Raw genomic sequence first — 60948 nt, forward strand, 5'->3', positions numbered from 1 at the left:
AAAAACCACAGGAGAAAGTCAGGTGCTGAGATGAGCACTAAAGATAGCAAGGGCTTGCTGAGCTGTAAGACGGGGGGGAGTGGGGGGGGGTGGCCAAAGTAAACACCCGTGTATGTGAGAAAATGGGGCCTGAGCTTTCGCAAAGAAACGATAGAATCGGTTTGGATAGAGGGCAGGGGAGAGCACATTCAGGCGTCAGGCATCAGGGACGTGGGACAGGGTGGAGCAGGTTGGAGCACAGAGCTGACTCGGGGACCCCAGCCACCCCGACTCGTGGGCCAGACCCCTGGCTGATCTGAGTTCCGCGTCTTCATCCACAGACGGACTCCACGTTTTCTTGCTCCTTGGACAGGAAATCTGTGCTCTTTCCTCCCAGCACCCAGCTTAAGCCAGACATACGCACCCCTCGAATGAAGGAGTGAGTGATAGAAGACAAACACCAACCCAATGAGAAAACTATGAGAACTGATACCCAAATAAGATAATTCCATATTTTAAGGTTGTCAAACGTTTCCCTATCAGCATTTGTGTTAGCCCCGTAACAACGCTGGAGGCATAAAGTATGGGTTTCACTAGTCCCGTCTGCCAGCTAAGGAAACTGAGGCATGAGACGTGGTAGGAGGGGTCCAGGACTCACCTGAATGAACCCCATGGCTCTGCCTTTCCTGGGTCCTCCTCTTGGGGTTCTGCCTGCCTTGCAGCAAGGGTGCCCCCCATCCTACTGCTGCGGGGGAGGCCTGCAGTCAGCCTGCTGGGTCTGCGCCGGGGTGGGAAAGTCTGGCCGAGCCAGGAGGCACCTGGGCCGCAGTCTGCCCACAGACCTGAGCCTCACCTGCGTGTCTAGCACTTGCCGGAACAAAGCTGATATTTTGATTTCCATCTGAGTGACCCTGCAGGGGTCCCTCGACGTGGCCTATGTGAGAGTCTAGAGTTCCACTGCTCCAAGTTTGGGAAGTGTCGCTGCACATACCCACCTGTTTTCTGAGGGGTGAACAGGGGAGGCAGAGGACAAAAGCCTCAGTTTCTGCATCTTTCAAATGGGGATAGTCTGCTGATCCCATTATATTGTTTGGAGGATAAAAAGAGGTAACAGACGTCCACAGACCCTCCCAGTCAACAAAGTCCTGACCCAGGTGTGCACACTTGTACCGGAAAAGGTGTTATGTGATGTGGGATTTAAACAAAACGATTAATGGAAAAGCAAGCTTTCATTTGACTCAAGGATTCTCTGAGTTGCAAAATGACCCACAGGTTTTCTTTCAGTTGTGAACCCCTGCCGGTCCCTGTCCTCCAGGCTGATGTAAAATAGGGGATAATTTGGAAACACGTGGATTGATCAGCGATTGTATAAGCGAAGCTCAGGTGTGGTATTCTGCGAATTTGCTTCCATGCTCGCCAAGGTCCTGTCACCTTCTCTGGGGCCTCGGGCTGAGATCCCCATTGAGCCGTGCGTGGCAAACAAGGCCTGGTGCCTCCAACCTCTCCAACATTTCTCCCGCAGCCACCCGCTGTGAGCGCCCACAGACTCAGTGAATCCTCCCCATACTCCCAGGCCAAGTTCATGCCTATCTCCTGCTGCCCGGGACTGACTCTTCCTCTGGCAAAGACAGCAGGTTCCCCTCAAGAACCTGTTCTCCCCATGGCCTTTTGTAATAGAACTAAAGACTCTATTCCCCAGGGCCCTTTTGCTGGAGGCGCTGTGGCCTTGAGCCCCTGTGGCCTTGAGCCCCTGTTCTGCCAGTGAGATAGGAGGGGCGGTGCTGTGTGCAAGGTCTCGGTCATGCCCGGCCTTAATGGAAGCAGCGTTTCCTTAACCTTCGCTTATGATGGCAGGTGCCGGAGCGTCTTGGACCATATGATAGAAGTTGCTGATTGATAATAGTAGAGCAATAAAATGGATGGATCCTGGGTCTGCAACACCACGAAACTGCCCTATGAGGCCTGGACTGCTTCAGCTATTACTGCTGTTACATGAGGGGGAATGAATTTCCCTTGTGTTTCAGCCATCGTTATTTTGGCCTTTAGTTATGGCAGCTGAACCCTTTCCCTTTGCATGGCTACTTCCAGCCACTGTGCAAAACCCACCCAAAGGCCGCTACCCCAGGAAGTATCTCCCGATAATGCCAATGGCCTCTGGGCCCACATTCCACATCGCTCGTCCCAGGAGGTATTATCAAGCCCAATGTTGCTGCACCCAATTCTATTTTATTTACTGTCCTTTGCTCCAGTGCAGAGCGAGGCAACGCCAAGAAGGCAGGCAAAGACAATTATAGGGCCTCCCCTTGTCATGGTTGGTTTGGTGTCCCTTCCGTGGGCACCGTGCCTTCCAGACAGAGTCATATGCCTCTGCAGGGCAGGGCCAGGTCCCAGATCTCTGTCGCCACCCTTTGTGGCGTGGAAGGCATAGCTGAGTCTTGGGGGCTTGACATATGCATTACCAGAAGAAAACGGATGGGGGAAGGAGGGTGGGCCAAGGCTGGTGGGGTGTGGCAGGGGACCGTCATGGCGCCGTGCCTTTAAATACAACCTGATGTCAGAGAACTCTGTGACATGTAACCCAAGAAAAGGCGTGCTATAATCGGATCCTTCCGATGTGGAAAAACAAGGCAGGCTCCCTGCCGCTGCCATGGAGAGGCGACAAATGTTTGACCTCGGGTGTGAGGAAGACAGATTCTGGGCTGTCACAGGGAGAAACGCACACCTGTTCCAGCTGGAACCCAGTCAGCGCCGGCCAGCCACCCTCTGCAAGACCAGCTGGAGTCCTGGAAAAAGATGGATCATGCTAGCTCTTATACAATGAAGCTGTTGAGCAGCTGCCCAAACTGGAAAAAACTGCCTCATTGAGGTAATGAGCTCCCAGACGCTGGAGGCAATCAAGCCAGATAACCACTGGTGGGGATCCTTTAAGGGGATTCCAGCTTTAGGTTGGTTAGGGGAGGAGATGACTCCGGGTAGCTCGAGGTTTTCTGATACTGTGATTTTCCAGGCTTCGGAGGGAGCTGATTACATTGGTTGCATCTGGACATTTCACCCTAGGAGCCCGCCAAGGTGCCTCAGATTCTACCATTAGAACTTCATTCATTGGAATTCAGGTGTCGCGGTCTTCTGGGCACATCAGTTACAGAAAGGGATGCCTCATAATGTTACCGGTATTGACTCTTCTTTGCCAATTGATTTAGCAGACCCTTCTCCCAGGTGCCTGGGGGTAGAGGTTACCGGGGCACTGGTCACCATAATAGAGGGCTCTGACCACCCAGAAGACAGAGTGTGCCTGCAGGGCCCGGGGGCAGGAGAGCTGAGGGTACATGAGAAAGTAGCGGCAGGAATTGCACCATCAAACACGGCGTTCGGCCAATTCACAGCTCAGCCCAGGGTGACCCTGCCTGGTCCCAAAGCCCAGCATCTACACAACATCTTACACTTCCCAAAAAGAACACTGGACTAGGAGTCTGGAGACCTGGCTGGTGGCCTTGGCTGGGCCAGTACCTGGCAGGGGGGGGTCTTGATTATGTTGCCACACTGCCCTGCAGAGCCCGACTCCCTCCACCACCAAAGAGGAGGCATGGGCTGTCTCCAAGGGACCCTCCCCATGACAGGGTGTGGAGTCAGGACAAGGGTCCTCCCAACCTACTTATGAAACTCAACTCTGCCTTTCTAGTTTTACTTGTAGCCTTGAGCAAATTACCTACCCTTCCTGAGCCTCAGTCCCCATCTCTGTGAAATGGGAACAGTAAGACTTGCTTTGAAGAGTTATTAAGATAATAAAATATAAGACGCCTCGCTTGCAAAGTGACAGCGTGGGAGCTAATGATGGCCATTCTTTATCATGTCATTTCATGAGTTAGCGCTCCAGTGAGATGCCACAGGCTTGTCCATAAAGGGCAGGTGGATCTGGGATTTAAACCTAGTTACCAGACTTTGTCTTTTCCACGCAAAAGCCAGTAGCCTCGGGCTCTTGCTGGCTCGGATACCGGCCCTCTTTCTTCTTTCTGGAGCCCTGTTCAGAAGCCTCAGTAACAATGGGGTCTGTGTCCCAGAGCTGCAGGCGTGGGAGGCCTGGGGACCTCTCCCAACATCCTGTTGCCTCACTGGGCATACTCCCAAAGTAGCCTCTGCTGTTCGGGTCTCTGCCCCCTCAGGACTCAGGGCAGGGGGGCCGGCCTGGGACCAGCCACAGAGGTTTCCATCCCCACCCACGCCCTTCCTCCGCCGCTCCTCTGCCCAGAGCAGGTCAGGCAGCTGCAGACTTGAAAGCCAGGTTGACCACTAACTGCTGTGTGCCCTGAGGCTAGTTACCGCCAGTCTCTGAGCATCAGTTTCTTCATCTGTCAAATGGGCGTCGTTAGTGCCTGGCACATCGCCGCAGGGCCTCAGTGGGGGAAGAAAGGTGACTGATCCCCACTCATGGAGGGCTTGTGAGGTACCAGACAGACTTACCTATTTACACACCCCGCTTTTCCTCTGCTATGACTACCCACCCTCCCCTCAGCTACACCAGCATGCATTTTTCTAGAAACAAGGACATTTTTTTTTCATGCATCAACAAACTCAGGAAACTTGACAAGGATGTAAGACCACTCTCTAGAATGCAGTGTGCATTCAAAACTTTTAACAGTTTTGTCCCCATTATGGGAGCAGTTGTCCCCATCATGTCCTGTAGAGCAGTGCTTTTCTGGTCTGAAATCCAATCCAGAATCAGATTTTGCTTTGACTGCAGGGTCGCCTCAGTCTGGAAGAGCTCCTGCACTTTTACATGTCTTCCATGACCTTGACATTTGTGAGCTGTGAGGCCAGTTATTATGTAGCATGTCCCTGACATTGGCCTTGTCTGACCATGTCTCCTCATGATCAGACCCACGTCCTGCGTTTTGGGCAGAAATATCACAGAAGAGATGCCGAGTCCTTCCCAGGGCAGCTTATCAGGACACAACTTCCACTCGCCCCCTGACGGGGACGTTTGTGTTCACTGACTTCGGGTGAGGAGAGCACTTCTCCACAGCACAGGTGTTGGATTTCCTATTCTTTGAGGAACATGGTCTCATTTTAAGCCCAGGTTCTCGAATCAAACAGAGCTGGGAATGTATCTCAGTGTCAACATTGACCAGCTACGTGGCCTTGGTCAAATTAATTTCTCTGAACGTCTGAAACAAAGGTTGTACCCCTACATTTCAGGGTCATTTGCAGAAGCAGATGAGATCGTGTATGCGAAGCCTTGGACACGGCTGGAGGAGGTTCCCGGGCGGACATCCGTGATGCTCACTGGGCATCTGCCCAAGGCTTAGGAGGGGACTGACAGAAGGAGCTTCTGGCAAAGAGCAGCAGAAGAACTTGGGGTCACGTGATACCCCGGGCTCAGAGGAGGCAGAGCAGGTTTTTGCTGAAGGCAGACAGCCTAGGGAACAAAAATAGACTAGTAAGGTGTGACCCATTGTTGTGAACCAAGTGTGAACTTCGGGGTCCTGCCGATCTGGGTTTGTCGCCTATAATCTGCATGAATTAGCTGTTTGTCCCAAGGTAAGTCCAGTAACCTGAGTTTCTGTTTCTCCCTCTGTGAAATGAGGAATGAGGATAATACCAACCACATATTTCATGAAGTTGTCAGGCTGGTGGGATTCATGTATGTAAGAAGCATGGCCCAGTTTCTGGCACATGGTTAGTGCTCAGAAACAAAGTATTGGCACTGACCAGCCAGGCCAGGGTCCCAATTCTAATGGGACTTCTTTAGAAATGCCTTCCCTCACCACATTCCTCCCCAGGAGAGAAACAGGCTTTCCCAAAATGTTCTTGGCATCACGTCCTCTCACAGGGGGACCATAAACTAGGTATGACCTTCCTGCAGGACGTTTTGCCAAACAGGGATTTTGTCGCTCAACATTCTTAGCTGTCAACAGCAGAAGCCATTCGGCTAGCTTAAGCAGAAAGGGATTCATTAAGAAGAAGAGAGGGGTGCCTGGCTAGCTCAGTCAGTTAGACCACATTAAGAAGAAGAGAGAGCTCCCAGAATCACCAGGAAGGGGGGGACCTCATCCGAGGCCGGGCTTCCGAGGATACGTCCCAAAAGCACAAAGCGCAACTAGCTGCCATCGGAACTATTGCTTCTGCCTTGATCAGAAAGGAATGGCCGCCATGACTCATGGTTCCAGAACCATACGCGTTGTGTCCTGACCTGTGCTGGCAGAGACGCTCCATGCCACCTGCCCACCCCCAACGCAGCTCAGCCTTGAATCATGCTCACAGAAGTCCATCACGTTAGCAGAACCAAAATCACATCTAGAACGCGTGCTGTAAAGGAATCTTGGTTTGTAGCTGCCTGATACCTAGACATACTAGAAGGAGGTGAAATGTGTTTTGAACTAGCCAATCCACCAAACCAAGAACCATAAAAATGTTCAACTCTTTGACCTAGCAATTGCTCTTCTAGGAATCCAACTGAAGGAAATAGTTATGAACTGCATTTTGTATAAGGTGGAAGGGAGGAAGGAAGGGAGGGAGGAGGGAGGAGGGAGGTAGGGAGGGAGGAGGGAGGAGGGAGGAGGGAGGAGGGAGGAGGGAAGGAACCCATAAAGAGGCGGTTGGATAGATAAATTTTGGAACATTCATATGAAAGAAATTTTTGGACAGGAAATATGAGGCATTTCAAAAATTTTAGAATTGCAGTCACAAAGTATTAAGGAGAAAAGACAAAAACCAACCTATACAGACAGCATGATCCCAGCCTATAGGAAGGGCACACACGTGCACATTATTGAAGGAAGTACCCAAAGATAGAGTGCTTACACTTTCTTGCTTACACTTTTCTAGATCAGCTACGTGCCCTACTAAGAATGTGTATCACTTCTTCCAATGAATAGTAGAGATTGAAAGATGATACAAACGAAATGAGGTCGTCCTGACATGCGCACACCTGCCCTTGCCTTGTGCCGGGGAGTGTGCTGAGTCCGGGACTGGAGCCAAGTCAGAGGGGAGAGCCGGGAAGAAGTGAGCACAGTGGATAAGAGAGGACAAGGACCAAGTCTGGAGAGTGGGCTTGGAGGCCACCTCTGATTTATCTGGCACGTAACTGGATGTCTATAAATATTTGTTCTATACTGTATGAAGAAATTGTCAAAGGGCTTGAAAGCAGCCAGTTCACACAAAAGGAATGCAGACGACTTTGAAACAGATGAAAAGATATGCAGCCTTAATCATAATCAAAGAAATGCAAAATAAAACATGAGCTATTTTCACTTACCAGATTGGCAAAGATCACAACGTTTGCTGAGAACACGGGCTGGCTAGACTCTTGCTGGTGGGCTGTGCCCCGCCCTGACAGGGATGTGTGGCCTTACTCAGAGCAGAAAATGTGTGTGCCCTTTGATATGGCTGCTCTGCTTCTAGGAATTTGTTCTCAGAACTGTGCTTTGCTCATATGCAAAAGAGGGGTATACCAGGATTTTATAGCAATGGTGCTTATCTTAGCGAAGACTGGAAGCCTCGTCTTCAGTAAGGGTCTGACTACACCATGGGGCACTTAGACGATGGAATATTTGCTAAAAAGGAGTGATCTCAAAAGAGAGAGAGAGAGAGAATCTCAAAGATGTATTTATAAGTACTGAGTCAAGATGAAGACTATAGCATATACTATCCACTTTGTAAGGAAAAAACATGCATGTATATCATTTGATGTTATAGCACATTTCTGGTGTCTCCGCAGAGAGAGACGGGGGGTAATGAGGGTTGAGCTAGACCCAGGATTCATTGTTTATACTTGTGTACGTTTGTCAGTTATTTCCCGTGTTCATGTTTCATGTTCATACCCATTTCAACCACCAAGGTAACTTAAAAATAAATAAATAGTCTTTGAATTAATCATTGGACTAGGAAGCCAGGGAGAGCCATTTGGGTGTGAGGAAATGAGCCGTAAGGAGCTACTGATGGTTCTTGCGTAGGGCAGTGCGACAGACAAATGGTATGTGGCAGGGAGGACGCGGAAAAATACAAGGGAGAGGAGCTAGGAAGCTGGACCAGCTGAGGCATATGTCACTAGGCAGGTGGGCTGCACCCAGCGGACCTGGGATGGGGATGGGTGGGCAGAGAAGGGTTACTCCATGGAGAGCCTCTTTCCACTCCCGTCCAGATGGAGCCTGCTCTCACCCCACACACAGCCTCTGTATTCCTCCATTGGCTCTCACATCTCGGCCCGCACCGCTGCCTCCTCCTCACACACGCTCCATGCTCCCCTCTTCCCAGAAGCACCCCAGAGAGCCCTGTGAGATAGGTTACAAACGGACTTCCTCCTCATCCTAGCTTTTTGATGAATGTTATGTCCCGGGTTGAGGGTGAGGGGGGAACGGGAGGGCGGAGGAAGAGTGGGGTTGGAGGGGAAGGAAGAAACCTGTCCCACCTGGCTACACTTGAAGAGGTGTACTTACTTTCAGATTAAATAGTTTTAAGTTATTTGTCATGGAGTACAACAGATAATCTGGGAGATACACTAAATGGATCTATTTGTCCTGTGGTCCAGGGCTTCTCAACCTTGGCACTATTGACATTGTGGGCTAGATGATTCTTTGTTGTGGGGACTCTGATGTGCGTTGTAGGATATTTAGCAACACCCCTGACCCTGACCTAGACCTAGATGCCGGTAGCACCACCCCCTCCAATTGCAACAAACAAAAATGTTCCCAGACTTTGCTGAATGTCCCCTGGAGGAAAAAATGGCCCTAGTGAGGGCCACTGTTGCAGCTTCGTGTACTCCCTAGTAGAACACTTTGCATTGGTGAAAGGGAGGGCATGGGGCCCCCTCTTTTGGTCTTCACCCAAAGTCCTAATGGGGAGTTTCTGGCATTATGGGGAAGGCAGGCAGCTGCTGGCTTGGGGCCTTATAAATCATAGCCCAGAGACAACCTCTACTTCACCACTTATCCCCCTGGGAACACTAACCTGGAACCCCAGCCTGAATCATTTGCAAAATTCTGAGATTCTCAACCTCCACATAACTAGATTCTTTTTGGTTCTTGGGTTTTTCACCCAGAACTACCAATAGTTCTGCTTCTTAGAGTCTTTTATTGTTAGGTCTACAAGGGCAATAAAAAGCCTCAAAGGGTTTCCGGGACATCAAATAGCTCCTTTTAAATTAAAAAGAAGGAAAGGGGAAGGGGAGACCTCCAACCTTTATATTTTGTTACACACTGAATTAGACACATGTGGAATATGTTTCCTTCTGGCTGGGCACTATTTTAAGACATAAGGAGGTTGTCCTTAAAATATTTCTCAGCCTTTTATGGCAGCCTAGTGTTGTAGGGGAATTCATCTGTGTGTTGCCAACTGTATAGGATATAGTCCAGAATTCTGGGGGAGTCAGTTGGCCCACGAGGAGAAGGCCTGAGCAGCATGGCCCAGGATATCCAAGAGTATGGTTGTTGTCCTGGGGCTGGAGTGGTCAGGGAGAACTTTGAACAAAAGCAAAGCCTGAATATTTCTATGGTTCTCCACATTTTCTAGCATGAGATGTACTTCCAGCCCCCTGGTTCTTTGCTAAAGTTGTCCTCTCTGCCTAGAAAGCCGTGTCTCCTTTGTGTACTTACTGTCCTCCTTACTCATCCAGCAGTACATCAAAATCTCCCCTTCCTCTTTCCCAATGAAATTATCAGATAAGTGAGCAAAGATATGTATAAATCTATGTACATATGTGTGGTGGAAAAAAAATGTATGTATTTCATTGCAATGTGGTTTATGGTGATGAAAACGTGAAAAATAAGCTAAAGTGTACAGTAATGGGAATTCGTTAAATAAATTACAGTATAGTCGTACAAAGATAAATCCCTCTGCCATAAAAAATTGAAGACATAAATGACTGTTGACTTGATTAGATGAAAAGAAGTTAAAAACAGCATATATGATCCTATTTTTAAAAAATATGTTATACAAGGAGGATTCCGGGAAGAGGTGGAGTAGTAAGCACCAGAAATCTGTCTTCCCACTTAGACAACAATTGCAGAATATGTATAATATAACTATTTTGGAACTTTGGAGGCCACTGAAGGCTTGCGAGTTCCAGGGAAGGGTTGGATGATAATTTTGGTCAATTTTAGCTCTTAGCTTAGTAGAAGGTAACCTTGGCTCATGCCCAGCCCCATGGCAGGTAGCTATGCATGTGTTCCAGGAACAGCTTGCACACAGTTTGTGGGAGGCAGGGTAGGCAATAAGTACCCTGTCCTCAGTCAAGCTTTCTATATCCTGCAACACTGTCCTTCAAATGTAAGAAAGAAATTATAACATTCCCAGATATACAAAGGATCCAAATACTGGGAATCTGTTCTGTCATTGCTAATCGCTGCTTCTGATCACAGAGTTGGACAACCATTGTCATTACATCCCTCCCCATTATTGCAAGCCTCTTCTCTTCCAACTGAAGCAACTTTTAGGAACCTGGCACTTTTTTCTCCTCCCTTTATTTTTCTTTCTCCCCTTTTGGTAAAAACTAAAGACATTAGACTCCCAGACTTTAAAGACTAGGACATTCAAAAGCAACTATGATTATGGGGAAAAGTAGAAAGTCACTGGGTGTACCCAGGTAAAGGCTCAGAAAAGACCAGAGAAAACCTTAAGTTTGTGCCTCAAACTGACCCTCAGTACAGAGATAGCCTACCAGTCAAAACAAAAACCAAAAAAAAAATAAAAAGAAAGAAAGAAAAAAGGCAAATCTGGGGCAGGAGATGGGGGCAGGGATCTGATTTCCAGAGTTACCACATTATTATAGTCAAATGTCCAGTTTTCAACAAGAAAAATTCACAAAGCATGCAAAGAAACAGAAAGTATGGCTCATTGAGAAGAAAGAAAAAAAATAAGCCAACAGAACTATCACTGAGAAAGACCAGATGGTGGATTTATCAGACAAAGGCTTTGAAATGACAGTCTTAGAAATGCTCAAAAAACCAAAGTAAGTCGGGGGAAAGTGAATTAAATATATGTACAAAATGGAAATATCAATAAAAAGAAAACCTAAAAAGAAGCCAAAAGGAAATTCTAGAGCTAAAAAGTACATTAAATGAAATGCAAAATTCCCTAGAAGGGTTCGAAGGCATATTTGGGCAGGTAAAAGAATCAATGAATTTAAAGATAGAACAATTGAAATTATTGAGTCTATGTAACAGGAATTAAAAATACTGAAGAAAAGTTAACAGATCCTCAAGTACCCTATAAAACACACTAACATATGCATTGTGGGAATCCCAGAAGAAGAGACAGAAAAAGGGGTCAGACTATTTGAAGAAAAACAACCTGAAGCTTCCGAAGTTTGATGAAAGACATGAATATAAATATCTAAGAAGCTTAACAAACTCCAACTAAGGTGAACTCAGAGACCCACATGAGTACATATGGTAATAAAGGTATTGAAAAACAAAGACCGAGAATGCTGAAAGCAGTGAGAGAAGTAACTGCTCACACAAGGATCTTTAATAAGACTATCATGGGTGCCTGAGTGGCTCAGTGGATTAAAGCCTCTGCCTTGGGCTCGGGTCGTGATCTCAGGGTCCTGGGATCCAGCCCCACATCAGGTTCTCTGCTCAGTGGGGAGCCTGCCTCCTCCTCTCTCTCTATGCTTGCCTCTCTGCCTACTTGTCATCATTCTCTGTGTGTCAAATAAATAAATAAAGCCTTTAAAAAAATATAAGATTATCAGCATAGTTCTCATCAGAGACTTTGGAAGCCAGAGGCAATGGGCTGATGATATATTCAAAGAGCTAAAAGAAAAAAAAAATGTCAACCAAGAACCCTATACCCAGCAAAACTGTCCTTCAAAATGAGGGAGAAATTAAGACCTTCTTATTCTCAGGTTCACAAACGTTGAGAGAGGGAGTTTGCTACTACTAGATCTGCCCTGCAAGAAATGGTCAAGGGAGTCCAGCAGGTTGAAATGAAAGGGCTCTGGGTGATAATCCTAAACTGTGTGAAGAAACAAAGATCTCAGGGAAGATAAATACGTTGACAATTATAAAAGCAGCTATTATTGGAACAACAATTTGTAACACCACTTTTGGTTTTATATGTGATTTAAGAGACTGAAACATTTTGTAAAGATTATTAGTCTAAAAAGTACATACTACTGTAACTTTGGTTCATAACTCCATATTACATGTAAAGACTAATGCACTCAAAACAGCTATCAGTTTACAATTTTGCATATACAATGTGTAAACGTCTTTATTTTGTGATATCAATAACTGAAAGGAGCAGCAGTGGAGTTATAAAGAAGCAGTGTTTTGGTACGTCACTGAAGTTAATCTTGTATCAATTCAGATTAGAATACTACAGCTTTAGGACCTTAATGCAATCCCCATGGTAACAAAGAAAATAGGTATAGAATGTATACAAAAGGAACATAATAATTAGAACATTTCACTACCAAAAAGTAAATAAACAGAAGACAGTAATGCAGGAAATGAGAAACAAGAAGCAGTATTAAGGGAGAAACCTATAGCTATAAACACTTATATTAGAAAAAGTAAAAACAACAATAGACACCTGGGTGGCTCAGTCAGTTAAGCATCCACTTCAGCTCAGGTCATGGTCCCAGGGTCCTGGGATCAAGCCCCATATCAGGCAACCTGCTTCTCCCTCTCACCAGCTTGTGATCTCTCCTGCTTTCTAAAATAAATAAATAAAATTTTTAAAAAATTAAATTAAAAAACAAGAAAGCTATCAAATCAACAACCCAATTTCCAACTGAAGGAGCTAGGAAAAGAACTAAACCCAAAGCTAGTAGAAGGAAATAAATAAATAAATAAATAAATAAGATCAGAGCAGAGACCAACAAAATCAGGAATAGAGAAACAAGAGAGAAAAATCAACAAAACCAAAAGTTGACTCTTCAAAGAGATCACAGAATTGAAAAACATTTAGGTAGACTAAGAAAAACAGACAGAAGATTCAAATTACTAAATCCAGAAAATAAAGTGGAAACATTATACCCAATACTATAGAAATAAAAAGGATTCTTGGCCAGCACTCTAAGCAATTATACACAAACAAATTGGATAACCTAGATGAAGTAAACAAATTCCCAAAAACACATGATCTACCAAGTTTGAATCACAAAGAAATAGAAAAATCCGAATAGACCAGTAACTATCAAAGGAATTAAATTAAGCTGAGAGGGAATCTAGATGCCCCTAGACCTGAGCCACACTAGCTGGTCCCTGGATGACAGACCATGAAACAGAGGCTTGGACCTCCATCCATCTGCTCCCTGTCCATGGGAGGGCTCCACCAAGCAGGAGGCACCCTCAATGCCTGTCCTCTCGAATCCCAGGATTGCACCCCACTTCCCCAGCCCAAGTGTTGTTACCCTGCCTACTCAAAGAATCAGCAGCCCCCTCTTGGGTGTGAAATAAGATTAAGCCATACATTTCCCCCTCCCAAGCCCTGGAGTTCCCTGTTATCAAGGGACGTCGTAAAGGTAAGCATGACCTTCTCCAGGGGCATCTTTTCTGTGGGGAAGGAAAGCATGTTAATGCCCATGGAACACCGTGTAAGTAACTGGAGCTGTCTGCTTCCTGCTCCTTCTGGAGGATCCCTGCTCTGCCTGATGGGAGCCCTGGCACATAGCACCAGCTGGCAGAAATAGCATGGCTAGAGAAGGATAAAGTGCACCAGCCAGGACCTCGCTGCCCAGGACCTCGCCTCCTGGGGAATTATAGAATCCTAGATGACTCTTGCATTCAACACTGTCATTGGACAGATAGGGAAAATGAGAGTCACAGAGGCCATGGCTCTTGGTGGCGGGACTGGGACTAGAATAAGACGTATTGGTCCCAGTGCAGAGTTTTGCTGTTTTTGTGAGATTTCTAGAATTCTAACTGAGGTCAGAGAGGGTAAGTAATTTATTCAGTCACTGAGATAGTAAACTGAGATTACGGGATTTGAAACCAGGTCTATGACTCAGAAGACCACTATTGCTCCATTAACTCACTATGATGTGTGTGTCTATGTGTTTAGGCAGAAAGAGACCTGGTGACGGGGAAGGTATTGAAGAGCTGATTGTCCACTTCTCAGTCTCATCTTTTAGCTTGCCCCACTTTCACCGACCATCCTCCCAGACCAGGTCAGGCTGTGTTGTCATACACCTGTCCTCAGAGTCCCTGGTATGTCCCTTCACAGCATGTACCATGGTGATTCCATTCCCCATGGCATTATTTGTTCAATATCTCTCTCCCTCTATACATTATGGCCTTATGTTGTATGATTGTGTCTTTCTTGGTCACCACCATATCCTCCTAAACCTAGCATAGTCTGTGCTCACGGTATTTATTGAAAAAATGGATGGATGGGTGGGTGGGTGGGTGGGTGGATGGATGGATGGATGGATGCCCAAGTGGATAGAAAGATGAGTCTCATCTGGCTGGAGACCTGAGATGTGCGGTACTCAGGGCCCCAGGCTGGAGCTCTTGGTTGAGAATTGCAGCAGACCAGGACCGTATCTCTGTTTCCAAACCTCGCCTGTGCGGTGAGTCACCCAGTTTCTGAAAACCACATGTTTCTTTCCACAACGAGGCTGCCCAGAGGGGCCCTGAAGCCCCAGAGACTATGAGGCAAACGTTGCTCACACGCACAATTCCTGTGGCCCCTTATCAGGGCTGTTTCTTTGATGTGCTCTCTGTGAGTCAGAGCTGCTATTTGCCTCAGTGCTGTTCCTGTTTCAGCAGCACGGTGACATTTTTAAAAGAAAAAAAGAAAATCGGAAGTGGCGGACTCCGTCTTTGGGCAAAGACTGCCGACAGCCCTTTGATTTGATTAGAAACCAAACTGGGGTAGAAAGGGGCAAGGACATCCAAATGAAAATGGTGGGACCCTGTTGCCTCCACGGCCCACACGAGTTACTTATGAGACTAGCTAAGGATAACGTGCATTTTGCAACGTTCTGTTGCAATGGAGAGGAAGAAAGCTGCAGTGTTTCAGTGACAGCGGCACTCTTGGAGCCTAAAGAAAGAAGCCAGAGCCCAACTCAGCTACTTTCTGACTAGCTGAGCTCAGAGAAGTTATGACTCTCAGTTTGTTACTCGTTAGAACTGGGGAGGCTGGTTTTGATTGTTTTGCGTATCACATAAGATTAGGGTCATAGGGGCACCTGGGTGGCTCAGTGGGTTAAAGCCTCTGCCTTTGGCATTAGTCATGATCCCAGGGTCCTGGGATCCAGCCCTGCATAGGGCTCTCTGCTCAGCAGGGAGACTGCTTCCCTCTCTGCCTGCTTGTGATCTCTCTCTCTGTCAAATAAATAAATAAAATCTTAAAAAAAAAAAAAAAAAGTTAGGGTCATGAATGTGCTCTGTGAACCATATAATGGGGTACCTCTGCATGGGATGATTGGTACCCCCATCCTCTGCGTTCTCTCCAGCATTTCCAGCAACAACATTACATTGTTATTTCATTTCCCACGCATACACCTGTTATCTTCCCAACTAGTCTGTGAGCCTCCATGATTAGGGACCCCGCCTTCTACACCTAGCATAGGCTTGGTTATACCGTTGGTATCTCATGACTGTTTCTTTTTTGTTTTGTTTTGTTTTAACTTTAGCTATACATTTTTTAAAAATTTTGTATTTTAATTCCAATTAGTTCCTATATGGGGTTGTATTAATCTCAGGTGTCCTCTCTAGGGACACTTCCGTGCATGACCTGGTGCTCATCATGACAAGTGCCTTCCCTAGTTTCTCATCCAGCCTTCAAGGGAGTCCTGAGAAAGGGGGTGGGGAAGCACAGGTCCATTAGCCTCCCATTCCACAGTCAAGCAAAGTGAGGCCCAGTAAGGCTAAGGGTCTCGCTCACTCCAAGATAGAGCATAAGTCACTGAAAAAGCCCAGCCTGCGAAACAGGCCCTGACCCTTGGCCCCTGAGTCTTTTCAGGAGGACACTCATTCCACCGAAAGAGAATTTCCTACCATCCATGAAGAGGGAGATTTTATAAGTATTACTCAATTTACTCCCCATGCTGCCCTTGAAATGACCTACCATCACCCCCCTTTCATACACGAGGAAACTGAAGCTCTGGGAGGTGAAACAACCTGCCTAAGGTCAGAGTGGGGAGGCGGCGTCCTGCTATCATTTCCCAATACTCGCCGCGCACATTGTAAGCATGTGGGCTGAGCCCAGTGTCTCCCCCTGCTCTCTGGTTCCCCCATTCACAGGAAGCTTGGGTCAACCACATCCTGCCACGTCCTTGCAGACAAGATAATGATCCCCACCACCACCATTCTCTGTCCCACCACAGCTCAGCCCTGCCCAGCTCGGCGAAGGCAGACGGACTTCCTTTCATCTGTAGGCAACCACTGAATGTCAGAGCTGAACGAGGCTGATTCTGGGCTCCCTGGAGCATCCTCCTTCAGAACCCTCCGGGCGAGGGGCCTTTGTGGGTAGTCCAGAATCCCCAAGCCATCCCTGCCATCCGAGACAATGGCTCCAAAGGCAGAGGCCTAGGAATCTGCATTTTTCTGCAAGCCCCCTTAGTCATTCGATGAGTGCTCAAGTTTGGGAAACCACTGCTCTGACCCTCTCATTTTAAGAGAGGCAAACTGATTCCTGGAGAGGAGAGGTAACTTTGCCTCCCACCCTCGTAGTAAGGTATCTGGGGCCTCTTTGGCACACTTGTTGAATCTGTTGCAAGAGACCACCAAGTGCCCTTGGGTTCAACCCTGCCCTCCAGAAAGCAGCTTGGGACCCATCCCACTCAACTCCAATGAGCAAAGGGAACGATTTGCGGAAAGTGGGAAAGACATCTAGAGACATCTGGAGAAGAAACTCCTACTCCGAGGGCTAACGTCGCCTTCTGAGACTGATCTGCAGGTGGCCTTCAATGCCAGAGTGTTAACACTTGAGCCCAGACGTAGGCAAACAACTTCCTGCAGGTCAAATCCAGCCCATTGTCTGTTTTTGTAAAGTTTTATTGGAAAAGTAGCTATCGCCATTTGTTTATGTGTTGTTTATGGCGGCTTTTGAGCTATGGTGGCAGAGGAGAGCCTAAAACATTTACCATCTGGCCATTTACAGAAAAAGTTTGCCAGCCCCTGCATTAGCCCATCGATCAGCCAGCAAAGCCTCGTTTCTGAGGGCATTCCAGAAGGTCTCCAGTTCTCCCACACTTGTACCCCAGCACCTGGCAGCTCCGTGCTTGGCACATTGTAGGTATCCCAAAAAATTGTTCAATGAATAAACCATTGCAATAGACTATTTTAACTCTTCTTCTATAAGTGAGAAAGGCACAGCATCTTAGAAGAGGTAAGTATACACTCCAAGGTCTCTGCATTGGAGAGTGCTGAAATTAGAATTTATCTCAATCCTTGGTATGTTATTTTCCTGTAAACTCAAAGAAGGGATCAGGTAGAATGGGATCGGGTAGAAATCTACATAAATGGGGTCAATGGTAGATTTTTTTTTTTTAAGATTTTATTTATTTATTTAACAGACAGAGATCACAAGTAGGCAGAGAGGCAGGCAGAGAGAGAGAGAGAGAGAGGAGGAAGCAGGCTCCCCGCCAAGCAGAGAGCCTGATGCAGGGCTCGATCCCAGGACCCTGAGATCATGACCTGAGCCAAATGCAGAGACTTAACCCACTGAGCCACCCAGGTGCCCCAATGGTAAATCTTTTGAAATAAGGGCTGTATTTGGGCTTGGGAGAGGGGGTAAGGTCCTGGGAAAGAAGAACAAAGGAGCCTCTGAAGGGATGAGAAGACCCTGTGCTGCTGGGAAAATTGATTACCTTGAGACTATATTAAGCTAATTGATCCTCCAGTGTGAGTCTCCATCTAGACCTGCTGTCTTCATAACTGAATGTAAGTAGCAGAGCATCTTCACCTGTGGGCAAAGGAAGGCTTGTCAAGAAGCACCGTAAAAGGAGATGGAATGAGTCAAGCACACTTACCAGAATACGATGCAAGACAAGCCAGGCTCTGGACTCAGAGGTGTTGAGTCACAGGGACATTCACAGAAAGCCTGTACAGCCACTTAGCCTTGGGGCCCTGGTGGACGTGTCCGTCCCTGGGAGAGCCTAGCCTAGAGACCACGACGCTTTGCCCAGCTCTGAGGCTCTCACGCCAACTTGGGGCTTGAGTCAGCCCTGACTCAAAGAGGCATCTTTGAGTCCCCAGAGAGGCATCACAGTTACAGGACAGGCCTTCTTGAACCAGATAAGTCCAGCTTGATCAGGGACACTTGGTCCAAACAGTCACAGAAAGTGGGGGGACTGTTTGTGTTTGCCGTTTGGAATTCTTTGTTATCTTTCCCAAATAAACCACACCCACAGAACATCATTGACAATTTCTAGTCTCTGTCCCTTTAAAGTGGAGGGAGGACAAAAAGCTGAATGCCAAAAGATTCGACGTCCTAGGGATTCTCCCCCTCTAACCTTTACTATTATCTCCCTTGTAATCCGTTCACCGAGCGTTGTTTCATTCCCGCATGTGTCACTCTCTCCGAAGGGCTCCAGTTCGTGTGCAAAGAAACAACTCTTTTCTGCACTCATATTTCACTGCATCATGGAATAATTATTGCATTATTTCATTAGGGTCATAGGTACTACTCAAGCCCAAACACAAAGAACACTTGAGAAGCCCACACAGCTCAGCTGCTGGGAACAGATGAGCCCAGAAACACCAGAGAGTACCTGCCAGCTTCGAGGGTTTGAGGCATCCTGGGCATGTGGGGACAGTGCTTGCTGAGGGGCACGGACAGCCTCCAGCAATCTGGAGCGTCGGTTCCTTGAAGACTATTGAAGAGGGCTCTAGGGTTTCAGCACGTAGGCTGCGGCCCGCTGTCACATGCAGGGCATGCTGTCCTGTGTGAGCCCCGCGTCCCTTCAAGGTGGGCTGAGAAGTCTTTTATATAGGGAAAGTGAGGATCGGGGACATAGAGTGACTTTCTCAAGGATAAATGCCAAGGAATGATCTCTCTTCTGTGTCTGTGCTGCTGGAGCCCGACGCAGAAAAGAATCCATTGTTCACGGGACCGAGGGGACAGAGCTGAGCCCCAGAGGATGTGCTCTGAGATTTCAGGTGCCTCCCGCTCACTGACAAAGGCCACAGGAAGGGCACTCCCCACGCCCGACTTGGGTACCAAAGATGGAGCCCTATGGCTTCTCACCTGCACGGAGCCTCATGTTTCTTAATTCCTATTCCTCTCCCCACCTTTCTCCTGGCTGGGACAAAAAGCTAAACTTGCTCTCCTTGATTGTTACCTTTAGCCCCTTCTGCCACATGGCCCGGGAAGGAGGAGCCAAGGGCACGAGGATGAGGCTGAAGCCCTTCAGAGGGACACGCCCCTCCCTAAAGCCCCTACCTGGTGTCACCTTCACTTCGATCCCATCTCTTCCTTCCAACTCCAATCCTTCCCACACTGATGCACAGCACCCTGGCCTGACTCCCCAAGAGCTCTAGGAGAAACCCTAAACCTCAGAGTGAAATGAAGGGGCTGATTTGCCCGAGGAAACGAGACACAAACAATCCTGGGGTGAACCGCCGGGCCAGAGCTGTTTCTCCGGATTACTCACAGGGTTACCCACTGGCGCAAGGGCCCTCCCCCGGCTCACCCTACAGCCCCAGGTTAATCTGGAAGGCTCGCCCGGTTACAGACATGGCCAGATGAACAGGAGGTGAAGCAGGGGAATGTGGGGTGGGGGGGATATTCGCCAAAGAAACCACAGCGACCTTCCGCTGGGTGGGGCCTTTCTTCACCTGCCACTGAACTACACCGCCCTCCAGCACCCCTGCTTCCTGCCCCTGCTACTAGGTGATCTTCTCAGGTTTGCTAGGAGGTGCGGGGCCCAGCCCCATCTTCGCTCTCAGGGGAAGGCGTCAAGGTTTCTGTGGCTTATTTCACAGCAAACACTTAATTAAAGCCTGTTTTCTGCCAGGTACATGATAACATCAACAAACCACTGGAGAGCACACTCACCTCACCAAGGGCTGGGGCTTCTGTCTCTGGGGTTTGTTGCTGCATTTTCTAGGCCCTGCCTGCCAGTAAGCACAGGCACTCAGTAAGCCTACGCTGAATGAACGGAGGATACAAGGCAGGGGGCAGAGGTCATACTGAGTGCAAGAATTCAGCATTCCCCGGGCCAGGAGAATGCGCCACGGGATTTCTCATCGCCTTTGGATCCTGGGCAGGCTTCTTGGCAGAAATGATGACCTGGCTGAGATCCAAGGGGTAAGTAGGAAGCAACAAAAGGGAAAAGGGGTGGTGTCAGGAAGAGCAGTGCAGGCAGAGGGAACAGCATGCCTGAGGGTCTTGAAGCAGGAGGGAGCACAGCTAGTGAGGGTCTGCCCGAAGCCGGTGTCTGGAGTGGGAGGATGGTTCGAGGTGACTCTGAAAAGGACAGCCAAGCAAGACTAGTGGGCTGGGGAGAAGCCTTTAGCTTCCTCCTCAGAGGGATGAGGAGTCCCTAATTCATGGTCAGCAGGAACGGATGTGGTCACCCTTGCACTGGCGTCCCAGGTTGAAATGCCTCTCATACAATGCCTCTGGTTAGGGGGTGTTTGGGTGTGTGACGAGGAGCTAGCAGATTCCTCTCAGCTGTGGCCAAAATTTAAACCAATGCGTTTCCAGTCCACTACGGGTCTACCGTCACAGCTACATAACGTCTCTCATTTAACAAATACCAATGTTGCATCACCATGTCAGACGTCATTTGAAGTGCTTCAGAAATATTTACTCATTTAATCCTTACAAGGACCTGGTGACATTGGTGCTGTGATGGTCGTGTTTGAAAGATGAGGCACCCGGGATAGTCAGTCAAGTGGAGACAACAGATGGCAGCACCAGAGTATCCCTCTGTGGGCCACAGAGGGTTCCGAAAGTCATGAGAGGTGGCGGGCCTGAGAGCTGTCATGGGGTGGCTCAGGAAGGCAGAGGGGGTGTGATCGAGAGCCAGCCAGCTGTCAGGGGACCCGCAGTGCAAGCCACAGTAAGGCGGGTCTTGACGACAGGAAGAAATGTAGGGCTACATCTGGGCCATGGTTACCATCCTGGCATCTCTCCACATCATCTTAAGGATCCCTTCACTTTCTCCACTCTGGAACTGTCTACTTTGTGGATCCACATCTGCCTCTTTTGTGGTCGATTTCCTCATTTAAGCAGAACACTGCCTCTTGTAGCATCCTGAAATCGGAAAAATGGAAGGCAAATTTGGGAGAAATTTGTATTTTAAAAATGTCCCTAGAGGGTCACCTGGGTGGCTTGGGCAGTTAAGCATCCCTTGATTTCAGCTGAGACCGTGATCACAGGGTCATGAGATTGAGCCCCGCATGTGTCAGGGTCTACACTCAATGGGAAGTCGACTGGAGATTCTCTCTCTTCCTCTGCCCTCCCCCACAAATAAATAAATAAAATCTTTAAGAAAATGTCTTTAGACCCCCTAATGGATTCTTATTTTGCTGGATATAAACTCTACACCACAAATCACTTTTTTTTCCAGAATTTTGAAAACATTGCTTCTTTGTCTAAAGTTTTCAGTGTTAATACTGAAAAGCCCACACTTGATTAATAGTTGGGCTGGGTATAGAATTCTAGGGTGTAAATCAGCTTCCAAAACCATTGTTGAGAAATCCAGTGCCATCCTGTAAACGGATCCCTTGCACATGGCTTGTTTTTGGTTTTTTTCTCCATTTTTCATTTCTAGAAGCTTTTAATATCTTCCCTTTGTCCAATGTATGATGAAATTTCACAATAATGTGCCTTGATGTGGGTCTTTTCATCGTTTTCTGTGTGGAGTATGTGGTGATTTCAGTCAAGGAAACTCGTGATTTTAGTTCTGAGAATTTTATTTTTGTATTATTTCCTTAAATATTGCCTCCCCTGTGTTTTCTCCCTTTTCCTCTCTTTGGAGCTCTATTTGGATGCTGAATATCCTACACGGATCCTCCAATTTTCTTATCTTTCCTTCCTACTTTCAATCTGTTTATCTCTTTGTTTTACTTTCTGAGAGTCCTCTTTGTGTTCCAAATGTTGTGTTATTTAACATGGTTTTGGTCTGTTAATTTTAATTTTCAAGAGCTCTGTTTTATTCTCAGTTTGATCCCCTCACTTTCTTTTTACATTCTGTTTTGTTTTTTGAAATGCAAAATCTTCTCATCTCACTGAAGATATTACTTATAACTCTTTGAAGTCTATTCACATTTAAGATGGGTCACTAGGGGAGCCTGGCTGTCTCAGTCCATAGAGCCCATGACTCTTATTCTTGGGGGTCATGGGTTTGAGTCCCATGTTGGGTGTAGAGATGACTTTAAAAACATTTAAAATTTTTAAAATGAAATCAATAAAAATAAAATGGGTCACTAATGATCACATGAATGGGGCCTATCAGCTGGCGAAATTCACTACTGGATTATTCTGTGGGGACGAAAGCATTTCACTGAGGGACCCCCAACCATGGGGAACAGCCCCATTTCACACACAAAAAGAGAAAATAAATAACTCACCCACGCTCACACTGGGGTACCGAGATTCAAGCCAAGGATATCTCCCTCCAGAAACAGTGTTCATCACCGCATACTACAGTCTTGAAGACCCTCATCAGGGACCCCTATAAGTGCTTTTCTATACAACAGCCTTTGCCCTGAGCCTCTAAAAACACCAAATCAATTTAATCCTCAGGACAGCCCTTTGAAGTAGGTACTATTAGTAGACCCGTTATTGACGAGCAATCTGAGACACAGAGAAGCTCAACAACTTGTCCAAGATCACACAGCTGGTACGAGTTAGAGGCAGGACCCAATCTTCGGCAATCTGGTCCAGGGAATCCTCTCGCTTAGCCTCCCACGGTCTCCAGGTTCCCCCTTGTAAAAGTGGCAATGTGGTTCCTAACTCACAGAGTTATTTTGAGGATGAAACAAGAGAACACATATGTAAGAAATGTGTACACAATAACCCCTCAGCAAATGTTATTTTTATTGAAAAACATTCCCCCCACTCCGAGGCTTTTAATTCCTTTAAAACCAGAAGCTACCGTTCGGGGATCCTTGAGGCTTCTCTTGGCTGTGAATTTCATGGTTCCAAGAGCTGGGCTGCCGTGTCGGGGGCCTCATGCAGAGGAACATGATGGGGATGGAGCAGGGATGGTGGTGGGAGACATCAAGACCTCAAGGGATAGAGGAAGAAAAAAAAAAATCAGGAGGTAGGAGCCAGTGCAACAAATTCTGGACTGTTCCATTTCCCAACTTGGGCCCAGAGCATCACTCCTGTGTTCCCAAATAGCTGTGAAGTTCAAATAACAGACTCCAACTGACACATAAAAAGGAACACATGTAACCACTTACAGGCCAATTAATATTGGGGCGGGGAGAAAGCCACGGGGCGGGAGGCCACTGGGGTTGAAGTGAGCAGAATGAGGGCCGTGCTTCCGGCCCTCCGGCTGAAATGGGCTATTATGTGTCATCAGGAAACTTAAGAAGGGGGGGAAAACAACCTCTGATCAAAGTCCCTTTTGTCAACTTCTAACAGATTAATAGATGACAGATTTTTCACTTAGAGCTCTACTGCAAGGTCAAGGGCAGTGAAATGGGGCTTGTTGGGACTTTTTTCTTCTTTGGTTCAGCTGCTAGGCTGTAGAACTCATCATTCTGACAGCCTGGCTGCCTGAAATGGCTCTAAGAAGGTCTGCCTTCCCCCGGGTTTCTGTGGGGGAGAGCAGAGAGGGGGCCCTCCTTAGTACAGACCAGCGAGGCTTGTCTTCTGCCCATAGTGACTTCCCCGCTCAGCCTCCTGCTGGAAGTCCTCTCTCCCCGCATCCCCAAGCTTATCATGCCACTGCCCCCAATTCCCCAATTATGGCCTCATGGTGGCCCTCCATAGACCCCAGAAGGAAGACACCTCTAGGCCTGGCCTATAAACCCCTTAAGGATTCAGCGTCACCCCCATTTCCTCGGGGAGCTTGCATTGGTCACCCTGGATTACTCATGGCTCCCCAGATGCCCCTTGCCTTTTTACCTCCACATCTTGGCCTTCTCTACCACCTTCTCTGTCTTCCTTGACATCCTACTAATCTATCAAGGCTATGCCAGTGTCCCTTCCTTTGAATAGCCCTCTCTGGCCCTCTTCCCTGCCCTTCCCGCCCAAGGAGAAACTATCCTGTGTGACCCCAGCCCCTTTAAACATGCAGCCATTGGCAGGTGTCTTACTATAGGGCTGTTGTCTGCTCACAGGCTCATCATCCCTACTTAGCTGTCTGCAGAGACCACTGTGTGTCCTGCCTGGCATGGAGGAGGGGGTCCCTGTTACACAGAGGTGGGTACATGCTGGGTAATTCACCAAGGAATGAGGGATTATGGAGGAAGTCCCAAAGGTTACCCAATAACACCCACCTGGCAGAATCTGTGACTTGCTTCTACCCAACAGACTAGGGAAAGGGCAATAGGATGTCACTTCCATGGTTAAGTTGTTATAAGACAAGGGTGATGGGCTTTCAATCACATGATTATGGAGCTTTATATAAAACTCCAGGCCAGAGTGAATGTTTCATCTCCCCGGCCTGATGAAGTCAGCAACCGTGGCGAGATAGCCCATGTGGCAAGAAACTGGGGCAGGGTTTCTTGGTGTGGGAGGTGGGAGGCTTCTAGGACCTAAGGGTGGTCTCCAGCTCTCAGCCAGCAAAAACCAGGGACCTTGGCCACACGGCCACAAGGAAATGACTTCGGCTATAACCCCAGGGAACTTGGATGTGGATCTTTCCCCAGGTGAGCCTCCTGATGAGATTACAACCCAGCCGAGATCTTGGTTGCGGTTTTGCCGGCTCTCGCACAGAGGACCCCACTGAGCCATACCTGGTCTCCTGACCAACAGAACCTGTGAGATGATAAATGTTTGTGTTGCATTAAGTGGCTATGTTTGTGCTAACTTGTTACTCAGCAGTTAACAAACAGATGCAGAGATCCTTCTTAAAGATGCCTTCTCTTGGGTATGGAAGACGCAAGTAGTCATGGCGGAGAGTCCTGGGAGGCTTTACTGCTTAAAATTGATGCGTTTGCCAGAAATTCTTGCCAGCCAATTCATAGAAGACTCCAGAACAAGGGTCAGGCCCCAAGAGAGTGACCTAGGAAGATGAGAAGGGACCGTCAGGCAACAGGGAGAGAGCCCTGAGTCTGAAATCAGGTTCCAGGGGCCGGGCTCTGCAACCAGGCTTTGGACAAGGCAGCTGCCCGCCCGCCCCAATCCACAACCAACATTATGAAGAGTTCGGGCTCTGTACCTCCCTCCAGCTTTGGCATTCTGAGTCAAAGATGGTTCAGTTTTACCAAAGAACTCCATATTTTAGAATATATTCAATCTTTCACTGTTCATGCATGCAGAATAAGCTATTCTACTTTCCATAATTTTAGTATTGCTTATGATAAAAGATACATATTTACTAACTTGATTTAGAGAGAGAGGAGAGTGAGAGAGACATAAAATGAATCGGGGGAAGGCACAAAGAGCTATGTCAGAATCCCCGGCTGAAGTCGACATCTACCAGCCTCGCACATCCCAGCCTCATCCCATATTTCCAATTAGGGAATATATTCCATATGCTTAGAGTAGTGCTAATCTTGCCCCTCTTCCCACCTATAGGGAGGGTCACCATGGCCCAGGTTTAGCCAGTCAGGGTACCCCAAGTCTCCGGCCACTCTATTAGGTTCCAAAAATAAGCCCACATGCCAAGTAGGACTTGGCTGACTGAGCTGTTGGACAAGATTGTCCTTCTGCTGGGATGAACTCAGAGGATGTGATTCGGGGGACAGTTTAAGGCAAGAGCCTGGCTTGTAGAAAAAGCCGATGTGAGATCTAGAAAAGGAGCCCAGGGAACATTAAGCCCTTGATTCCAGCCATCTCTGAAACCATCTGCTCTCACTTAACCTGATAAATTATCTTTTTATTTAAAGTAGTTTGGGTTGGGTTTCTGCCACTCGTAACCAAAAGAATCTTAACTAATGTAGATGGTTATTTCAACCGAGCATATAATTTCGCCCGAGGTCTCTGGAAAGCCAAAACAGAAAGGGCACCGCGCGGGCCTCGCGAAACTCTCCTTCTCTGATATCACAAACCCCAAGCACCGTGACAGAGAGGCTTTTCTCAAGGGCTCCGGACGTTTTCTCATGGTCTTTCACGCTGGTGGCCCAGACCAACCTCGTCCACAGCTGCTTTAGAAATGACGCAGAAACATTCCTCATGTGGCTGGCTTCTTCTTGGACTGAACCTTGACAAAAGACAAAGCAACAGAAACCAAGCGTCAGTCGGCGTTCATGAGGACCTCCTGGGTTTTCACGGGGAGAGGCAAACGGGCCACGAGGCTTGGGGTCTGGGCCATGAATTGTCCCCAGGTCCCTCTCCATGGCCTCCTCAGGAGCCCCTCCCCATGCCGCTCTGAAGTTTGACTAATCCGTCAGCTCTCTGGTTGCAAGGTTGGTGTTTCCTTGCAAGGGACCACAAAGCCATATTACATTCAAAGTTAAATAAACAAACGTTTGAATCTGTGTTTTATTGGTTCCATACCATCTGCCATCTGGTTTGGGGGAGCAAGGAAAACTGTGGTTTTGTTGGTTTTGTGTGTGTGTTGTTGTTTTTGGTTTTTTTATTTTTTTATTTTTTTTTTTTCTTTTCCCTGTGAAAATGCTCTAAGGTTGAATACTGGCAACAGTCCGGACTGGTTAAAAGCCACCTAGTTTCCCACATCTTAACTCTCTGCTAAATGTTGGAGGCTGGTCTGGGCCCCCATCTGCTAAGCAGCCTGTTGTGTGAAAATGAGACCTATGCATATGCAGAACTCCACAGCCTGGCTTCCAAGATCTAAAGAATTGTTATGAGTGAACCACAAGAAGTGCTTATTTAATGTTGACAAGCTGCACCCAGACCAAAGGCTAGAGCGGGGCATATGGAAAAGGAACAGAGAAAACCTGGTGTCTGAGCACCCTGGGCTGTCAGGAAAGGCAGCTCCGCCTCTGAGCCCCTGGGTTGCTGGAAACGTTGAACTTGTAATGACTTGAAGGAGAAAATAGGCCCCAGACACTGGGTGGGAAATAGGCCCCAGCCTGCCTGGAATCTTTAATCTGGAAATTTCGATGACTGGGGGAGGGGGGCTGCGCACGGTGGCATGTGGGGGGGGGGGCAGGGCACATTCCACAGTGGGGGTGGGGTGAGGACCAACCTCTCTGGGTGTCCTGTGGGCCCAGCTGTTTTTGGCCAGCAGAGCCTGAAGCTGCTTGAAAAGGGTGGGGAGATCCCTGGGGGGCAGTGGGGGACAGGGACCACAGATACAAAGCTGGGGGGATAGTACTCTCAGAGCTTCGATTTCCATGACTTTTAAGGCAGGTCTTCAGCGTCCTCACCTATAAAATACGACAGACTTGGACACGGGTCACAGAAGCTCATGCCACGGGGCCAGGCAAGGTAGTGAGAAAGAGTGAGAGTGGTTGGGTGGGGACCAAGGCAAACTTGCTTTTGGCCCAAGGGTGTCAGGGACGCGACCAGCTCCAGCGACGGTGGTCATGCGGGAACTCAGCCCAGTGCGGCCAGATTTCCCAAGTAAGGACAGATTTTTCTTTTTCTTTTTCTTTTTTTTTAAATGTGAAAATACCCAGTGTTTTAATGCTGGCAGCTATCACAGTTCCTGAAAGGAAAATCCCATCAAATAAAACCTGTCTGCAGCCCACATAAAGCCCACAGGTCTCCAGTTGGTGACCTCTATGGAAGAACTCAAGGAGACAGTCTTGGAAAAGCCTGGAACAAAGACCATGTCTTCCCTTGAGGAAGGGCAGGCCAGAAGGCTGGTCCAGGCCCACTGACCCTACTCTTGCCTGCATGGGCCCTAGATGACATGCAGGGATCCCTGAGCACTGGCTCTTCCAGCCTGGGTCCACGGAACTGGGGAAGGGCCCTTTCTCGGGTGTCCGCCCTCAATAGTCCTGAGTCTCAGAGCTGGTGAAATTCCAGTCCCAGACTTGCCATGCCTCCTGGGCCTTTAGTGACACAGTGACTGTTCTGGGCCTCTCGAGCTCTGAGCTTCCCGGCTCTTTCTGCTTTGCCACCCATTGCTGGCGGAGAAATGTGTGCACGAGATGCTCCTGTTGCACGTACTCCCTCGGTCCCCACAGGTTGGTCCCAGCCCAGCCACCTTTTCAGAGCATCGCAAGTAAGCAAGTTGGTGACCTGCACAAAGTGAGACAAGGCCATTTACTCTCTGGCCCGATGTCACCTCTCAAACGAGCCCTCACTGCCTCGGCAGCCAAAGAACTTTTAGTCTATGTTTTTTGGAGGGTTTTTTTTTGTGGTGCTTTCTTTCTAATTGAGGTGTGAAACAGTCCTTTCACTTGGGTTCAGTTTAAGTCCCTGATAAACACAACTCGGATTTTTTCGGTGATAAAATCTGCATGCTGATATTTTAAACCTTGTCGTCAGAGCAATGCAAAATCCTCTCTTCCCCCCCACCTTTTGGCTTAATGAACATCATTTGTCCAGTATGAAATCTTTATACTATATGTTCCATGTGTAGAAAATAAAGGTACATTAAATCTTGATAAGCTGTTTAAAAAAAAAAAAAAAGAAAGGAGCCCTCTTCTCCCATCTGCCACCATCTTGTTATGGCGTCTTGGTCAGTCAGTCACTCCCCTGAACTGCACTAGCCCCAACTGCCACATTACAAGAGGGCATACAAGAGCCCCTCCTGCTCTACCCACCTGCAGAGTGAGTATGTCGGGGGAGGAAAGGGTGAGAGCGTTGCTGGGAAGAAGGGAGGCAAACATGGCAAGAACTCCATAGCCCAAAACTCACAGATAGACAGATTCTATGCTACCTAAGCACAAAGACTGGAAGTCCACTTCTAGAAACAAGGACAGACAGTGAGCTCATGGGCGCAGAGGGTCCTGCCCTCTCTAAGTCCTGGAGCCTAGCGCAACACTTACACGGAGTCTGTTAGGGGTCCCTGTGGAATACCCTCAGTTTGGAATCTGCTGGAATGGACTGACTTAGCATTTCACAGCCCTTCCTTCCATCCTCGTGAGCCGTTGTTTGTGCCTGAGATGTAGGAGGATGGGGAAGGAACTGTTGTTCTCCAAACAGAGCTGGCAAACCAAGGCCCGGCGAGGTGAGGCAGCTTGTCAAAGCTGGGTTGGTGGAGAACCACATCTAGATCCCAAGTCTCTCGCCTGCGGAAGAGAAATCTTCCTTTCTGAGCGGTGACCCTCAGTGATTCTCAAAGGTTCACGGGGACAAACAGTCTAGAAAGGGAGGTGATCTCTGAAAGAAACTAGAGACAAAGAAGATAATTAACTTAGCTGATCTAGTGTCAAATCAGACCGAGACTTACACCTGATTCTAACACGGAGGTAACACCAGGCATCAAAGATGTAAGAAAATCTATGAGAGTCGAAATTAACATGAAGAGAATTCTGTTGCTTAAGTGGTTTTATTTGCTATGGTTTGCACCATTATTTAATTTTTCAAGGGCAATATCCCCGCCCCCCTTCCACCTGTCCGTGAGCTCCCCATGAGCTCTCATTGTGGTATACGTCTGTCTGGAGGGATCCCAGAGCATCTCAGCGTGTTGGGCAGGTCTGAGCGTCCAGGGCCCCTCAGGTGAACATGAACCCCCTGCGGCAAGTGAACGGCAGGTCCCTAACACGCATGCACACTTGCACGCACGCACACACAGACGCACATACAGAGAGAGGAAACCGCACTTGGTCTGGGCTGGCCCCAAGCTGAGGAAGACACTTCGAAGAGGGACTACACCCTCAGTAAATCAAGATGTGGGATTCAAACCACTTCCGCCTCCTACATAGTGTTAGGAACATCACATACCTGCTCTCAGAGCATGGTCCCTCCCCACCCCCAGAGGGAAGAGTCACTACCCCATTGCCTGGAGCAAGAACCCACACTCAGAGGCCACATGACTCACCCAAGGACAAGGCTCCTAAAACGCCAGGCCAGGAGAAGCAACTAGACCTGCTTCACCTCCCAGAAGAGGCTGCCTCCCCGGACCCCAGCCTTCAAGGACCCCTGAATGCTGAGGCCCATAGCTGCTGGTCCAGGACGATGTCCAGGCCGCTACCCAGAATCGAATGCTGGGCCATTTCCTGCACTTTCATCTGCCCCATCAATTCCAGCTGAGTGTCGGGGACAATCCCCGCCCAGGCCGCCCATTTCCTTGGCTCGTTTCCCCAGAAGGAGGTTCTCTAACACCCTCTAAGTGCTGTGGTCTTTCATCTAGTTAGACAACCCCTCAGGGGTTAAGGTTAAATAACAAGGCCCAGACCTACATTTCAGAGAGCATCCCACAAAATCTTTTGTTGATGGCCAACAAGGAGACCTCTTTAGGCAGAGGCTTTTTCCACCTTTGAAGCTATACCACACCCCTTCCTGCTCCCCAAGTCTCCCAGAAACGAAGGCAAGAGTCAGATTCTGGTGTCCTGGGTCCTTTGGGTAGGCACAGAAGTCCCTGCCATCCTGGGTCCTTTGGATAGGCACAGAAGTCCCTGAGCTCTCTTAAATCTGAACCCTGCTCCACAGTGGGGGGAATATATACAGCCTCTACTTGGTCATCTCCTGTCACGGGGAGCTCACTACCTCTCAGATAATCTTCTTGCCATTCAAACACCACTGAACAGTAGGATGTGCTTCTTTGGAAGAGCTGGCATCTGCCTTCCTGCTCATAAGTACCCACAGGAAAAGACAAATGTCTCCTCAAACCTGCAGCCACACCTTGCAGCCAGGGCAACGATTTCTGGTCTTCGATGGGCTGTAATCTCTCTGTGTGCTTGGGTTAGTCACTCCTGTCCTTTCTGGCCTCCAAGTCTCCTCTCTAAAACAGGAAGGCCCCTCCAGTCTGTGCTGGTGTCCGTGCTGGGGGGGGGCCGGCATGGGCAAGGACTTGAGGCCCCCGGAAGCCAGCCCCAGGGAGACCACAAAAAGACCCCGTGTGGCCTGGCTCCCCGTTTGTTGTGCTGTTTCGGCCCATGGAGACAAGAGACTGCCACAAAGATATAAACACAACCTAAGATGGGGAGGGACCCAACGCACAGCTAACATAGAAGTGACGGGAGATGGGGTCCAAGAGGTTTCAGTGGAGAAAGAGAGCTCATAGCACGGACCAGCACTGCAGGCCAGAAAGGGCTTCAGCTGAGACATGAGAGACAAGGGCCCGCACCCCACCTCCATCATCCAGCAGCTAGCTGACCTTGGGTGTGCTGCTTGACCTCCTGAGTCCTGCATCTCTTCCTCTGCCGATGAGACACAGTGGAACAGCTGATCTGCAGCGTAAGAAGTCAGAGAATCAATACAAAAGCATAGACGTGGGCCCAAACACGAGCTCGGAGTTCGGTCAGTCTTTGTCAATGTTTGTGACAAACGGCACCGTACAAACTCCAGTGAAGCTCGGAGAAGGTAAGGACCGCGTGTTTGTCGTGGCAAAAGCCTGGCGTCTGGCCAGAGGAGGGGAGGGTTCGAGGACTAAGAAGGCAGACACAAAGGCTAGACTCTGGGTGTAGGATGCGCCGTTGCTAACCGGGGCCCTAGGCACGCCTTGGAACCTCTCCTGGTCACAGCTCCCTCGTCTGGCACACAAGGACAGTCTCTCCCACCACAAAGAGTTCCTGCCCAGCACAACAGCGCATAGTAGGAGCTCAGCGACAGGCCACAGAGGTGGTCGGCAGCTCTACATGCACCTGCACAGAAGAAACATGCCTTAGTGAGACCCAGAATCTTCTTAAATTATTTAGCAGCCTATAAGGACCTTGATCCTGCACTGGGCTCAGAAACAGCTCTCTTCCTCTTTTTCTGTCTCTGGCTCTGTCTCTGGCTCTTTCTCTCTCTCTCTCTCTCTCTCACACACACACACACACACACACACGATAAAAGAAAGAGAAAACCGCAGGCAGCCTGGGGTGTTCCCAGCCGTAGGAAAAACATGTGTGCAACAAGTACGCAGTGCCATAAATAAATCAAACTGTAGGATCCGAGTCTGAGCAGGGGTCCAACCTCCTGCCCCAGCTGTGTCACAAGGTGGGCCTCACTCTCTGTTTCTGCAGCCGGCCGTGCCACGAGAAGCTGGCCTGCTCTTCGGGCTACTCCTGAGGTAGTTGACCCCTCCTAGGGAGCTCAAGAGTGCCCAGAATGGGAGGCAGAGAGAAGCGTAGGCCATCAGGATGTTTGGCTGAGCCGAGCCAAGGAGATGGCTTTAAAACCTGCCTGTGGCAAGCTGCCTTGATTCCTAGAGCATTCATGTTGGAAGGGATTGTGGAAAGACACGGAGGTGTGCACACAAGAGCCCCTGGTGGGGGGGGGCAGGGGTGGAGACTCAGATTTTGAGATGAACCCCAGCCCCTCCTTGCTGGAGGACTCCAGCAAGTTTCCTCCCAGAAAATGAGGGGCTTAGGTTACTAGACATCCTCCAGGACCTTTTCTGCAGTGAGATGTTGCTGAATTCCTCTGATACCATTTAGCTAGTCCGCTTCTCACCAGGCTTCAATTCATTTCAAGAAAGCAGTTACTAAATGTTGATTGCACGCCAGGAACTTGTGCTGAGCACTGGTTGGGCCAAGGAGAAAAGACAGGGTTCCTGTTTTGCTGCTGCCAAGGAGCTCACAGTCTTCTGAAGGGAAGTGTATATCTAATTAAGTAAATATGATCGAAGACCACACAATACTCGAGTAGCAATCCATTCCCCCGGGAAGACTGCGGGAGGTACCATAAAGGAAAGGGATACCTGAGTGAACGTTTGAGAGTTAAGTAAGAACCTTCCAGAATCCCGAGGGCAGAGGGTAAGACAGGAACCAAATCAAGGGAAGTGTCAGTGGATATGAAGAGTCGTTCATGGGGTTGCAGCGTGGAGAGGGACGGAAGGACAGGAGACTGGAAAGGCTAGCTGGGGACCGAGTGTGGAAGAGCAGGTATGAGAGCCAAAGAATTAGTTCTTGATCCTTCGGGTAATGGGGAGCCACTGAAGATGGCACTCCCGACAGGGGAGGGACAAAATCAGATCCGTAGTTTAGACCATCCATTTTGGCAGGAATATAGAACCCCCGTGTCAGCAAACAACAGCCTGTGAGCCAAATGTGGTCCACAGCTTGTTTTTGTATGGCCTGGGAGCTGAAAATCTTTTTTTCCTACAACTTTACTCGGAAACAATTTGCATACCACATAATTCACTTATTTGAAGTACACAATTTAATGGCTTTTAGCGTACTCCCAGACTCCTGCAACCTTTACCACGGTCGATTTTGGACCATTTTCATCTCTTCAGGAAGAAACCCTACACCCTTTGACTACAACCTCCCATTTCCCCCATCTCGCCCCAGCCCTACTTTCTGTCTCTCCAGATTCACCTATTCCTGATATTTCCTGTAAATAGAACCTATGATCTATGACCCTTTGTGTCTGGCTTCTTTCACTTAGCATAATGTTTTCAAGGTTCAGTGACGTTAGAGCCTTACTTTTCATGGCTTTTTTTGGCTAATTAATATCCCATTGAATGAACATACCACATTTGGTTTCTCCAGCCATCAAGCTGGTGGACATTCGGGTTGTGTCCCCCCAAGAAGAAAGTGCCGCATAGACATGTGGCTCACAAAGCCTCAGTATCTACCATCCGGGTCCTCACAGACCTGACGCAGACCCCGCCTAACAAGGAAGCAAGACAGCAAGTCAGAAGCCCAACTCAGGGTTTCCGACACTTTCCAAGTGACCATTTATGACAGTGGCTTCAACTACCCCTCGTAGTTGGACACATATTTGGGGTGGTAAAATCCCACGGGACTTGATTGGATGCTTTGGGGAAGGAGAGAGGTACTGAGGAAAACTCATTCATTTATGATCAAGAAACTGAAATTCGGATGGTTAGAGTGAGTAGTCCGCAGTGAAGTCACTGGCTGATGGCCAAGTTAAGCTAAAATCTGCCTCTCCTCTTGAATGCAACACACAGACCTGTGCGATTTCTTCTTATCATCACCGGAGAGACAGACTCAGCCCCCAAGGGTCCCAAATGAATCAAGACAAGGGGTTTTCTCTGCAGTACTTGTCCCTGGTAACTGCCTTCCGAGCTCCTTCACCTTCTCTGAATTTACAAAGAATTCCAAAGTCGGCTTGGCAAAGTAGGCTCTTATCCACTGTGCCTCAATATGCTTCTCCAGCCGCAGCCTCTCTCTGCTTCTTTCGCATCCTTTGTTCCCCAAACTTAGCATGCCCCTTTCCCGTGCTTTCCCTGTGCCCCTCCTGCTCTCGGCAGTGTCCTCCCTGACTCCCTTCTCCACCCAGAAAACTCCTGTTTACCCTTCAAAACCCATTCAAATATTCTGCCTCCAGGAAATCTCTTTTTCCAGCCCTTGTTCATAACATCAGCCACACTGAGTGGCGACATTCCTGTTCTTGTGTCTTTCTCTTCCACCAGGCTGTGCCTTTTGTCTGCCTCTATGGGGCTACAGGGAGAGACAGGCCCACAGTCGGGGCCCCCTCTAAGTATTCGCTGAATGCGTGGGTGAGCGGGCACACATTCTTTCCCTTCATCCTTCAATTTCAAGGGGAATTGCTTTCTTGAAGCCCCTCTGGGTCTTTCAGAGGAAGCCGCTCTCAGCCTCACTGCTTTCCCTTCTATTGATCCCGGGATTTATGGCACTATTGTTTCCTTTTATTAGGCTGTAATGGCCTCCGTTAAAACATGTTACATGGAAATAGGCTAATTAAGTGTGTCAAATAAGTCATCATCCCACAGAGTGGCCAGCCCTCCCCGGGCAGCACTGTGGTGACTCACAGTGGAGGGAGCCAGGCAGGGCACAGGAGAGCACATCCTCCTCACCCCTGTTTCTCAGAGCAGTGGAGGCCCCCCGCAAGCAAGAGGCTCCCCGCTTTTCCCTGCGACCCTCCTGGAGTCAGTGACTCTGTTCACTTGCGTGGGCTGGAGTTGACAGAGCCCACGCCAGGAGGCTTGCTTCCGACTCCTCTGCCTGTTCCTCGTCTAGGGGCTCGCAGGAAAGGGAAAACTTCTAGTAGCGGGCCTGATGATCAACTCTGGTGGGAAACCTGTTTCACCACCTCTGTCTGAAATATTTCCCAAATCTGTGCTTATTTTCAGGAAGGCTGGTTGACCGGAGAAGCTCCAGGTCTTGGACGGTAGGTGAGCGCCCACCTTTGGAGGAATTTCCAGCAGGCCCTTGGGCTGATACAGACTGGACTCCCAGACAGTGCTGTTTGCTCTTTTAGACAACACGGATATCATTTTGGGTTCTTCTTATCCTGAGGGAATGGAGTATTTGACAAAATTCCCATGACAAATGGTCCCTCAAGGATAAGGGACAGGAACCCATATAAAAAAGTTTCAGTTTTTCTCCGCCTGTGGTGAAAGGCTCCTCCCTTGCTTGAATCCACTCTTCAAGGCCCAGTCAAGCCCCTTGTCTTCTTCTCCCTTGAACTTCATGAGCGTGTCTCAAAATCTTAACCTTGTAGGATAATAGTCAGGCTCTGTTCTCCAAGACGCTTGGGGAACTCTGTGTGAACAACGTTACCCAGGCTTATGTTCTACAGAACTTCTCAGAGCTATCCGCATGTTAAGGTGTATTATAGATCTTCAGGAAACCATGGCACGTCCCAACTATTTACTACCCCCGACCCAGTGTAAGGATCATACATCCCTGCCCTTTGCTGTGTGCTTTTGCCGTGCCTCCCCCAGACTAGACCGTGTATAGTTCCGGTTCCCATGGATGTTAAGGTTGGCCATGGGACCCATGGAAGATGGGCAGAAGTGGGGTCTCAGAGCTGAAAGGGCCACAGACTTTGCAAGTGTCTACTAGTTTTCTCTCCTAGTTTTGCCCCTGCCATGGAAAGAGCACACCTCTAGCAACCAGTCCCCCAGAATGCAGCTGAGGAGGAGACTTAAAAGCAACCCATAATCTGAGCCAGTATTGCTCCCCCCAACCTCTTCGGGCCAAGGAATGAGACAGTATCTCTTAGCAGTTACAGACTATATCAGTTTCTTACTGCTGTTGTAACCAATGACCACAACCTGAGGGGCTTAGAGCACTGCCCATTTATTCTCTTACATCCAAAATCTGTCTCCCTGGACGAAAGTCAAGATATTGACAGGGCCAGTTCCTTCTAGAGGGTCCAGGAAAGAACCCACCACCTTGCCTTTCGCAGCTTCAAGGGGCTACCAATATCCTCTGGTTCAGGGCTCCTGTCTCAGTCTTCCAAGCACATCACTCAGCATCTGCTTCTGTTACATGACCTCTCTTTTTCCTCACTCTGACCCTCCTGTCTCCATCTTCCAGGGACCCTGTGACTACATTGGGCCCATGCGAATCATGCAGAATAGTCTTCCCATCTCAGGATGCTTAACGGAATCACATCTGCATGGTCCTTTTCACCATAGGAGGCAGCATTCCTAAGTTCTGGAGATGAAGATGTGGATGTGTTCAAGTCCATGGTTCAGCTGACCTCATTGGCCATATATATATGGTTTCCCCAAGTTTTTTGAAATTGGAACCCCTATTATCTGGTGTTTCTATTGCTAATTTGCAGTTATCACTAAACTGATATCCGGTTGCCTCCTGTGGGATTATCAATTTCTGCTGATCTTATTTGGTCCATCTCCTTGGCTTAAAGGTTCTCCTACTTTCCTAATCTATAAAAGAGGGACAACATCTGTCAGGATTGAACTTATCAAATTCCAATTGGAAATAAGTTGGAAAGACATTAAGCGTGTCTGTACGGTGAACAGCCATAATTTCTCAATAGACGCCACTTGACTTCCTGGCCTGCCTTTGCCGGCACGAAACGCGGGCTGCTGCTGTGGGCAGTTTAAGTGCTGGTTGGCTGATAGAGGGAAGGTCTCCCTGATAGCCACGGCTCTGCTTTCCATCCTCTCCCCTTTCGTCCACAATGTCAGGCATGCAGCAGGCATGGGCTTGTGTCTGTTTGTCCTGTCGTCCCAAAATATATGGAAGTCCCGGGATGGGGGGAGGTGGGCAGGAACTGTGTTGCATGAATAAATGAGCCTTATCATCGCTCGGTAGCTGTGTGTCTTTTGGAATGTTCCTTGTTTTCTCGAGGTTTCAGTTCCCCTACATGCTAACAGGAGACTAGATTCAAAGCCCTGTGGCCTCTCCCTGCTGGGTCCAAAGCCCTTGAGTCTGGGACTCCCCCTTTTCCCACCATTTTGCTCAGCACAGCCTTTGGACCTCCTTCATACTGATTAAACACTCGGTGATTAGAACAGGGATGCTCTTCTGTGTACCATCTTTTTCAGTGTTGCATTGTAACGGGTTTTTTAAACCAAAATACCCTTCAAAGGCCGAAAGAAAAATTGGCAAATGACCCAGACTCCAGAACAGACCACCAGAACCCGGTCATGATCATTGGGCCTTTCTGGAAACCTCAGATCCCCCCACGCAGAGCCAATGCTGCCCAAGTAAATGACACCAGTGGGTTCTGTGTCATAGCTTGCAAACCCATTGTAAAGCTCGAGTCCTGAAACCCACAAAACCCTTCAGTCGTGACTGATCTCATGCTTGCTTCGAGAAAGCTCTATTTTCTGAGAGCAAGATGACCCAGAAAAGGGTTAAGCCCGAAAAGGTTCATTTCCTCTATACTGCCTGCTCTAGAATCTGGGATAATTCCTGCCATTAATATTTTAAGCAACTAATTTGACATTTTTCCATTTAATTAACTTGCATACATATGAGAACAGGGCTTTGAGAGTACCGTGACATTTAAACAAAGTCATTTAAGTTTTCCCATTTCTGGCAGAGTGCAGCTTTCTTCTTTGCCTTTTTCCTTTGTGCTCCGTTTCTGTTTTGCATTCCCGATTCTGATGCTGGCATATTAGCTCAGAGAAGTGACCAAATTTCCCCAAGCGAGCGTCCCACAGCCTCAATCTAGGTGACGTGGGTGGGCCTGGAACTCTGGGCTGCGGCTCTTTTAAACCCAATCCTACTCTTTTCCAGGCCATTCTGCAAACGGCATTTCCATCAGAGCAGGCTAGCGTCACAGGCTAATGTTTTCCTGTTGCCACACCAACCCCTGGTGGGAGTGGGGGAGGTGCGGCGGGAATGCAAAACATTTATCAAATGTAACCATCTCCACTGAAGAGCCGGGGTTTCAGGAGGCAAACAATAGCTGCGTGACGATTTTCCCTTCCAAATGACAAATAATTGCTGTCCTATCATCAAATGATTAAGAAATAAAGGAAAACAGACAAATGGAGTGTATCCATGGAGGGATGGTGCGGGGGTCTGGGGAGAGGCTCGCTCAATGTGCCGTAATTGAAAAATTGCACCCTAATTAGCTCCCACCCCGGAGGATTTGTGAGTTCTACGCGCGCCACCCCATTCGCAGCCCGCCAAGTTACAGAACTTGCAGCCATTAAAGTTTCCTGCTGGTTTCAGAAGGGGCTGGGCAGTCTCCAGACGCACCCAGAAAGCAAGGCTCTTTTTGGCTTGCCCAGCCCTCAAGAAGGAGTCATTACTTCATACTTTCATCTGCCATAATTAATCACAGATTTTCTCTGCCTATCAACAGCACCGGCTGCTCTCCCCAGATGAACCTGGGCACTCATGCCTCAGGCTTATTGGCGGTGGCCAGCCGAGCCCGGCTCACCCAGGGTCAAGGGAGCTGCATTCCCATGATGCAAAATGGCGCCCCCAATCCCAGGTGCCAGAGGAGAGAACGGGTCCTGCATTTGAAATGAAATCCTGTGGCAAACCAAGCTCAGGGGACTCTGGACGAATTTCACGTCTTCCTTTCCTCCCACGATCGGGATATTCTTGGGGACTTCTAATGAGGCTGTCAAGAAGCATAGCCCTGTAAGAGAGGTGGGTCTCCATTCTCTTCCACTCCCTCCCCCTGGACCTGGGTTTAAATCCCAGCTCCATGACCTCATTAGCAGCATGACCTTGGGAAAGTGACTCGGTCTGTCTGAGCGTGTGTGTCTCCAGTTATAAAATGGAGATCATAGCACCTACCTTTCAGAAGTAAGATGATGACCAGAGGGTGCCACGGCAAAGGTCTGGGTTATGGTTGCCACGGTTCCTGATTCCTTTGTGGAAAGGGGGGATAATGATCTTACCTCCCTACTAGGATCTTTCTGAGGAATTGAGTAGAGAATGCTTTATATGTGTGTAAATTGCCTGACATAAATTTGGGGCCCAGTAAATATTTGAATTGAAATGAATCATACATAAATGGTTCATCCGTTCATTTAATCCATCAGCTAACCGTTGTTAAATGATTACTTTTTGCCAGACACTTTGTTAGGCATAGGATATACACAGGGGAGTAAGACAAACTTGATTCGTGCCTTTGGGAGCTTACATTCTAGGGGGAGAGCACAATGAAAAACAAATTTTTAAAAAATGACATCCAAGTTGTAAAAAGTTCTGTAAGAAAATAGACAAGAACACAAATAAAAGCTAAGAGTTGGCAGTAATTTTTAAATCAAGACCGAGAGGCTAAAGACACACGTTTGTAAGGAACGATAGGGAAAAGCATTCCAAGCAGAGGGAACAGCCTGGCAAAAAGCAGGATGAATCTTAACATATTCTAGGAACGGAGAACGGCCAGGAGTCAGGCCATGGAACACACAAGCCCAAATCTCAGTGATTTCAGACAATACGAGTTTAGTCCTTATTCTTGTCAGAACCAATTTGGTATTGGGTGGGTGGTCTTTAGCTCAGTTACTCAAAAATCCAAACTCCCCACTGTCCCCTAAGGTCTCGGTGAAGTTGTCCATTATATCCTCTGCTTGCAGCCAATAGCAAAAAAAAAAAAATCTCTTGGACATTTGGGGGTCAAGGCCAGAGGTGGTGGGGGTCATTTGCACTCATATACCATTGACTGGAGCTCAAAGATCTGGTCCTGCCTCCCTGCAGAGGAGCACGGGGGACGGTGTGTAGCCACATGTGCGGAAGGACAGTAACAGGTTGAGAGAACACACAGCAATGCCCGCCCCTGCCCCCAGAAAGCGAGGAAGGAGAGATGGAAGTGGGGTTACTCAAGGCCATGGAAACCAGGGGGAGAAGGGTGACGTCCATGCGGAGAGAATGAGAAGCCATTCCAGGGCATTCCTCACATGCCTGTTTAGATCTTACTCAGTGAGAATGGCAAGCTAGTCAAAATTAATGGCATGACCGAATTTACACCATAAGGGGACTTCTCTGGCTGTTATGAGGAGAAACATCTGCAGAGGGCAATACTGGTCCCTGGAAGGTTCCTTGGATTAAGGTGATGAAGAAGGGGATGGACAGAAAGTGACAGATTTGAGAAACTTCAGTCCCCATAGAACTGGCTTCAGCCTCACTGGGTATCTGGCATGAAGGTGCCTGTTGGCCTGGGGCCATCATGGAAGGCTCCAAAAGATGAGAGAAGACATGAAAGCACTGGGTTGAGCAGCTGGCTGTGCAGCATGGAGGAGTTCCAGAAGTTTCCACCGGAACCAAAAGCTGGTCTACCTCCTCAGCGCCTCTCTGGCCCAGTGTAGCCACAGACCCTCCACGTCCTGCTTCCATCACAGTGAGAGAAGTCAACCTTCAGCCAGCCTGGTTCCCACCGGTCTCAGGGCAGGCAGCTGGGGGCAGCTGGGATGAGACAGACAATCTGCAGAGTGTGACCGCTTACAGAGCACAGGCTTCAAGTGGTTCCGCTTAATCCTCCCAACCGGGCTGGGAGGATGGCCGGAGTTTCTATTGACTCTATCTTACAGACAACAAAACAGGCTCCTGTGCTTCTGTTCCTCTATGAGTACAAGCAGCAGGTTCGAACACGTCTTCTGTTTGCTCGGGTGCAACGCAGCGGACTCCTCCAAGGGCAGGTGTGTCTAGACTCACACGAGGCCAAAAGAGAGTGAAGATCTGCCTTTCACGACCCCTGCTTCCTGCCAGCATGGCTGTGGCCTCCTCCAACCGGATGCTCCCCAGTCAGCCCCGTTGGACCCCTGCGGCTCATTCTGTGATGTCTTCAGACAGGCTTATGGACCTGGTGATCCAAACATTCGGCATCCTGAGCTACTCCAGACATTGTGAAGCAGAATCCCAGAGACTATGGGAACCATTCGGCTGTGTTTTCAAATCTCCCCAGGTACAGTGACCCGGTGCTCAGATAAGAGTACTGTGGCATCATCAGCGGGGGTAGTGGTAGGCTAGGCGGAGCCCGGGGAAAAGCTTAACACCTAGTGAACTGGCGACAGACCCAGGAGTAGACGATGCCTTCTAGTTTCTAGTCTCTTCTCTTCAGGACTGTCCTGATGCCCTGAAGAGGTCATGGGGAAGTGCAGCCTTACCGGTGATCTGGAAAGATCAGAGCAGGACAGGAACTTTAAGGTTATCTTTCCAACCCAGGGGTTCCCCCAATTTCCAACTGTCCAGTGCTTCGGAATCACCAGAAATGTTTGTCACAACTCGGGCTCCTGGCCGCCCTCTGTGCCTACTGTACCAGAAACTGGGGAGTCCATGTTTTCTAAAATATCCCTGGTGATTCTGTTATCAGCCACATTTGGAAACCACTGATCCAGGCTTCCCATTTCACAGTCCATAAAACTGAGGCCCAGGGAGATGGAATTTTCCTATAACGACCTGGCCTGTAAACCAAGTTTCCTGGCTCGGTCTCCAGCTTCTTCCACTAGCCGTCACTCATCAAAAAGCCCGTCCACACATGGGGGCAGAGGAGGGGATGGTGGGCCCACAGCAGCAAGGGGGGGCCACCGTGTTGAAAGAGCTGCCTCAGAGAGACATGGAATTAGCTGACTGTGGCAGGTTTCCTTCCCCTGGTTATCGATGCCTCTTCTCCCTTCCCTTCCCGGTACTTCCCCTGCTCATCCAAACACGATCAATTACTCACAGGAATAAATTATGCACCCAGCCTACAGTCTATTAAGTCATCGGTGATGTGCTGGCTCAGGAGCCAACAGGCAAGACGGGCTGTCTGTAGCGAAGGCCAGCAGAAGGGACCGTGTGGGCCCAGCGCTTGGAGGAGCCTTGAAACAGAAAAGCGCCCAACCCTCCGACAATGGTTGAGCCGCCTGGGCCCCCAGAGATAAGATCGCAGGCCACACTTGAAGAAAACATTTTTTTGAAACAACTGCCCCTCGGCCTGAGGCTGCAGCTCCATGGGCCGACCACCAGCCGCCCTCCCTAGCTCCCACAGCCCCAAGCCCTCAAGGAGGCCTAGCCCCGATCCAGGGATCCTATTAATGTGGAGGAGGGCTGGGGGACCTGAAACTGCATTTCTTGCAAGCTTCTGGATAATATCAGCGCTGCTGGTCCAAAAAAGCAAGGCTCTGACTACCAGAACTGGGTAGTCAGCCCCCTTGTTCATACGTAGTTTCTTCTCCCAGTCGGCTCCCTCCGCATTTCCTCTGCCTGCAACATCTTTCCCTTCTGGAACCTGCTTAGAAAACTGTTTGCCATGCATGGTCTGGCTTGGGCACGCCTGCTTTCTCCAAGTCTTCCTTGACCCCCTGCGGCCCCCACGCCTCACTCACACTCCATCATGGCCATACTTACTCTCGTGGGAATAGTTCACACAACTTGTCACTCGATGGCCTGGGAACTCCATAAAAACTGTACCAACTCTTTGGTTTCTATGTGTCCAAGACTGATAGAGCTCTGCTTCGCCACTGGGGCTCCATAGAGCCTGGGAACTTTTCAGAGATCCCCAAAAAAAGTTTGAGACCGGAAAACAAAATGATTGGACCCAAAACACGAAGGAAAAACTTCGCAGTAGAAATTAATAAAATTTTAATGAAATGTCTCCAAAACAAAATATTACATCAACCGCATTAATGGTTTCATTTAGTATTCATAAAAATTCATAAAAATTTCATTATACTTGGAAACGATGTGCCGGTTAGATTTTCTCACTTTGCAAGAATTCTTGAGTACCCCCATCACTGCTGAGAAATCAAAGACAGGCATAGATCGAATGAATTACTTGTAGCCAAATAATTCCAAACGTGAAGTTATAAAAATAATCTTTATTTTTCTTTACAGAAAAAAAATACACTTAATATGGAATATGGGTGAATTACACTATGTTTGATATGTGTGAGTTGGAGCTTCCAAAGCAAGTGTGTCTAGGTCTTAGAAAGTCTGAAAACCGCCTTGACGTCTGGCCTGGGGGAAGCATGCCATAGATGTCTCCCAAATGAATGGATGCATAAATGGCAAACCAAAGTGGTTCTGAAAAGTATATAGGTGGGAAGAAGGGAAGAAAAACAGGCAAGAGAAATATATAAAACATAAGCCAAACTTTTAAAACAACAGAGGAAGTCCTTGTTCGCCAGAAATCCCAGTCCCAACTGGATGACAGAGACAGGCGATATCGCCCCCTACTGGCTGGAGGAGTTGTCCACACACACGGGCTTCACTTATTGATCTGTCATTGCCACTTCTCCAACACCAAGAACATCAAAGCCCTTTGGATTTCCCTCAAAGAAAGAAGTCAGTGGTCCCTGAGGATCAGCCTCTGCCTCTCTCCAGGAAGGAGACTCGAGGGGAGCTTACAGCTGACTGTGTCAGACATCCTGAAATGGATCCAAACCCATCTTGAACCTATTTCTACCTTCCTCCTGAACTACCTCTTGGCTAACATATTCCATATGTTTCTTTCCCTGATGGATAATAGGCTTTGCTTTTATTTCAAATGATATCATTGAAAAGTCTAGGGGACAGGGCTTTGTTCGAAGACAAACAAGATTTGGGGAGTTTTTCTGAGGAAACCATCAGAGATAAACAGGAAGATTTATACACAAGATGTTCATTACAGCATTATTTATAATAGTGAAGGAGTGGAAATGGCCTAAACTGCCAATAGCAAGGGGCTGGTTGAATAAATTAGGACCTCCCCACATAAGAGAAGGCTATGCAGCCATTAACAGTCATGTTTTTGGAGATTATTTTATTTTGTTTATTTTTTTAAAAGATTTTATTTATTTATTTATTTGAGAGAGAGAAAGAGAAAGAGAGCACAGAGGGAGAGGGAGAAGCAGACTCCCCACAGAGCAGGGAGCCTGACACAGGGCTCGATCCCAGGACCCTGAGATCATGACCTGAGCCTTAGACAGACGCTTAACCCACTGAGCCACCCAGGCACCCCTGAAGATTATTTATAGAAGTATCCCACCTTTGGTGAGCCCTTCAGAGGTACCAAACAGCATTGTCTGCGCCTGACGCGCCTTCCAACAGCCCCGTGAACAAAGTACACTGCTTGCATTATCTCTGTGGGACACGCAGGGAAACTGAGGCATAGGCAAGCCAAGGTCGCAGCACTAGACTGGGCACTGCACTGGCAACTCCAGAGCTTCCCTGAGGCACGATGGACTGCAGGATGCTGCCTCCTTCTCACACAGATTGATGGGGAGTGGAAGCGAGGCGGTGGCTCCTTCCCAGATCTGCGGCCAGCTGTCACAAAGAAGGGCAGCAGATCAGGCTGAATCCTGAGGTGTGGTGGGGTCTTGACAAGGCAGCTTTCACAAGCAGTGATGACAGAGGAGGAAAGAGCCCAAGTGAAATCCCAGAGGTGGCAGCAAGGGGGTGGGTAGGGGTTAGCAAACATGGAGGGGGTAGGGATGGCTAGTATGTCAGGTGTGGTGTCACCACGCACTGGGAACAAACAAATACAGCACCGGAGACTGGGCTGAGGCACTGCAGTGTGCGCCAGAGCAGGGACAGTAAGCATCGAAACTGCTAGCTTTGGTGGGCCCATCCATACAACGTGCTTAGTGCTTCTCCGGGACTCGTTAAATCCTGAGGACCAGTACCTTTCTTTGAGCTATCATTATTCCCATTTCACAGGTGAGAAAACAAAGACCTGGCAAGACTTAAGTCATTTGCCTGCAATTTCGACCAGTAAGCAACAGTGCTAGAGTTGAAGTATGTGGTGCAGAGGCCACATGCTTGACCCCTGGGCCACCTCCTCCCTCCCGTGGGGACGGGCTGCCACACACAGGGATAGGAGCCCACTTTCGTCCCCCCCCCCCCAGCCCATGCTGCTTTCTGTTCCATCAGCTACAGCTGGCCTTCCTTGTTATTCAGGGAATCCATTCTATAGGAAAATGAGGGCAGAGCCTCCTGGGTTTATGAGAACCCCTGGGAAGCCCAACGCGAGAGATGAGAGAGGGGAAAGAAAGATCCCTCCACATTTGGGGAAAATCACCAAATGTTTCTGGTTCCTCAAGCTAATGCTGTGTGAAGTCCAAGGGGAGTCTGAAACAAAGGAACACCACAGATTCACCCCAGAAGTCCTGGGTGCCCTCCTCATCCCCAGGCTGCCAGATCCTTCTTGGGTAGCCTCCAGCACTAGGGCCTCGGCTGCGTCCTCCAAGAGTGGCCACCTCCAACCAGACCCCTGGGCCCTGAGCCTGCCTGCTCCCCAAGCCTGCTGCAGAAAGGCCCAGCCCCCCCACACACACACCCCCAAAACAAGCTCCTCTCAGACTCTTTCATGGTCGGTATTCACTCTCCACAATAGCGAACATGGGGATTTTTCTGGGTTTTACTTTCTGGGTTTCTCCCTTCCTGAAGAAGTCAGTGGAGGTCTCTGTGGATTCTGGCTACTGTATATCTGGAAAGCAGGCTCACCCAAAAGCCCAGTGACCCACCCTACCCACCCTCCCTGGAGTAAGGGTCTCTATAGAACAAACAGCCCTTGGAGACCAATCTAGAGCCAGCACCCCACTCATCCACAAGCACACCCCCCAACAGACCCATGGGAGTGGGTTCTGGAGTCACGCTGTCTGGGAGACACCCCCTTTCTTAGCCACAGGCCCCCTGCCCCAAGGCCACAAATCTGCCCGCCCGGGGCTTAGCCACAGGGCCTGCCCATGATACCAACGCCAGGAGGGAGACCCTGCCCTCTGCCTCTGCAGAGCATTTGGCGGTGAGGAGTAGGAGTCAGGTAGCGGGGCACCCCTCTACCAGAGACAGCTGGCTCGAAAATGGAGAGAAGAAAGAGGAAGAACAGCCGTGAGACAAGGAGAAGAGCCCTAGGCATGACTCCGTAGTTCCTGATTCTAGTTCCTCCAGGGCGGAGCTGAAGTTCTCACCCCTGGGTTTTGTGAAATATTGCCATATCCTTTCCCCAAGGTCATCATTTTGCTTGAGGGAAATGTCCCTTGCAGTCCAAGCAGCCGCAGCAAGAGCAGCCTCCACGAGACCACCACAAGTGCCTTGCACGTTGCATCCAGGATGTCTGCAGCCTGCCTCCCCAGATCCACTCACAGTTTGCCATATGGGTGGCCAAGCCTGATGAATCCTTGGTCTCGTGCTTCTGAATCTTCAATAGCTCCCTGCTACATACAGGATAAAGTCCAAGTTCCCTAACACAGCGTTCAAGTTCACTGTCAACCTACTGAAGCCTTTTCACTCTCCATTTCTGGACCTTGGCTAGACAGAACTGCTCTGGGCCTCCCACTGCATGCCTCTGCTCATTCTGTTCCCTCTGCCTAGCCATCCCCTTCCTTGCATCTCTGCCTTGCTAACTTGTTCTCTGACTTCCCAGGCTGGGCAAAAGGGGGCTTGTCCTCTGGGCTCCCCTATGTCCTGGCCTCGCTCAGCCTGCCAAAACTCAGACCAGACTGTGTGGTAACTGGCTGCTTTCTTGTCTTTCCACCACACTGTGGACTCTAGAAAGGCCAACATCACAATGTCTCGGCTCCCCGTACTGTGTTCCGTGTAAACTGGCTTCTATCCGCTCACCCACCCCATCTTGTGGTGACTCCTTCCAGCCAAAGTTGAAGAGTTCCAGGAGAATGTTCAGGTCACCTGTCCCTATTTTAGAGAGAATGAAATTGAAGCCCAGAGAGGTTCACAGTGACCCCAGGTCACAGAGCTAGGCCTGAATTAGAAGCAGAGCTTTCTGCTTCAAACCCCACACCTTTCCCACTACACCCACCGTTGACCTACTGCTCTGGCCCTGCTCTGTGTCTACGCCGTGATAAGTTTCTTTAAGTGTGTGTATCCCATTGGGGGCCATCAACTTTTCTGAGCTCCAAGAGGATTTCCATTGTGCACCCTGGGATCAAAATTTGAAATTAGGCCCCCGTGCTTCCCTGATGTGCTTGTGTGGGTGGCTTTCTCACCTCGATGTCTTTGTGTGCACTGTTCTCCTGCCCAGGTTCCCCACGAGGACCCTGCTCCTCATCCCTGTTCCTTCATCAAGAGCCACATCGGTGTCCCCTCTATCGGGAGCTTTCCAGAAGCCTTCCTGAGTTTGCTGCTCATTGCCTTCTTGCCTGCACCCATTGAACCTATCCATTTCTCTGGGACAATCCCTGGCGGCCAAGCAGAGCTTGGTCCCTACCCATTTGCTGTTGTCTGTTTCCTCGTAGGCAGTGATCTCTATATTATCCAGCTCCTAGCCCAGAACCTGACTTGTAGTAGGTGCTTAACTGAAGTGTGTTCGGGGGAAGATGAGGGGAAAGGATGATGCTTACAAAGCATTTCACATTGAGAAAGCCCACTAGCCCCATGATGGGGGAATAAGACTTCACCCCATTTCTCTACAGCTCCTAACAAAGAGCTGGGAACACAGTAAAGAATCAGCTAGCATCTTCAGACCAAAGTCTAATTCCGCAACTTTCTTCTGCATTTGTGCTGATATTTACCAAGCAAGCATTGACTTACTGAATTTTCATAATAATGATAAGGGGCCTTATAATTTTTTTTTTTTTAATTTTCTATGGAAGAGCCACCAGAATCAGCCCTGAATCCTGGGCCTTACCTGGCGGCAGCCTATCCTCCAGCACCTACCCCTATCTGAGGTCAGAGTCCGGCTACCACAACACATGCATGTCTTTTAGAGGCTTGCTTCTCCCCTCGTGGTCCATACATAGTTAGGTGATCCTTATGGATACAGGGTATCCTTAGCCAACAGATGACCGTGCAACCAAGTTCAGTGGCCTGGAGCAGACAGTTCAGACACCCTCTGCCTTGACATTGCTTTTAGTGGCTCCATCCCCTCCCAAGCCTCCCATCAAAGAGAAGGTCCCATGGTTTCCCAGTTCCTTGCAAGCCAGGGTGAAGTGTCCGCACAGCTCAGATGTCAGCGGGCAGGCCGAGCCAGCACCATGTCTCATTTGGCCTTACTTCTTAATTAGGCACCCACAGTGCTACTCAGCTGCCCCTCTGCCCCTCCAGTTTCCAGGAGCGCGGCCGTGCTGCCAAGACAACGGATCAGCAGCACGGAGCACTGCCCCTGAAGTTTGCCAGAGGGACAAAGATGGCGTCCCCGGGAGCACTCGCCATTGCCAGGTCAGCCCAGGGCTTGAGAAGCATGGCAGACTGGCACAAAGGGTTGAAGCCCAGAGCGGTGCAGCCACCCTTGGAGGACCCCTCCCCCAGCTTAAGTCCCGCTTTCCCCCCGCCCCCCACGAAGCAACAAAGCAGCAATGTCCCAAGCATCCAACCACACCCCACCAACCCTCTCTGCCCAGCTTCCCCTTCGAGGTTACTGACCTCAGAGTTGCCCTTCCTGGATGGTGAAGGTGTCACATGACAGCTCAGAGGTGGCCACGCACCGGGAGCTTGCAGCCCTGCCTCACCACAGAGGCAACCTTCGGTCAGTTGCCTCTTCTCTCAAGAGTGGCCGCCCGCAGAGGGAGAGGGACTGGCCAGCTGAGACCTGAGCTGGAAGCCTGGCTGTGTCACCAAACTGCTGTGTTTGTTTGGGCAAGTGGCCCCATTCCTCTGGGCTTCAGGTGGCTCCCCTCCCAGGGAGGGGGTGGCTTCACTGAGCTATCCATTTCCTCTTTCCTTCCAGGCCTCTCAATAACCAGAAACTACAGTTCTGTGGCAGGAATAAAGCTTAGGGCACTAACAGTAAAGTTCCTCCCTTTCTGCTCTGCACAAACCAACAATAAAAATAGCAATAATTCTATTTAGTAACTGTTTTCTCTGTGCCAGCCAACACTCTAGGCGTGTTTCCTGACACAATCTCTTCGCATCTTCCCAGAAACGCTGACAGGTGCACATTCCTATTGCTCCCATTTTAAAGATGGAAAATAAATTCTCCCCAAAATTCCGTGTTTTGTCCATGGACACACAGCTGGAAATGGAGAGAAGTGAGATCTGAAATGGGGTGATTCATCTGCCAAACAAGGACATGTTAGAACTCCATTCTCTCCAGCTTCTGTCTGACCACCTCAGCTATTTCTTCCCCATAGAACATTTATAAAATTCGATTGCAACCTTGGGCACAAAGAAAAAAATTTTTAAATTTTAAATTAGAGATTTTATAGGTCACAATCTCTTACTATAATCCAAAATTTTCAAATAAAAAAATGGGGCTGAAAATATTCTTAACTACTGGGGAATTAATAAACACAGTTCTAGATAATCCATGGAACAAAAGAAATATTAAAATGAAAACTAGGGGAGCCTGGGTGGCTCAGTCAGTTAAGCATCCAACTCTTGGTTTCGGCTCAGGTCATGATCTCAGGGTCCTGGGATCAAGCTCTGCATTGGGCTCCAGGCTCAAGGAGGAGTCTCTGCTTAGGGTTCTCTCCCCTCTTCTCTCCCTCTGTTCCTCTCTCATGCTCTCTCTAATAAATAAACAAATCTTTTTTTAAAAGGGGGGGGGAATTAAAAACCATGTAGAAACAGATAAAAAGGAGAACATTTATTTCAAAACCTATGGGATCCCCCAAAAAAGCTCAACTCAGGGGAAATCAAGGCCTGAAATGCCTTCTTATTAAAGAAGAAAGACTAAAAATAAAGGAGCTGAATACACATCATAAGGAATTTTTTTAAAAAAATAAGTGAACAAAAAAAGTACAAAATGGGAATTGATCAATAACTGAAATCAATGACAGAGAACATAAGAGAAAAGAATACAAAATACACAGAACAGGTGCTTTGAAACCAGAGCTGGCAGGAGAGATCACTGGTGTCTCAGGGCAGAACGAGGGGGGGCTCTGCTGCATATGTGTCCCCCTCGTGCCCAGCCCCGTGGGTCAGGAGTAGGCTCCCAGGTGGGAGTGGCTTCCTTCCACCTGGCCAGCGCATGGCATCGTCTGGCGGTCTGACTGCCCACCCGAGACTCCTTGGAGTGGAGTCGGGAGCACTTCCTCCCAGAAATAAAGCTCCTCCGTCTGGGCTTATTAGGCAAACGAGTCAGTTTTGTGTTTTCAGCAATGAAAGCTGCTGCGGTTTTGTTTTCTCTCTGTTGCCAGGAGTCAAGAGGAAGTCTGTGGTTAGACATCTTCGGGTGGAGACGTACACAAACACAGCGGCTAGAAATGAGCTCCTCGCACTCAGCCCGCCCTGCCTGGTGGAAGGAGGCTAACGCAACTGAACACACGGAGCAGGGGGAGGTGGGGAGAGACACCGAGGAACGACCAGACCTGCAACACCCCTCACCCCTCCTCTAGTCCCCGGCCGGCCTCTGCTTCCCATTCTGACAGTGGGATCCTGTGGATCCATTTTCTCTTGCAAGGATGAGGCAACCCAGTTTGCCTTCTCTAGGTCCAGAGACTGAATATAAAAGATCCCCGTGAACTGAGTGCCAGTCTCAGGAGATCTCTGAATCTCCCAGCAGGTGCTGCCAGCTGCCCGCACTGTGGGTCCCAGCCTCCCCCTCTTCTGCAACACAACCCTGGACTTGTTCCTATAAGCAGTTCAGGGCTATCTTCACTCTCGCTATACCTCACTCCCCACGCACAGAAACTGGAAGTGTTTTGGGAACCAAGGAGCGTGTGAACTGAGCTTGGCCCCACCGGCTAGCACCAGGAATTGACGCATTCTGTTATTTGAAAATCCAACACTTCCAATCAAAAGATCTAGGTTCAGGTCTTGGATTTCCCCCCTAACTTGCTATGAGCTCCTGGGTGGGACAAGTCTCCAAAAATCTCCCTGCCAACATCGAAATGGCAGCCCTTCTCCTCCAGAGGCTGTAATCATAAATTCAGAGATCTATGATAATATATGGTATATGACAATCAGCCTAGAGATTGTAATCTCTAAGCACTCAGGATGTCAAGGAGAACACTTTGTGCATGATAAAACACTGATGTCCTTATTATGGGGCTGTTATCATGATGACTTCGGTCTGTCTCGAGGCTGTGACTCGTCCCTCAGCTCGGTCCTCCTTGTGGTTGACACATAAATGACAGATATGTTTCACATGCCTTCATGACCACCGATCACCATTTGTCAACCTCATGGGAGCTGAGAACGTTGATTTCATGAGCAGGCATGAAAGGATATTGTTAGTGTTACCGTATTTACCTGCTCATTAAGGAAGGCTATTTTATTTCCTAAGTCCTTCACTTTCTTAGTGACGAAAATTTATCCATTCAGCCACTTTCTTAAAAAAAAGAAAAAAGAAAAAGAAATGGACTCAGGGCTGGAGACCCCCAGGGTTGAACGGGACTTAAAAATCATCTGGTTCATCCTGCCCTCTCATTTTCATGCCCGTCCCCTCGAAATCTGTGTTGGGCATCTAACCTCAAATTGCTTCCCTTAGAGACAAGGAGTTGGCTGCCGGGGCTGTCCATTTCTCCTGTGAACACTGTCTGTTATAATACTCTTCCTCCAACAGCCTTGGCAGTTGCTAGGCTGTGTTCTTGGCAAGCCCCTAATGCTGTGCACACTTGACTGTGTAGGACGGCAACGGCAGTGGGGGATGAAGAAGCCCACGGGAGGTGTGACCAAACCGGAAGTGCCATCTGAGCAGCATGAGGAGGGGGAGGGAAGGGGCCCATCAGCCACCCTTGGTGGCTCCAGAGGCAGCTTTTTCCTTCCTGCCATTAAAGAACTCAAGAATAGCGATTACTCTATTCATTCTGATGCTCTGAGCATTTGCTGGGACAGGCCGGGCAATGTGACAGGGACAACATTGAAATCTTGGGGGCTTCATATAATGGAAGCAGATTTCTTGCTGGTATAAGGTGCAGTGGAGGTTGGGAGCCCCACTTTCCACGCTGTTTGGAACACAGGACCTCCAAAGTCACTATGGCAGAGAGGGAAGGAGGAGGTATATCAACTCTTTTTTTTTTTTTTTTGAGATTTTTAAAATTTATTTGACAGAGAGACACACAGCGAGAGAGGGAACACAAGCAGGGGGAGTAGGAGAGGGGAAAGCAGGCTTCCCACTGAGCAGGGAGCGTGATGCGGGGCTCAATCCCAGGACCCTGGGATCATGACCTGAACCAAAGGCAGATGCTTAACAACTGAGCAGCCCAGGCTCCCTGGTACATGAACTCTTAATTGCCTCACTCACAGCCTCTATTGGTCAGCACAAGCCACGGGCCCCAGCCTGGCTGCAGGAGAGGCAGGGAAGTATAGGGGAGGGGCGCATGGATGTGTGGCAGATGCTGTCTCTCCGGCCTGCCTCCCCCCAGTCCATCTCGGGGTACACCAATGAGAAAAGAGTGTTAACCCTGTGAAGAAGAGGTGCCTAGGGCAATGGAAATGAACCACACAGGTGAGGGGGACCTTTTGGGGTAGGGCCTCTGCCTGCTGCTGGTTACCCGTCATCCCTCCCATTGCCATGTTTGCCACATACACCCCCTCCAAAACCGTGGTCCTGGTCTACTCTGCTTCTCCTCGGCCAGCTCCCGTCAGAGCTCCATCTTGGCCATCCCAGGTTCTGGGGAAGATAGGAAGGGACAGACAAAGCTGGAGAGACCCGAGAAACGGGGGAGCAACCTGGCTGGCTGCATCCATCCCTGAGTCCCCCACTTTGTAGAGAGGCATTTGGGTTAGCGGTGAAGTGGAAAGAGAACTGAAAAAGAAAGAGGGGGAAGAGCAGGAGGGACAAGAAGTGTGTCATGAAGACGCAGGAAGTCGAAAGCGATGGCATGTCCAATGGGCTGGAAGCTGGGAGGCTTCAGGGCGCCTTGGGTGAGTGAAAGTTTCTAAAGAAGATTTGAAGCACAAGATAAGGAGATAGAGAAGAAGCGGGGACCTCATCCTTTATCATCTCTTTGAGAGATGTGCAGGAAACCTGAAAACCCTCTTTCTTTTGCTTGTCGCATTGTGCGGCTTTGAATGTGACTTTGTGTAGAAACTGGGTCACAAGGAATCCCCACATTTATGCGGGTTACGTGAATAAAAAACCAAAGTGGCCAGAGTGGTGTATTCCAAAGGCAGATGAGGCAAATGCATAAAAGTCAAGACGGAGCTACAATTGTTCAGAAATATACGAATATGCTTCAGTGATGCCAGGGGACGGGGAGAGTGTAGAACCACAGCTAGGAGCCACTCCCACCCCTGTCGCACCCCTGCCGCTGTGTCAGAGAGCCTGGTGGGTTGCGAGCACCCTTTTCCCTGACAAAGTGTCCCTGAGCCCCAACTCCTGGAGGCAAACTCCAGGACTTGGGAGTGTCCCCTCTCTCCAAGTTGTACCTCCACTTGTGGAGGCTACAGTGACATTAGCTTTGCTGGTTGCCACCTCCCCCTGTTGACTCATAGGAGACTTCCTGTCAACTAAAAACCCAGCATCTTTCACTTGTGCTGTTGACCCAGGTATCGCACATCCTGTGTGTGTCTGGTGGGTATCCAAACCCCAGTGCAAGCAAAGGTCTCTACTGTCCTTCATCTTGGTGTGCATTCATTTGGACCCAAGGTTCGTCTCCACCCTGCTGAAGTCCTTTTCAAATCCTAGCCCTCACCTTCTGGCAGGAAACGTCCATCCTTCCCACTTTCCCACATGCCCCTCCACAACAAGGCAGTTCAAGGCCATGAGTCAATCAGTGCCTCAGGCTTTGGAGTCAGACCTATGTGGGTCCCGAATCTTATAACATCAATGGCTCTGGGAACCTGGGCAGGCCCCCTCACTCTCTCCCGGTCTGTGAAAGAGGTAATGAATACAGCCTGTCTTCCAGGGATACCGTGAGTCATAATTCTATTCTAGTTATTGGTGACTGTTGAACAGGTTGTGGCCAAAGACAGGGTCTATTGACCTACCCCATCTAGGCTGCTCAGCTAGGCTCACGTAGCCAGAGTCAACCATTGTACTTACAACACGGCTATGTTGTGGGGAAGAATGCCAAGGCTGCATGAATTTTCAAAAGAAAACTGAAGATTTTCTGAGACATTTCCTATCTACCTCTAGCATAGGATCCTCAAACCTGCAAGTCCAAATTCACTCTCTACCCTTCGAAAGCTGCCCTGCTAGACAAGAGGCACAAGGGGCTATTTGGATTCACAGGAACCACATGCTGCTTCCTAGCCCCAAGGAAGAGGTCCAGCTGCCTCGGCCTTCAAGGGCTGCCTCTTCCCTTGGGACGCATGGCCACCCCACACCACCCTCTCCCCAGCTCCAGGAGCTCTCCCCGTGCGCAGCAAGAACCACCCCAGCAGCCAGCCTGCTCTCTGCCACAATCGAGGGTCTAAATTGTGGCTGCTCTGACCTTGACCTTCCACCCCACTCCTGAGCTGGCAAGGCAAGAAGAAAAGCACAGGACTTGGAGAAAGATACACCTAAATTCAAATTCCACTCTCTTTCGCCAACTACCAGTCTCAGGCAATCTCCCACGCCTCTCTGATCAGATCAGCAGAACTGCAAATTGGGACCATTAACGGGACCATCTTCACTGGTGATTGGCATAGTGATGGGGGCAGGGGGAGGGACTGGCTCCTCCTGTGTCCTCAACCACCCTCCCCCACCATGCCCCTCTCTGCCTCAGTTCCTCCAAGATGTCACATTCTCTTTACTTCTAATTTTTCGCCTGCAGGGCACAGTGTAATGAGAATGAAAATAGCTGGCCACCAGGAGACCTGACTTGGAGTCCACCCAAAGCACGTGACCATCAGGTCGCTTACGTGAATGGTGCCTCGGTTTCCATATCTTTATAATGAGAGGACTGAGTTAGAGATGGATGACGTCAACCTCCAGATCGCACGCCATCACGTTGCCACTTGTTAACGCGAGCTCAGTAGCTCCAATGAGGCATTATAACAGTGCGGGCAAAGCACTCAGGAGCATGGGCTGTGGCAAAGGCTGCCCGACCTCATCCCCCTTCTCTCCCTTCAGCCACTTTGGGATCCAACACCCGTGCCTCAGTTTCCCCTCTGCGATTAGGGTGGTTATGAAGATTAAATCAGATCCTTCACACAGGGGCTTCACCCAGGACCCAGCACACAAGAAGACCGGCATGAGTGGTTCCCCCAGTAGACATGAGGGGGCATAAACCTGCTAATGTACCCAGGGCAGGACTGTGCAGTTCTAAGACAGAATGCTGTCTGTACGGGACCATGGAGGGCCCTCTAGGAGCATCTCTGGTACTGACTCAGGATCTGGTAGGCTGGCAGCCTGGTGCCTGGGAGGAAAGGATGTCCAGGGAGAGGTAGGGGTCTCTAAGGAGCTAAAGCTTCCTCCTACACATGGAAGACCACCGAGACCCCAGAAGGATGGGGATCCAGAGAGAACACACCCACACATACTCTGCAGGAACCATTGCCTCTGCTCCGTCAGCTCCAAGGCTCCAGCCCAAAGCCCAGGGCTCCTGCAAACAAAACTGAATCAACAATTCCATCCACACACCTGCCTGGGTCCTGGCCTCTGCTGGGTGCTGCGATGGACACGTGGAAGAATTTTCTTCAATGCCATGTTCACTGAGCACTTGCTATGTGCCAGGCACTATGCAAAGCACTGGGACTTTAGAGACAAATAAACCAGGGTCACCAGATTTGTGTATGAGACTGGCTCATGGCCCATTGTAGACTGAAAGACGAGTCCAAGAAACCCTTAGTAGTACAGGGGTCAAAAACTGAGTCTTAGAGCCCTAAAGTGTCATCATCATGGGGGCAGGGGAGGAAACAGCCTTTCCAGGCAGGAACAGCTTCTGTTCTGCATAGAGGTAAGAGATACCCTGGCCTACCTGGAGTGGGGTGGTGTGGAGGGCAGTGATGAGAAACAAGGCTAGGGACATAAGCTAAAAGTTTTGACCTTATCCCATGTCAACTGACAGACACTGAAAGGTGCTAATAAGGAGCACATGGAAAGAGAGTTTTGAATCAGATAGCTGGGAAGACTTCCAGGAGGAGGTGGCTTTTGAGCAGGTCCTTAAGCAATGGCCAGAACTTTGGAAAGTAGAGATGGCAATGAGTAAGGCAGTGAGTAAAGCAGGGCATGGAACAGTAGGCATGGGGCCATCTGGAGAACAGCTAGGCCAGCAAGAGATAGTGGGGAGATGTCACAAGAGATGAAGTGAGGCTGCATGGAGGAGCCCAGAAGGTCAGGGAAGGGAGAGAGCACTTGGGGTTGGTAAGTGTCAGAGGAAGCCTTATAAAGAAAATAGATCAGTCAGTGACTCAATCATCCCATGAGTTAGCCTTGAGTTGAACCAACAAGTTTAACAGGTTTGTGTGACCATGGGTGCCACATCCAGGTGGGCGGCCTCTGCCCACCCCCACCCCATGTCCCCTGCTTCCGCCTTTTCACCACGCCTTCACCAAACCTACCCATCTAGATCCCACTTCTTTGGAACCCCACAAGGAGCTTCGGAGTTCATCTTCTGAGCTAATCAAAATCCTTGATTGCATCTAACCTAAGCCCTTAATGTTCTATTTGAGAACACTGAAGCCCAGAGAGAAGGAGTGACTTATCCAAGGTCACACAGTGACACTTTCTAGCGTCAGAGCCAGAACTAGTGCCAGGAATCCCAAGGGCCTTTCCTCTTACACATCAGCCATCGGGGGCTCAAGGGCTTCTCTAATCCAAAGATGTGTCTTTGATCCCAGAAACTTCTTTCTCAGAAGTGAATTTCCTCATTAGGCCCCAAAGGAATGACTCTAGGACAGCAATACCTCAAGCAACAGGACCAGTTCTGGAGAAATACCAGGACTGTGCAGTCCCACAGACAGACCAGGTGAGTAACCAGCCTCCTTCCCCAGATTCAAAGCTGGCCTGAGCACTAAGTACAGAGCGAGGAGGTACGAAGAGCTAAGAATTTCACCTGCTCTGTTTCAGTTTCCATAGAAACCTCATGGAAAAGCAGTATGAACCCCATCCCGCAGAAACGCAGCCTCAAAGGGCCAAGAGGTGGCCCAAAGCACCATGGTGACAGCATCAGGATCTGCCCTCCAGCCACTCCCCCCTTGCAAAAGGACACCATCCTAGCTGGCTCCCCCATCACAGACTCTCCCTTCAGGGCCTGGCCGGTCTCCCAGGGAACATCCGTCCTTCGCCGGGTCAGTAACAGCCCATCAGAAAGCCCCTGTTTAATAAACCATGTGTGCTAAATTATTGAAGGCATAGGAAAGTGCCATGAAGATTCAGGTCAACGGGAGTAGGGAGGAGGTGGACGGTAAAGGAATATTAATTGAATGTCCATGAACTAGACAACCTCTTGGGTTTTTTTTATAGCAACTTTACACTAAGCCATGTCCTTTCGTTTTACTGATGAAGAAAACTGAGGCTCGGGGGGGTTATAGACTGCCAGGGACAAACAGCCAGAGTGGGGTCCCACTGGGGCCAGGCTGACTCGTTGGCCCTGTGTTGTCCCCATGACGGGCTGGTCCAGGAGGAACTGAGGGGATGGAGGGAAGGGGAGGGCCGGGGAGAAGCCAGAGGTGGGGGTGGGGGGACTGGTGGGGGTGATTCTTAGCAGTGCCTCAGTTTCCCTCATGAGCTTCACTTTCTCCTGAAAATTGTTACCAACCCTACTGTGGCATGAAGCGGATCCTCAGGGGCAGGGAAGCAGGCAGCAGAGGAGAAAGTGAGCGACTGACCTCTCTTCTCCCTGTATCCATTTCAGGCCTTAGGGCTTTAACGTATAAATGAGGAGGGATACAATTCAGTCCATAACACTAACCAGGGAAGGAATTTAAAAACAACATCTTGGGGCGCCTGGGTGGCTCAGTGGGTTAAGCTGCTGCCTTCAGCTCAGGTCATGGTCTTGGGGTCCTGGGATCGAGTCCCGTATCGGGCTCGCTGCTCAGCAGGGAGCCTGCTTCCTCCTCTCTCTCTGCCTGCCTCTCTGCCTACTTGTGATCTCTGTCTGTCAAATAAATAAATAAAATCTTTAAAAATAAATAAAAAATAACGACATCTTAGGAGGCCTCCCACCTTTCGCATTCCTCTCCAGCAAACCTCGCAAAGGCCGCACCTTCTCGCTCCACCTGAACACCCTTAAAGAGTAGTTTTGCTCTCTGAAACCTTCCTGCAGAAGCCAGCACTGGGAGTCATTGGAGAGGCACAAGCCACCTCCTGTCTGCAGGGGAGAACACTGTCTGGGAGGCCCCACGTTCTCAGGTCCTCCCCGCTGCTGGGGGAGCCTCCCCTACTCCTGCTTCACCTACCCACAGGGAAAAGTAAGTTCGCAGAGTCAAAAGTACATCAAGGCAAACCAATGAAGACCGTCGGCTTCATGACAAGCAGCTAAGACCCTTCTGACAAATGAGTTAACCTCTGAATTTCCCTTTCTCCGAATGGGCATTATCGTGATAACATGACGTGCTCCCTGGGATTTCCAGAATCCCCGGGAGAGATTGCATCCCCTACCCCTTCCTGCACCGGCGGCCTTTGCCTGTGACTTTGCAATTCTTCTCACAAAGAAATAGACTGTCTCATAAAGACTTGGAGTCTATCCCCCTCTTTGATTCAGAGTTAGGCCGTGTCACCTTCTGGCTGATGGGATGTCAGCAAATGTAAGGCATGCAGAGGCTTGGGGGAGATCTTGAGGGACTAGTGTCATTGCTTTCACATACCCGCCCCCGCCCCGCCGCGTTGCCATGAGAATATGCCTGAGCTAACCTGGTAGAGTATGAGAAACCCATGGAGTAGAGTCAAGTTGCCCCAGTCTTCCCAGAGGAAGCCAGCCAAGATCAACCAACAGCCATCTTATCCCTACACCTTTACAGAGCTCAGTAGAGGCCAGAGGGTGCTCCAGGCTGACTCCGTAAATTAAGGAGCTAAATTGTTTTCAGCTTATTGTTTTAAGCCCCTGAGTTGGGGCTGGCTTGCTACTCACCCCCAGCAATCGCTAGCGGACACCATCACGGGGTAGCATGTGACCGGTGCCCAGGGCGTGTTTACTCCCCGCATCGTCCCACTTGCCCCCATCCCTTCTGATGCACACCCAGTTCTCCCGCAGCTAGCCAGAAGCCGTCCAGCGTGAATCTCATTGTTCCTCCCACCTCAGATTGATTACAGACGCTGACTGCTCAATTTTGATTAAATACTAAATCATAAGCTGCTTACAAAATGCCTGCAAAAAGCTGACATTTATGAAGTCCAATAAACTACTTGTAAGAACAGGAGTGCTAGATTGGGAGAAAAAAAAAAAATAAAATCTTCATCCAAACAAACATCGGTTGACAGCAGACAGATGGTCAGAATCCCTTACTTGTAAACTAGAAAAATTAAGATTTGGCAAGGGTTGTCTGAAAATAACTAGCAAACATCAAAGTTTCCCCTTTCTATGCTGGTGTTTTTCTGGGCCCGACTTCAATATTTGCACAGGCTACTGCACGGAAAAGGTGTTGCAGGCCTCCGCGTCGCTGGCAAGGGAAGGCTAAGACATACCAGCAACGATTTATGGGAAGCAAGGTTGCCAACATCCCAAAGAGTGAACGCTTAACAGCCAGCAACTGCACATTCCCATAAACCCCCAGAACTCAACATCGGGCCTTCCCTTAATCTGCTGAGGTGGGAGGGAAAGGAAAGGCAGAATTTTCTAACTCGATTTTCCACTCGGATCAGCTTTCACAGGGGTGACTGTGAGTTAATCCTATGGGGCCTTTGGTGATCTTAATAGAAATGGAATCTAGCCTTAAAACCACAGGCAGGGCTCTCCTCACCTTTGTGAAATCAAGGAATGCGGGTGCTAAAAGTGGGCTTTGGCTCAGGCCCAAACAAGCCCCATAGGTCCAGAAGAAGTGCGGGCTTTGGCTGCCCTGGTTCTCATTGTTTTCCTGGCCTCTCCACGACCTCCAAAGGGCTCAGAGGGCGAGCGTGTGTGCCAATGAGGGGGACTCATGTGCTCCTTGTGCACGGGGATCAGCATAGTTCCAAAGATGGCCCGTGTGCCACCCTTTGATGGCTCTGCCCCTGCTGCGTCAGGTACACGGCTGGCACACAAGCAGGTGACCTCACGCGTGGCAGAATCCGGGGCCCCTGCAAGGAGAGCAGCATCTCGTGGTGGAAAGATTGTTAGACACCGGAAAACTGGGAAACCAGGAAACCCAGCCCCCAACCATCGCTGCCTCCTTCTGGCTTCATGTGCCAGACCTTCAGACATGCTGAGCCTTGGGCTCCCCACCCTCCAACAAGGGGAAACCACGCGTACTTTGCAGGGTTACTGAAGGATGATATGGACAAGACGCAAAAGAGAGAAACTCAGAAGCTCATCATGGCGATGTATGGTGAGTGCCATGACGAAACTATGCCCGGGAGCATCACAGGAGCATACAGAACACCTGGTCTACTAGGAAATGATTCCTGTGCTGTCTTTAAGGTTGTGTAAGAGTTAACCAGCAGAAAAGGATAGGAAAGAACATTCCAGAAAAAGACCAGGTGAGCAAATTATTGCCTATCAGCTTCTGTTTGAACTCTCCAGTGGTGGGGGTTTGATGGGTATTCTGTTTGAACCCTTCAGGAACTCATAGCCTACCGAAGAACCCATTCCACCTAAGAAAGCTCAGGCCCTTGGAAAATCCTTTCTCACAGAGGGTCTCTCTATGGCTTCCACTTACTGGCCTTATTCCCAACAGGGTGTATACTGAAGGCGGCTCCTGGGTCTTTACCTCTCTGGGTAATAGAGTCCCGCCCTATTAGGTGGTGCTTGTGCATCAGGGAGTGAAGTCACCTGGAGAATAGTGACCCTGGAATGGAGCCGAATGTCAGGGTAGTGGGCCCAGCTCAGGGTGGAGGATCTAGGGCTCAGCTCAGCTTCCACGGGCCCAAAAGAACCACAGTCTGAAGCCCCAAATAGCAAACAAAGGGCATGGCTTCTTGAGGTCATTGGCAAAGAGGAAGGGAGGCCATAAGGGAAGGCAGCTCACCCTGAACTTTCAGGCCCAGCTCCCAGCTGGGCCC

General features: G+C 49.2%; 1 long non-coding RNA gene across 1 annotated transcript; it reads right to left on the minus strand.

The window, feature by feature from the left end:
- Window positions 1-43846: 43846 nt before the first annotated feature.
- Window positions 43847-48810, minus strand: LOC309866040. Its single transcript, XR_014312385.1, has 2 exons — window positions 48423-48810; window positions 43847-44369 (listed from the first exon to the last, which is right to left on the minus strand). It is a non-coding gene; the product is annotated as an uncharacterized lncRNA (long non-coding RNA).
- Between the last annotated feature and the right edge of the window lie 12138 nt (window positions 48811-60948).

The sequence above is a fragment of the Mustela nivalis genome, assembly GCF_964662115.1.
Source record: "Mustela nivalis genome assembly, chromosome: 6".
Classification (NCBI taxonomy): domain Eukaryota; kingdom Metazoa; phylum Chordata; class Mammalia; order Carnivora; family Mustelidae; genus Mustela; species Mustela nivalis.